Source organism: Triticum aestivum, chromosome 4B (assembly GCF_018294505.1).
Source record: "Triticum aestivum cultivar Chinese Spring chromosome 4B, IWGSC CS RefSeq v2.1, whole genome shotgun sequence".
NCBI classification, from domain to species: domain Eukaryota; kingdom Viridiplantae; phylum Streptophyta; class Magnoliopsida; order Poales; family Poaceae; genus Triticum; species Triticum aestivum.
The window spans coordinates 194,153,200-194,225,288 of NC_057804.1; the positions used below are offsets into that span (position 1 = coordinate 194,153,200).

Here is a 72,089-nt window from a genome sequence, read left to right on the forward strand (position 1 = left end):
ACCCATCACCCTGTATGCTCCATCCAGGGAGTAGCAGCTCCGTGCAGCTCTTTGACATGGCCGGCCCTTGCTTCCTGAGCACGTCGGAAGGCAAGTCCGGTGAGGTGGCTCTGCCTCCTCTGCTTCTTTGCACGCACGCACGTCCTCTGCACACGTGCTTCCCCTTTGTTGTCACACGTCCACGCACACGCATATGCACACCCGCATGCCCGTAGCGTCTACTTGCCTCACCAAGTGCCTGCCAGCACATCTCCGAGGTGACCATGCCATGGCCAAGAGCATCGAACTCGCGTGCATCCCTCCCTAGCGAGCCCAAGCACATGTGCGCCCCATAGCTGCTACCCTCACCGCCTTCTGCAACCCCGCTGGCCCTTTGCAGCCGCGGTTTCTGTTGTTGTGCCCGTCTGCGTCGCCGGCACCATCGTGAGCATCCATGGCTCCAAGCTCGAGCATTTCTGTAGCTATTAAAGTTGTTCTAGTAGCCCATTGGTTTCAGCAACGCAGCTGCAACACAGTTGTCAGAGCATAACGCAAGCACACGAGGTCTTGGGATCAAATCCCAGGGTGCCCTCAATTCTTTTGCCCCTCGTTTTCTCTGCTTCGTTTAGTTTTGCACACACTCACCCGCTAGGCCAAATCTCCTCCTGGGCCGCTGCACTGTGTTGCATTCGGCCCGCGTAGTTTTTTTCCCTTCTCTGTAGTTTTAGTATTTTTCTCAAGCGCATGCATAATTACATGACTGCCACTGTTTTGCATTATTAATAACTAAATGTGCATTCATCCAAATTAAACAAACTACATATGTAAAATGCTTAGAATCTCATGTAGTTTCACAATATTCAACTTTCATCTATGTTAAAGATGTTTAAAATTACTGTTTGCATTAATTTGCATGTTTGATAAGTTAAAATGGTTTATTTCATAACTAAATAACCGTAGCTCTAAATTTAATAAACTTTATATGTAAATGGGGTAGAAAAATGCATAGAGATTAACATGATGAACTTTCTTTGCATGCTTAACAACTTTAAAATTGTGTATAGGGCAGAACAGTACCAAATTCGAAATATGCATATGAGGATTTCCCGGAATTGTTGTTTGTTGTTCCGGCCTCATTTAAACTTGCCTAAATAGGTAGTTTTATTGTGTTGCACCTCTTGCCATGTTAACAACATTTAATATTGTTGGGTAGCATAAATGGGAGTGAATTAAATAATTGGATGTGGTGTTTCATCAATGTGCAACTCGTTGCATATTGAGCTCCACTTAATTTGTAGTATTGTTTGTTGCACTTTGCCATGCCATGACTCTTTAAACCGGACATGCATCATGCTTGTTTGTGCATCATGTCATGTTTATGCTTGTGTGTTTACTATGTTGTTTGCTTCTTTCCAGTTGTGCTTCTTCTCGGTAGTTCTTGTTTTGTTGCGGTCGTGAGGATTTGTTCAACTACGCTTGGTTAATCTACGCCCGTTCGTCTTCTTCATGGACCCAGTCTTCTTCCTAGCGGGATTTCAGGCAAGATGACTGTTACCCTGGATCCCATTACTATCATTGCTATGCTAGTTGTTTCGATGATATCGCTATGTCGCGCTTCCTACCACTTGTTTATCAAGCCTCCCAAATTGCCATGTCAGTCTCTAACCTTTTTCGCCCTTCCTAGCAAACCGTTGCTTGGCTATGTTATCGCTTTTGCTCAGCCCCTCTTATAGCGGTGTTAGTTGCAGGTGAAGTTGAAGATTCCTCCATGATGGACAGGATTATGTTGGGATATCACAATATCTCTTATTTAATTAATGCACCTATATACTTGGTAAAGGGTAGAAGGCTCGGCCTTATACCTGGTGTTTTGTTCCACTCTTGCCGCCCTAGTTCCCGTCATACCGGTGTTATGTTCCTTGATTTTGCATTCCTTACGCGGTTGGGTGATTTATGGGACCCTCTTGATAGTTCGCTTTGAATAAAACTCCTCCAGCAAGGCCCAACCTTGGTTTTACATTTGCCTCACCTAGCCTTTTTTTCCCTTGGGAGTCGTGCTCCTGAGGGTCATCTTATTTTACCCCCCCCCCCTCGCCCCGCAGGCCAGTGCTCGTCATGAGTGTTGGTCCAACCTGTCAGCCGCCGGTGGCCACCGGGAGCAACTCTAGGCTGGCCTACCGGAAGTTTGGACAATCCGGTGTGCCCTGAGAATGAGATATGTGCAGCTCCTATCGGGATTTGTCGGCACATTCAGACGGCTTTGCTGGTCTTGTTTTACCATTATCGAAATGTCTTGTAACTGGGATTTCGAGTCTGATCGGGTCTTCCTGGGAGAAGGAATATCCTTCATTGACCGTGAGAGCTTGTGATGGACTAAATTGGGACACCCCTGCAGAGTATAAACTTTCAAGAGTCGTGCCCGCGGTTATGTGGGAGATGGGAATTTGTTAATATCCGGTTGTAGAGAACTTGACACTTGACTTAATTAAATGCATCAACCGCGTGCGTAGCCCTGATGGTTTCTTTTCGGTGGAGTCCGGGAAGTGAACACGGTTTTTGGGTGATGTATGAACGTAAGTAGTTTCAGGATCACCCCTTGATCCCTTATAGCTTCTTGACCGTTCCGTTTGCTTCTCTTCTCGCCCTTATTTGCGTATGTTAGCCACCATATATGCTTAGTCGCTGTTGCAACCTCACCACTTATCCTTTCCATACCCTTTAAGCTTTGCTAGTCTTGATACCCATGATAATAGGATTGCTGAGTCCTCGTGGCTCATAGATTACTACAACAACAGTTGCAGGTACAGGTTATGCAATAATCTTGACGCGAGAGCGATGTTAACTTGTTTTGGAGTTCTTCTTCTGCTTCTTCTTCGATCAGGGGATAGGTTCCAGGTCGGCAGCCTGGGCTAGCAGGGTGGATGTCGTTTGAGTTTCTGTTTGTGTTTCATCCATACTCGGATGTTGATCTTATGTATGATGTGTTGTTGTATTCATGTGGCATTATATGCGTCTGGTATGTATCCCCATCGATTATGTAATGTTGACGTAATGATATCCACCTTGCAAAAGCATTTCAATATGCGGTTCTATCCTTGGTGGGACCTTCGAGTCTCTTTAGGATAGTATCGTATATTGGGCGTGACAAGTTGGTATCAGAGCCTCGACCGACCTTAGGAGCCCCCCTTGTTTGATCGTGTAGCTTGGTCGCTGTCGAGTCTAGAAGAAAACTTTTCGGAGTCTAGGTATATTGGAGAGTAGGAATTCTTTTTTACTCCTCAGCCCCTTCGTCGCTCTGGTGAGGAATCTTGACGTAGGTGATTTGAGTTACTCCTCTTCACCTTCAAATTTTTCTTTAGGATCACGCAGTTGGGTTTTTTTGATCGTTGTTCCTCAGCTCTTTGCATCTGGTGCATTTCTCGTCAAGTTGACTCAAGCCTCTTCTTCTTTGCCAAGTTCAATACTCAGTTGTTTTCTTTTTCCCACCCGCCCACCCCTTTTCATCTCGGAGTCGGAATCCGTAATTGAGTATCCATCCTACTCATGCGAAGCATTTGCATTCTTTCAACTGGTGTTTCCTCTTAAAGTTATTCATCGGTTTTCCCCTTCCAAGTTGCCTTTGTTTTCCCGCCCTCCCACCCTCTTCTTCCCGGAGTCTGAGTCTTGATAACCCACAAGTATAGGGGATCGCAACAGTTTTTGAGGGTAGAGTATTCAACCCAAATTTGTGGATTCGACACAAGGGGAGCCAAAGAATATTCTCAAGTATTAGCAGCTGAGTTGTCAATTCAACCACACCTGGAAACTTAGTATCTGCAGCAATGCGTTTAGTAGCAAAGTAATATGATAGTGGTGGTAATGGTAACAAAAGTAAAGACAGCAAAAGTAATGTTTTTGGTATTTTGTAGTGATTGTAACAGTAGCAACGGAAAAGTAAATAAGCGAGAACCAGTATATGGAAAACTCGTAGGCACCGGATTAGTGATGGATAATTATGTCAGATGCGGTTCGTCATGTAACAGTCATAACATAGGGTGACACAGAACTAGCTCCAGTTTATCAATGTAATGTAGGCATGTATTCCGTATATGGTCATACGTGCTTATGGAAAAGAACTTTCATGACATCTTTTGTCCTACCCTCCCGTGGCAGCGGGGTCCTATTGGAAACTAAGGGATATTAAGGCCTCCTTTTAATAGAGAACCAGAACAAAGCATTAGCACATAGTGAATACATGAACTCCTCAAACTATGGTCATCACCGGGAGTGGTCCCGATTATTGTCACTTCGGGGTTGCCAGATCATAACACATAGTAGGTGACTATAGACTTGCAAGATAGGATCAAGAACTCACATATATCCATGAAAACATAATAGGTTCAGATCTGAAATCATGGCACTTGGGCCCTAGTGACAAACATTAAGCATAGCAAAGTCATAGCAACATCAATCTCAGAACATAATGGATACTAGGGATCAAACCCTAACAAAACTAACTCGATTACATGATAAATCTCATCCAACCCATCACCATCCAGCAATCCTACGATGGAATTACTCACGCACGGCGGTGAGCATCATGAAATTGGTGATGGAGGATGGTTGATGATGACGACGATGACGAATCCCCCTCTCCGGAGCCCCGAACGGACTCTAGATCAGCCCTCCCGAGAGAGATTAGGGCTTGGCGGCGGCTCTGTATCATAAAACGCGTTGATTTCTTCTCTCTGATTTGTTTCTCCCTGAAAGCCAATATATGGAGTTGGAGTTGGCGTTGGAGGGCCACCAGGGGGCCCACGAGGTAGGGGGGCGCGCCCAGGGGGGCGCCCCCCACCCTCGTGAGCAGGGTGTGGGCCCCCTGGTCTTCATCTTTGGCGAGGATTTTTTATTGTTTTTTCTAAGGTGTTCCATGGAGTTTCAGGTCATTCCGAGGACTTTTATTTTCTGCACATAAAACAACACCATGGCAATTCTGCTGAAAACAGCGTCAGTCCGGGTTAGTTCCATTCAAATCATACAAGTTAGAGTCCAAAACTAGGGCAAAAGTGTTTGGAAAAGTAAATACGACGGAGACGTATCAACTCCCCCAAGCTTAAACCCTTGCTTGTCCTCAAGCAATTCAGTTGACAAACTGAAAGAGAAAAAGAAAAACTTTTACGAACTCTGTTTGCTCTTGTTGTTGTAAACATGAAAAGCCAGCATTCAAGTATCAGCAAATATTATGAACTAACCATACTAACAACAACACGTAGGTCTCACAATTACTCATATCAATAGCATAATCAGCTAGCGAGCCATAATAATAAAACTCGGATGACAACACTTTCTCAAAATAATCATAACATGATATAAAAAATGGTATCTCGCTAGCCCTTTCTGAGACCGCAAAACATAAATGCAGATCACCTTTAAAGATCAAGGACTGATTAAACATTGTAATTCATGGTAAAAGAGATCCAGTCAAGTCATACCCAATATAAACCAATTATAATGAATGCAAACGACAGTGTGCTCTCCAGCGGGTGCTTTTTAATAAGAAGGGTGATGACTCAACATAAAAGTAAATAGATAGGCACTTCGCAGAGGGAAGCAGGGATTTGTAGAGGTGCCAGAGCTCGGTTTTGAAATAGAGATAAATTATATTTTGAGCGGCATACTTTCATTGTTAATATAGCAACTAAAAGACGACGATATCTTCCATGCTAAACATATTATAGGCGGTTCCCAAACAGAATGGTAAAGTTTATACTCCCCCTCCTCCACAGGCATCAATCCATGGCTTGCTCGAAACAACGAGTGCCTCCAACATTCAATGGGTCCCAGGGGGAGTTTTGTTTGCAGTTATTTTGATTTAGTTTGCATAAAGCATGGGACTGGGCATCCCGGTTACCAACCATTTTCTCATGAATGAGGAGCGGAGTCCACTCCTCTTGAGAATAACCCACCTAACACGGAAGATAAGGGCAGCTCTAGTTGACATATGAGCTATTCGAGCATGCAAAACAGAATGTTTATTTGAAGGTTTAGAGTTTGGCACATACAAATTTACTTGGAACGGCAGGTAAATACCGCATATAGGTAGGTATAGTGGACTTATATGGAACAACTTTGGGGTTTAAGGAGTTTGGATGCACAAGTAGTATTCCCGCTTAGTACAAGTGAAGGCTAGCAAAAGACTGGGAAGCGACCAACTGAGAGAGCGACAACAGTCGTAAACATGCATTAAAATTAATTTACACCGAATACAAGCATGAGTAGGATATAATCTACCATGAACATAAATATCATGAAGGCTATGTTGATTTGATTCAACTACATGCGTGAACATGTGCGAAGTCGAGTCACTCAATTCATTTAAAGGAGGATACCATCCCATCATACCACATCATAATCATTCTAATAGCATGTTGGCACGCAAGGTAAACCATTATAACTCATAGCTAATCAAGCATGGCACAAGCAACTATAATCTCTAAATGTCATTGCAAATATGTTTACTTCATAATAGCTGACTCAGGAACGATGAATCATCATATTTACAAAAACAAGAAAGGTCGAGTTCATACCAGCTTCTCTCATCCCAATAAGTCCATCATATATCATCATTATTGCCTTTCACTTGCACGACCGAACGATGTGTATAATAATAAGAGTGCACGTGCATTGGACTAAGCTGGAATCTGCAAGCATTCAACTCAAGAGAAAAGACAAGTAATATGGGCTCTAAGTTAAATAAACAATCATGCATATGAGAGCCACTAAGCATTTTCAATATGGTCTTCTCAACCCCCAAAAGAAAGAAAATAAAATAAAACTATTTACACGGGAAAGCTCCCAACAAGTAAGAAGAAGAATGGGAAATATTTTTTTGGGTTTTCTTTTTAATTTCTACTACAAGCAAAGAAGTAAACTACTACTGATTTTTTTTGGTTTTTCCTTAAGGTTTATTAAACACACAAGAAGAAAGCAGGAAAAAGAAAATAAACTAGCATGGATATTACAGTGAAAGAGTATGAGCACCGACATCTAGCAATGAGTGTGTGTGAACATGAATGTAATGTCGGTGAGAAATATGTACTCCCCCAAGCTTAGGCTTTTGGCCTAAGTTGGTCTATTGCCAGGGGTAGCCTGGCCGATACCCTTAGGTGAAGCTGGGGTCATACTGCGATGAAGAAGGCTCCGGCTGCCACTGGCTGGCAACCTCCTCTGGATCCCAGGAATAAATAGATAGTCGTGGAGGCTCATCTTGTGGCTCCGGTTCCGGAGCTGGTGCAGGATTCCGATAGGCTTTAACAGCCAACCACGGGACGAGGTGAGGACCTGCAGATAAGTTAAACAAAGAAGGAGCAGGCAAGGTAATAGTCTCAGGGTGATGTTTATCAAAGTATAATTTGTATTTGAGCTCCCCTTAACGACTCCTAACAAGAAAGTAATGCGCTATCATACTCTTATAATCTAAATAAGCACGGGGCAGCGCTGTTTCTTCTTTCTCCTCATGCCTAATAGGTATTTCAAAATGTTCAGCTAGGCGTGAAGCATAAATGCCTCCAAAGATAGGGCCCTTAGTACGGTTCAGACTTAACCGTCTAGCAACAATTCCACCCATACTAACAGAGTTATTGCGGTGTAAACCATGGGACAAAATAATAATATTAGGAATACTAAGGTTCCCACAGTTCCCGCGTCCAATCAAGCAACGACTAGCAAATAAGGCAAAGTAGCGTAAAACGGGAAAATGTATGCTAGTAATCCTTGCATCAGAAACCTTCCTGGTTTCTCCCACGGTGATAGTGTTAATAAAAGCTTCTACTTTGTTACGGTGGGGTTCATCTAAGGTGCCCTCAAAGGGTATTCTGCAAACCTCACAGATTTCAGCTAATGTCATCTCTTTAACAATGTCATATAAATGAAACTCTACTATTGGAGGTGATTTCTTAGGGAAAAAGTAGAAGTTTTGCACAAAAGTATTTGTGAGTAAGAGATACTGATGACGTTGGTCGTGGAGGAAGTTGGTGAGGCTAGCATTCTCAATCAATAAATAAAAATCCTCATAAATCCCAGCTCTCCTCAAGAAGTCATCAGAAGGTCATTCACGCGGCCGGACCTCCGCGGTGCGAGGCAAATTAAATTTGGGCTTCTGCTCTTCTTCCTTTTTTTTCCTTCGAGCTTCGGCTCGACGAGCCCCTCAAAATTCTCTTCATTATTTCTGAAACAATCTGAAATTTTTAATAACCTCAAATAAAAGTGAACCAACTTCTATAAAATTGATAGCAACCACTCCCACAAGTGCCTAGAGCCTATATCAAGCATTAGAACTACTTGGAACCATATAAATTTGACATGCAAGCTCAAGAACATGGTCACCTATGCAGCACAAATTTGCAATGAATAAAGCACTAGAACAAAAACCAACTGGACCAATGGAGGAGTCACATACCAAGGGACAATCTCCCCAAGAAGTTTTGCGAGAGGTGCTTTGAGCAAGGAGATCAAAAATCACAGCAATGGGGGCTGGAACTCGTGCTTGAGTTGGTTTTCATGTTTGTGTGAAGCAGAGGAAGAAGATGGGTGCAGGGATAAGTGGAGGAGGGCCATCATGGGCCCACAAGGTAGGGGGGCGCACCCAGGGGGGTAGGTTGTGCCCTCCACCCTCGTGACCAGGTGGCAGCTCCCCCGGCGGTAATTTTTGCACAGTAAATCCTCAAATATTCCCGAAAAAATCATATTAAATTGGCATGGCATTCTAAGGACTTTTATTTTTGGGATATTTTTATATTGCACGGATAAGTCAAGAGACAGACAGAAAAATACTATTTTACTTTATTTCTACTAAATAACAGAAAATATAAAAAGAGTACAGAAGGTTGTGCTTCTAGTTTCATCCATCTCGTGATCATCAAAATGAACCCACTAACAAGGTTGATCAAGTCTTGTTAACAAACTCATTCCGAATAATCACGGAACCGGAGAAATTTCGAATAACACTAAGTTACCTCAACGGGGATATGAAAATCCCCAACAACAAGAATATCATACTTTTTCTTAACAGTAGGGACAGGAAATTCAAAACCTCCAAATATAATCGATGGAATTTTTCCAATAGAGTTGATACTATAAACTTGAGGTTGTTTTCTCAGAAAATGTACCGTTTTCTCATTGCCATTAACATGAAAAGTGACATTGCCTTTGTTGCAATCAATAACAGCCCCTGCAGTATTATGGAAAGGTCTTCCAAGAATAATAGACATACTATCATCCTCGGGGATATCAAGAATAACAAAGTCCGTTAAAATAGTAACGTTCGCAACTACAACAGGCACATCCTCACAAATACCGACAGGTATAGCAGTTGATTTATCAGCCACTTGCAAAGATATTTCTGTAGGTGTCAACTTATTCAAGTCAAGTCTATGATATAAAGAGAGAAGCATAACACTGACACCGGCTCCAAGATCACATAGAGCAGTTTTAATATAATTTCTCTTAATGAAGCATGGTATAGTAGGTACTCCTGGATCTCCAAGTTTCTTTGGTATTCCACCCTTAAAAGTATAATTAGCAAGCATGGTGGAAATTTCAGCTTCAGGTACCTTTCTTTTATTAGTAATGATATCCTTCATATACTTAGCATAAGGATTTGTTTTGAGCACATCAGTTAATCGCATACGCAAAAAGATGGGTCTAATCATTTCAGCAAAGCGCTCAAAATCCTCATCATCCTTTTTCTTGGATGGTTTTGGAGGAAAAGGCATGGGTTTCTGAACCCATGGTTCCCTTTCTTTACCATGTTTCCAAGCAATGAAGTCTCTTTTATCATAATGTTGATTCTTTGATTGTGGGTTATCAAGATCAACAGCAGGTTCAACTTCTACATCATTATCATTACTAGGTTGAGCATCAACATGAACATTATCATTAACATTATCACTAGATTCATGTTCATCACCTGATTGTGTTTCAGCATTAGAAATAGAGATATCATTTGGATTCTCAGCTGGTTTAGCAATAGGTTCACTAGAAGTTTGCAAAGTCCTATCATTTTTGTTTTTCTTCCTCTTAGAAGAACTAGGTACATCAATATTATTTCTCTGAGAATCTTGCTCGATTCTCTTAGGGTGGCCTTCAGGATACAAAGGTTCCTGAGTCATCCTACCAGTTCTAGTAGCCACTCTAACAGCATAATCATTTTTCTTACTATTCATTTCATCAAGCACTTCTTTCTGAGCTTTAAGTACTTGTTTCTACTTGAGTGGTAACCATAGAAGCATGTTTGCTAACAAGTTTAAGTTCACCTCTAATATCAGCCATATAATCACCCAAGCGCTTAATCATAAAGGTATTCTATTTTAATTGTCTACCAAAATAAGCATTAAAGTCATCTTGCTTAAACATAAAGTCATCAAACTCATCCAAGCACTGACTAGCAATTTTATTAGGAGGGACTTCAGCTTTATCATATCTATAGAGAGAATTTACCTTTACTACTGTGTCGGGATATCGGGAGGTTCTTCAGTAAATAAGTAATTGAGATCATATACTTCTTCAACAGGCGGTAAATTAACCATGTATTTCTTCAATAGGAGGTAAATTCTTACCTTTTTCTTTCATAGATTTCTTTGCCTCTTGCATATCTTCAGGACTGAGAAATAGGACACCTCTCTTCTTCGGAGTTGGTTTAGGAATAGGCTCAGTAATTGGCTCTGGAGCTGGCTCAGGAGGTGGCTTCGGAGGTGCCCAATTATTTTCATTTGTCAACATATTATTCAATAGAATTTCAGCTTCATCCGGTGTTCTTTCCCTGAAAAGAGAACCAGCACAACTATCTAGGTAATCTCTGGAAGCATCAGTTAGTCCATTATAAAAGATATCAAGTACTTCAGGTTTCTTAAGAGGATGATCAGGCAAAGCATTAAGTAACTTGAGAAGCCTCCCCAAGCTTGTGGGAGACTCTCTTCTTCAATTTGCACGAAGTTGTATATTTCCCTCAAAGCAGCTTGTTTCTTATGAGCAGGGAAATATTTAGCAGAGAAGTAATAAATCATATCCTGGGGACTTTGCACACAACCAGGATCAAGAGAATTAAACCATATCTTAGCATCACCATTTAATGAGAACGGAAATATTTTGAGTAAATAAAGGTAGCGCGATCTCTCATCAATAGTAAACAGGGCAGCTATATCATTTAACTTAGTAAGATGTGCCACAACAGTTTCAGATTCATAGCCATAGAAAGGATCAGATTCAACCAAAGTAATTATATCTGGATCAACAGAAAATTCATAATAATCCTTATCGGGAACATAGATAGGTGAAGTAGCAAAAGCAGGGTCGGGTCTCATCCTATCTCTAAGAGATTCTTTACTCCATTTAACTAGCAACCTCTTAAGTTCGTATCTATCCTGGCAAGCAAAAATAGCTGCAGAAGATTCTGCATCAAAAAGATAACCCTCAGGAATAGAAGGCATATTCTCATCATCACTATCATCATCGTATTCAGGTTCAATAATTTCTCTTTCTCTAGACCTAGCAATTTGCTCATCAAGAAATTCACCAAGGGGCACAGTAGTATCAAGCATAGAAGTAGTTTCATCATAAGTATCATGCATAGCAGAAGTGGCATCATCAATAACATGCGACATATCAGAATTCATAGCAGTAGCAGGTTTAGGTGTCGCAAGCTTACTTATAACAGAAGGTGAATCAAGTACAGAGCTAGATGGCAGTTCCTTACCTCCCCTCGTAGTTGAGGGCAAAATAGTAGTTCGATCGTCTTTCAAGTTCTTCATAGTGTCCATCAGATATAAATCCCAAGTGACTCAAAGAATAGAGCTATGCTCCCCGGCAACGGCGCCAGAAAAAGGTCTTGATAACCCACAAGTATAGGGGATCGCAACAGTTTTCGAGGGTAGAGTATTCAACCCAAATTTTTTGATTCGACACAAGGGGAGCCAAAGAATATTCTCAAGTATTAGCAGTTGAGTTGTCAATTCAACCACACCTGGAAACTTAGTATCTGCAGCAAAGCGTTTAGTAGCAAAGTAATATGATAGTGGTGGTAATGGTAACAAAAGTAAAGATAGCAAAAGTAATGTTTTTGGTATTTTGTAGTGATTGTAACAGTAGCAACGTAAAAGTAAATAAGCGAGAACCAGTATATGGAAAAGTCGTAGGCACCGGATTAGTGATGGATAATTATGCCGGATGCGGTTCGTCATGTAACAGTCATAACATAGGGTGACACAGAACTAGCTCCAGTTCATCAATGTAATGTAGGCATGTATTCCGTATATGGTCATACGTGCTTATGGAAAAGAACTTGCATGACATCTTTTGTCCTACCCTCCCGTGGCAGCGGGGTCCTATTGGAAACTATGGGATATTAAGGCCTCCTTTTAATAGAGAACCGGAATAAAGCATTAGCACATAGTGAATACATGAACACCTCAAACTATGGTCATTACAGGGAGTGGTCCCGATTATTGTCACTTCGGGGTTGCCGGATCATAAAACATAGTAGGTGGCTATAGACTTGCAAGATAGGATCAAGAACTCACATATATCCATGAAAACATAATAGGTTCAGATTTGAAATCATGGCACTCGGGCCCTAGTGACAAGCATTAAGCATAGCAAAGTCATAGCAAAATCAATCTTAGAACATAATGGATACTAGGGATCAAACCCTAACAAAACTAACTCGATTATATGATAAATCTCATCCAAGCCATCACCGTCCAGCAAGCCTACAATGGAATTACTCACGCACGGCGGTGAGCATCATGAAATTGGTGATGGAGGATGGTTGATGATGATGACAGCGACAAATCCCCCTCTCCGGAGCCCCGAACGGACTCTAGATCGGCCCTCCCGAGAGAGATTAGGGCTTGGCGGCGGCTCCGTATCGTAAAACGCGATGATTTGTTCTCTCTGATTTTTTTCTCCCCAAAATCCAATATATGGAGTTGGAGTTGGCGTCGGAGGGCCACCAGGGGGCCCACGAGGTAGGGGGGCGCGCCCGGGGGGGGCACCCCCCACCCTTGTGAGCAGGGTGTGGGCCCCCTGGTCTTCATCTTTGGTGAGGATTTTTTATTGTTTTTTCTAAGGTGTCACATGGAGTTTCAGGTCATTCCGAGAACTTTTATTTTCTGCACATAAAACAACACCATGGCAATTCTGCTGAAAACAGCGTCAGTCCGGGTTAGTTCCATTCAAATCATACAAGTTAGAGTCCAAAACAAGGGCAAAAGTGTTTGTAAAAGTAGATACGACAGAGACGTATCAAGTCTCTTTCGAGCATCAATTTTCATTCGTACGGAGCCTCTTCAGTCTTTCGACAATTGTTTCAACCGGTGAATTCTCGTTTTGTTCGAGATTCTTCATCTCTTTTTCTTCTCCAGTGGACTCAATTCAAGTTTTTTGGTTGATCATATTCTTTTCCTTGGATCAAGTGTTTTCCCTGCTCGTTCACCTCTCGCCAGTTTATCCTTCCGGAGTGCTCAAGACATCTCAGGAGATTCGTCTGTGTTTGAATTAATTCGAGGTTGTCACCTCATTCAAATATTTCAATTGTTCCGGTGCATCATCTATCTCTTCAATAATCCTTTCCAACGGTGTTATCTCTTTAGTGGGCCCTAACCCACAGGACTTTTCCCAGGATCTTACCTGACTCTTCTAATTATTCCGGAGCTATTCCCAATTCTTTTCAAAGTGTGATGTAAGATTGGATTCCGTTAGTCACATGCCTTCTCCAAGATCGCTTTCAAATTCTTTTCATTGTTGGCTGAACCTCTTCACTTTTCATTCTTACGGAGTGTCTCAACAATTTTGGTGGTGTTTCTCGTCGTCATTCTACACAATTGAAGACCGAAGAAGAGTTTCTCTTAAATCTTCTCCGCTCTACCGAAGATTTGCGGTTCTGGTTTCTTGTTATCCTCTCGAATTATTCCGTTTGTCAGATATTCTCTTCTTACCCATCCAGATTATTTCAGGAGTTGATTTCTGTTTCGTTTCACCGGAGGCCATCATTCCGGAAGAATTCTTCGTCCTCACATTCCAGCTACCGTCATCCAATTATCTCGGCGCTTCGTTCAAGTGCTCTTTAATCAGTTCGAGTTCTTCCCATTATTTTGCATCTAAATCCCCTCAAGCATATTTGTTCTTCTAATTCTTCTCGGTGATTCATTCTCTTTCATCAACCATTTTCTAATTCTTACGGTGGTTCCTTCAAATTCCTTTTCCTTCGACATCATATTAGTTCATTCGTTTTTTCCAATCCTACCAGTGGTTCATTGAAGACCTTTCTCAAGTTTTGCGCCATATACCCCTCAATCCTTTTCCAACAAGAATAAGTAGTATGCGAAATCCATTGCTTGTCATCAATTTAATTTGATGAAGGATAAGCATACAATAAATCTTATTCTATTTTCCTCAAAGTGATTAATCCCTTCCTTCGGAGTTTGTTCTTGATAATAAATTCTAGTTCCAAGTGTTTCATCATTTTCCTTTCCGGAGTTCCAAGTTATCTCGCTTATGTCGTCAAAACCTCCATCTAAATCACCGCAGAGCCTTAATCTTATTATTTTCATTATTCAATTCTATCTTATCATCCTTTTGTCACCGGAGTTCTTCATGGTGGTTCTTCATGATTTAATTCATTCCTCAAGTGTTCATCAAGATTCATGCTAGTGGAGCTCAAGTTTTATTATTCGTGCATCTCGAAGTGCAACTAATTCTTCGTATTCTTCTGAAGTGGAGTTTTGCATTCCTTTTGTTCTTCTCAGCTATTCAAGCATTCGGTTGTGGCATAACTTCACCTCAAGTTTTTGAGATGTTTTTCCAAAAGTCCACAACAAGCTTATTCTTTTGTTGTTGATTTTCCAACAACTCCGTTCAATCCTTCCTTCTAAGGATGCTATCTAATTCATTCGTGGTGGTAGTTGTTGTTCTCTTATCCGTTCTTTTCGTTCCTCTATTCTTTCGGAGGCATTGTGTTGTTTGTTTCGTCAAGTGTCATTCCAACTTGTGAAGTTCATGTCTCCATTCCTTCCATTTTCAGCCGGAGTGCTGCCCAAATTCTTTTGTTTTTATTTCCTTTTTTACCTTGTTCTAACCGGAGTGGTTTCAGAGTCTATCTTATTCAATGGGATTTTGGTTCTCGTCATGTTCGCTGTTCCTCTTTTCTACCGAGTGCTCTCGGTCTTGTTCATCTTCTCTCTTGCGTTCTTACTTCACCTATTCCTCTTTCTCTTCCGTCTCGTTCCTAAGATCTCGGGACGAGATCTTCTGTTCGTGGAGGAGAGTTGTAATGCCCCGAGACCGATGCTCTAGTTGCCTTCCTTTTATTTTAGTTGTTGTCGTGTGGTTATTGTGTTTGTTGCATTATCATAATTATTGTTGCATATTTCATTCCTATATGTTTGTTGCCATGATCATGTTGAGTGCCTTGTCATATTTGCTTCTTGCTTCATGATCATCTTTGATTACATTGCATTGTGCCTTTTTTTCATTTTGCATTTCATCATAATCACCATGTGCATTGCATTCTTCATGATGTTGTCTTGCTCTATGCATGTTGCATGTGACCAAACCCCTTGCTATGCCTCTCAAATCTACCCATGCATCAACACCTCCTTCTTCCTTATTTCCTTTCATTTTTGCTAGTGCCATTTTCTGTCCTCCATAAATGTTCATTCTTTTCCTATAAATCTTGCACATTCCCTACAGCCTATCTACCAAATTTCACCCTTTTTGAAGTGGTTTTGGTTAGGTTCAAAAATGGAGCAAGTTTGAAGTAAATTCAAACTTGATTTATTTTTCTATCGGTAAAAGTGCCCAAACCAATTTATTCAAATAGTGCATATTTCAAGGAGCATGAGGATGTTCTCATATCTCTCTCAACCCTCGCATATATTCCAGTGCTTTTCGGTCTTTATTTTTTCTGTCTGAAGAAAAAATAAAAGAAAGAAGAAGCAGTAGCAGCCCGGCGTAGCAGCCCACCTGCCAATTACCTGTTTGATTTTAGCCCACTAAGCCCATCAGAGGCGATCCTCCTGTTCTTCTCCCACCTCCTGTACGGCAGGCCATCAGGAGGCTCCACGTCGGCAGCCGGCTTGATTTGACGGCCAGGACAGCCTCCCGACCTCCTATAAATCATCCCCCGGTGCCCTGGTCTTCATCCTCCCTCCATTTCACCCTTCCCTTCCTCCTGCCGCCGCCAGGTAAGGCACCAAGCTTCACGCCGACGCCATGGCCAAGAAAAGGCCGAGCTCCTCCCCGACTTGACCAGCTCGGCCCGTCCTACTTCTTCCGCGGGGAGCAACGCCCGCATCTCCATCTTCTTCCTCAACCTTGCAAGCGTCCATTCGAGCCCGGATCGACCTCCTCCTTGACGTCTTCTTCCCTTGCTTCCTCTGCTTCATGTACCCCGAGCACCGTCGCCACGATCAGCACGTCCTCCCACCGGCCACGGCCACCCTCGACCTTGTACAACTCCAGTAGCACCCCCACGGTGATGATCCGCTCCTCTTAGCCCTCCTCTCTCGTGCGTTTTGTTCCGGTAGACGTTGTCCAGACAAGCAGGAACTCACGGTCGCCATGAGCGCCATGGCATGAGTTCGAGTTCGTCTTTGTGCCACTGCTTCTTCTCGCCGATCCCACACACCGCCGTCTGCACAAACACACAGCCTTCGTGCTCGCGTCCTTGCCAGTTTCCCCGCCTCGCCATGTTTTTCTTCCCTGCCACTGCGCGCGTCCGCATGCCTGAGCCGAGCAACACTCGAGCTGGAGCCCCCCGCATCCCTCCGCTTGAGCGCGCCAAATCCCCCTACCAAACACGCATGCCCACCACTGCTCAGCCGCCGTCGCGTTTGCTCGCCAGCAACCATGGCCGAAGCGAGGCTCGGCCTTGCGCCAGCCCCGCCTTGCGCATCCAAGCCCGCACCCTCGCGTGCTCGCACACACGCATCACAACCCATCGCCCTGTATGCTCCATCCAGGGAGCAGCAGCTCCGTGTAGCTCCTTGACATGGCGGGCCCTTGCTTCCTGAGCACGTCGGAAGGCAAGCCCGGAGAGGTGGCTCTGCCTCCTCTGCTTCTTTGCACGCATGTGCGTCCTCTGCACACGTGCTGCCCCTTCGTTGTCACACCTCCACGCACATGCATATGCACGCCCGCATGCCCGTAGCGCCCGCTTGCCTCACCCAGTGCCTGCACGCACATCTCCGAGGCGACCATGCCATGGCCGAGAGCATCGATCTCACGCGCATCCCTCCCTAGCGAGCCCAAGTACATGTGCGCCCCATAGCTGCTACCCTCACCGTCTTCCGCACCCCCGCCGGCCCTTTGCAGCCGCGGTTTCTGCTGTTGTGCCCGTCTGCGTCGCCGACACCATCGTGAGCATCCACGGCTCCAAGCTCGGGCATTTCTGTAGCTATTCAAGTTTTTCTAGTAGCCCATTGGTTTCAGCAACGCAGTGGTCAGAGCACAACGCAAGCACATGAGGTCTTGGGATCAAATCCCAGGGTGCCCTCAATTCTTTTGCCCCTCCTTTTCTCTGCTTCTTTTAGTTTTGCACACACTCAGCCGCTGGGTCAAATCTCCTCCTAGGCCGCTACATTGTGTTGCATTCGGCTCGCGTAGTTTTTTTTCCTTCTCTGTAGGTTTAGTACTTTTCTCAAGCGCATGCATAATTACATGACTGCCACTGTTTTGCATTGTTAATAACTAAATGTGCATTCATCCAAATTAAACAAACTATATATTTAAAATGCTTAGAATCTCATGTAGTTTCACAATATTCAACTTTCATCTATGTTAAAGATGTTTAAAATTATTGTTTGCATTAATTTGCATGTTTGACATGTTAAAATGGTTTATTTCATAACTAAATAACCGTAGCTCCGAATTTAATAAACTTTATATGTAAATGGGGTAGAAAAATGCATAGATTAACATGATGCACTTTCTTTGCATGCTTAACAATTTTAAAATTGTGTATAGGGCAGAACAGTACCAAAATCGAAATATGCATATGAGGATTTCCCAGAATTATTGTTTGTTGTTCCGGCCTCATTTAAACTTGCCTAAATAGGTAGTTTTATTGTGTTGCACATCCTGCCATGTTAACAACATTTAATATTGTTGGATAGCATAAATGGGAGTGAATTAAATAATTGGATGTGGTGTTTTGTCAATATGGCAACTCGTTGCATATTGAGCTCCACTTAATTTGTAGTATTTTTGTTGCACTTTGCCATGCCATGACTCTTTAAACCGGACATGCATCATGTTTGTTCGTGCATCATGTCATGTTTATGCTTGTGTGTTTACTATGTTGTTTGTTCTTTCCGGTTGTGCTTCTTCTCCGTAGTTCTTGTTTTGTTGCGATCGTGAGGATTCGTTCGACTACGCTTGGTTCATCTACGCCCGTTCATCTTCTTCATGGACCCAGTCTTCTTCCTAGCGGGATTTCAGCCAAGATGACCGTTACCCTGGATCTCATTACTATCATTGCTATGCTAGTTATTTTGATGCTATCGCTATGTCGCGCTTCCTACCACTTGTTTATCAAGCCTCCCAAATTGCCATGTCAGCCTCTAACCTTTTTCACCATTCCTAGCAAACCGTTGCTTGGCTATGTTATCGCTTTTGCTCAGCCCCTCTTATAGCGTTGTTAGTTGCAGGTGAAGTTGAAGATTGCTCCATGATGGACAGGATTATGTTGGGATATCACAATATCTCTTATTTAATTAATGCACCTATATACTTGGTAAAGGGTGGAAGGCTCGGCCTTATGCATGGTATTTTGTTCCACTCTTGCCGCCCTAGTTTCCGTCATACCGGTGTTATGTTCCTTGATTTTGCGTTCCTTACGCGGTTGGGTGATTTATGGGACTGATGACCCGCAAATATACGGGATAGTTGTAGCCTCTTTCGATAAGTAAGAGTGTCGAACCCAACGAGGAGCTAAAGGTAGAACAAATACTCTCTCAAGTCCTATATGCCACTGATACGACTCTACGCACGCTTGACGTTCGCTTTACCTAGAACAAGTATGAAACTAAAAGTACTTTGTAGGTGTGATAGGATAGGTTTGCAAGATAATAAATAGCATGTAAACATAAACTAGGGGTTGTTTAGATAAAGATGCAATAAAGTAAATATAGCGAGTGTGAAAAAGTGGTGGTAAGAGTTGTGAAATTGTCCCTAAGCAATTGACTATGTTACTAGACCGGTAATCACTATTGCAATTCTATTTGAGGGAGGGGCATAAGCTAACATACTTTCTCTACTTGGATCATATGCACTTATGATTGGGACTCTAGCAAGCATCCGCAACTACTAAAGATTCATTAAGGTAAAACCCAACCATAGCATTAAAGTATCAAGTCCCTTTTATCCCATACGCAACAATCTACTTACTCGGGTTTGTGTTTCAGTCACTCACGCAACCCACTATAAGCGAATCATGAACGCGTTGCAACACCCTACAGCGGGAATCCCTCACGCTTGCGCGACACGGAGGGCACCATAGGACAGCACCAATAATAAAACATGCAACTCAAACCAATCATAGCAATTCATCAATCATCGGTAGGACAACGAAAATCTACTCAGACATCATAGGATGGCAACACATCATTGGACAATAATATGAAGCATAAAACACCATGTTCAAGTAGAGGGTACAGCGGGTTGCGGGAGAGTGGACCGCTGGATATAGAAGGGGGAAGGTGATGGAGATGTTGGTGAAGATGACGGCGGTGTTGGTGAAGATCGCGGTGATGATGATGGCCCCCGTCGGCGTTCCGGCGCCACCGGAAGCAAGGGGAGATGGCCCCCCTTCTTCTTCTTCTTCCTTGACCTTCTCCCTAGATGGGAGAAGGGTTTCCCCTCTGGTCCTTGGCTCCCATGGCGTGGGAGGGGCAAAAGCCCCTCCGAGATTGGATCTATCTCTCTGTTTCTACGTTCTCAAATTCTACCCCTTCACCGTTTTTTAAATATCCGGAGATCCGTAACTCCGATTGGGGTGAATCTTTCGCCCAGATCTTTCTCATAAAATTAGCTTTCTTGCGGCCAAAAAAGGGCATCAACCGCCTTACGGGTGGCCCACGAGAGTGGGGGCCGCGCCCTCTTTAAGTGGGCGTGGGCCCCTATCTCGTGGCCACCTCGGGCGTCGTCTCACGTTGATTCTTCCTCCCAAAAATCACAAATATTCCAAAATAATTCTCCGTCCGTTTTTATCCCGTTTGGACTTTGTTTGATATTGGGTTTCTGCGAAACAAAAAACATGCAACAGATAGGAACTGGCACTGGGCACTGGATCAATATGTTAGTCCCAAAAAATAGTATAAAATGTTGCCAAAAGTATATAAAAGTTGTAGAATATTGGCATGGAACAATAAAAAATTATAGATACGACGGAGACGTATCAGCATCCCCAAGCTTAATTCCTACTCGTCCTCGAGTAGGTAAATGATAAAAAAGATAATTTTTGATGTGGAATGCTACCTAGCATAATCTTGATCATATGTCTAATCATGGCATGAATATTAAGACACGAGTGATTCAAAGCAATAGTCTATCATTTGATATAAAAACAATAATACTTTGAGCGTATCAATAAAGCAATCATGTCTTTTCAAAACAACAAGGCCAAAGCAAGCTTATCCCTACAAAATCATACAGTTTGGACATGCTTCATTTTCGTCACACAAAATGCCCCCATCATGCACAACCCCGATGACAAGCCGAGCAATTGGTTCATACTTTTTAACGCGCTTTAGCTTTTTCAACCCTCACGCAATACATGAGCGCAAGTCATGGATATAGCACTATAGGTGGTATAGAATATAATGATGGAGGTTATGTGGAGAAGACAAAAAAGGAGAAAGTCTCACATCGACGCGGCTAATCAACGGGCTATGGAAATGCCCATCAATTGATGTCAATGCGAGGAGTAGGGATTGTCATACAACGGATGCACTAAGAGCTATAAGTGTATGAAAGCTCAACAAAAGAAACTAAGTGGGTGTGCATCCAACTTGCTTGCTCATGAAGACCTAGGGCATTTGAGGAAGCCCATCGTTGGAATATACAAGCCAAGTTCTATAATGAAAATTCCCACTAGTATATGAAAGTGACAACATAGGAGACAATCTATATGAAGAACATGGTGCTACTTTGAAGCACAAGATATGAGACTCACTTCATGAAGAACATGGTGCTGCTTTGAAGCACAAGTGTGGAAAAAGAGATAGTAACATTGCCCATTTTTATTTATTTTTTTATTTTTTTATTTTTTTTCTTTTTTTCTTTTTCTTTTTTTTCTTTGGCATTTCTTTTTTTTTTTGCCTTTAGGGGGGGCAGTGCTCTAATAATGATGATCATCACACTTTTATTTAAACTTGATATTACAACAAAGATATAACTCTATATGAATGCTTCCGGCGGTGTACTGAGATGTGCAATGATCTAGCGTAGCAATGACATCAAAAAAAACGGACAAGCCATGAAAACATCATGCTAGCTATCTTACGATCATGCAAAGCAATATGACAATGAATGCTCAAGTCATGTATACTAGATAGAAAGTGCGGTTTGTCGCACCCGACAGCGGTGTTGTCGGGTACACTCATATCCAATCCCAATAATGTAGTCAATGGGAAAACTAATTTTCTGTTAAAAAAACCAATCACTCCGTCCAAAAGCAAGACATCACCGAATTTAGCACGATCATGAGAATATAGAAGCTAATAAGAGAACAAATGCTCATATTGCCTACGACAATAAGTTCAATGCAAAAGAACCACGCATGCAATCTGTCTCGGCACTAACCATGCATTTGATATTTCACATAATATGACATAGATCAAAAGCGCTAATTAGGAGCATTGAAATTGCATAATTAATTATTAAAATAGCCATGCGACTTGAAAGGAGCACATATGTCAGACTGACAACTTAACAAAGTGTATGAGAGATTTAAATTAATGGTGGTCTCACTTGTTCATAAGATAACTGAAACACACACCACAAATTTCATCCTATATTATTGGTAGACCTTAAATTCAACTCTAAACCCCTCGACATTCCTCCCTGAGAATTTGGTAGGAAAACCCGGCCAATTCGCCACAACAAATAGTCAAATATAATCTAAGGATAATAAACCATAAAAACACAAGCATCTTCTCAGTTTTCTCATTCCCTCTTCTTGCACAAGGCTTGAGCATCCACAACTTCCTCAGTTCCTCTCCAACCCACCTTTGTAACTACTATTCCTGCAGGTTGATTACATTGGTGTAATTAACATTAATAAATAAAAATATACTTAAATTGATAGTTTAATTGAAAATTCTACCAAGGACGAATACCTTTCATGGCTGTGGTACCCACTTCAGCTTTGTATACAACTGTGCGGGAGGCCATTTATAGCAAAACAAGTTCAATTTTGAACCTGTTGGAACAATAGATCTATTGATTGTAAGCCATTTTTTTATGCAGATGAGATAGACCAACATCTATATCATTTACAGCTATTTATAAACAAAATAGTTGTAAGGCATGTTTACAGCTCAAAACTCATGAATTTTGCTCTCTATGATTTGGCAAAAAACTCAACATTTTAACTTACTTGAGCATGGATCAAGTATCTAAAAGCTAAAACTATTTATTTTTCAAGGCAAGTATCTAAAAATGTGGCTCAGGCGAAGAAATAATCCATGCAAACTAAAGGAAAATAAAGGTCATATTATGAAAGTGGTACACAACACAAGACAAAGATTATATAATAAGCATGGAAGATTTTTCTGGTAGCAAGGGTAGAGGAGAATATCATACTTATTTGATTAAGCTTTAGAGAGGGAGTGGACCATAAATTATTCAATCAGAAATCATCAAATATATCAAATACAGTTTGGAGGCTTGCCTCGTTCTTATTTGAACAAACTGAAAAGCCAATCCGACGGTCGAGAGTGCCTGAGCGCTGAGAGGGCTCCATTCTCCCCTAGGTTCTTGTTTCTTGATGAGTAGTAATACTAATCCACGTGGAAGCAAGCCATAAAGGCACACCTCCCAAGCTATGACCAATTTAAGTCCGGTTTGACTTGATGTGTGCTTACGCAACGCTACCAGCTCCAAATCTGCTATACCTGTTAGCAGATAAATCATCAGGTGACATTATTTCAGTTAATTATTTTGTATGGATTGTTTGTCCAGAATATATCTGTTTTGCTGGTGTGCCTTGTTTTCTGCACGCAGATTACTGCAGCCGACATCTCTTGATGATCTGATAAATTTATTAGCAACATTTGTAGACAGTGGCAAGCCCCTCAAATATATAAACATTTGTGCAGCAAACAGTATAACCAAAAATCTGTCAGCAAATTCACAGATGTAAACTACTACCTCCATTCCAAAATATAAAACGTTTCGGTAGGCTAAAATGGCCTACCAAAACGGGATCTCCTATGCGCCGCTCGTTGCGGCAAATTGCCGAGCAAACGCACAGGGGCGACTCCAGCTGGGCCGGTCCATTAGCGAAACACAGTAAAAAATACAAAAAAGACTAAAACTGCTGGAGGAGGTAGGAATCGAACCTGGCACCTCCTGTGACTTACGCACGACCCTAGCCAATGGGCTACATAAGTTTACTTGTTTTACTATGGCGAGCGCAGCTAGAGGTAATGCGGATGCGAACATTATTTTGAGAAAAGTATTTTTTAATGCGAACACTTTCCAAATTTGAGAAGAAAAACTAAAAAAATATAATCAGAATTTACTGCACCAACACGAGTTTTAAAAAAATTCGATCAACACAAAAAAGTTTTTCGAAAATCTGAACAAGTATTTAATAGTGATTTTTGCAAAAACATGAATATTTTTGAAAGGAGAACAAATTTTGAATTGTGAACAAAAAAAATTTGTAAACATGATTTTTTTTGGTAAACATGAACATTTTTAAAATTATCGAACAAAATTTAGAAATGGGAACGAGTTTTAAAATAACAAGCAAATTTTGAATTTTTCGAACAAATTGTAAAATGGAGAACAATTTTGAAAATCCCAAACAAATTTGAAATGTGAACAATTTTTTAATAAGTGAACAAAAAATTTAAAAACAAGAACATTTTTCTGAAATTTTTGAACAATTTTTGAATACAGGCATTTTTTGAAATCCATGTCATTATTTTCAAATTTCTTAAAAAATGGAAAAAGGTAATTCGAACATTTTTTGAAAAAACAAGAACATTTTCTGAAAATTCGGAACAAAAATTTTGAAACCCGAAACATTTTTTGAGTTTATGAACAAATTTTGTAAAATGGGAACATTTTTTGAATTTATGAACAAAATCTGAAAAACAGGAACATTTTTTGGAATTCGGATTTTTGTTGAAATAAACTTGAAAAGGAAAAAAAGATAAAAGAAAAGAAAACAGAAAAAAGGAAACAGAAAAAAAGAAACAGAAAAAAGAAAAGAAAAAAGAAAAAGAAGATAAATAGAAAAAGAAAAACGAAAAAGAAACTGAAAAAGAAAAAGACGGTTCAGGAATCTTCTAGAAGGTTCCCAAAACCGGAAAAAACCGGCTGGAAACATCATAGAAGGTTCCCAAAGCCGAGTCTGCTTTAACGCTAAATGGGCCGGCCCACTCGTTCGCTCGCTCGCACCTCCCTATGCGAAGCTTTGACAGCTTGTCGCAACGAGCGGCAAGTAGGATTTTCCGACTCTTTGCCCCCCAAAGCGTGGGGTGACAGGCCTGTGCCACCAGGCCCGGCGATACAGGTGCTCGAGCGTCTCCTTTTAAGCATGTCGCCAACAATCACAATTACCCGTGTGGGACTAAAAATTGGGAACTCCTATTGGACGCCTTCTGCATCAAAATGTCGTCGCCACGCATAGGGGCGCAGCCTGACTGGGCCAGCCCATCGCAGTGTACCGGTGGAAAGAAAAGGAAGCAAAAAAGGGTCGCCACGCACAAGGGCGCAGCCTAACTAGGCCGGCCCATCGCAGTGTACCGGTGGAAAGAAAAGGAAGCAAAAAAGGGAAGGGAGACGCCACTCGAACCTGCGACCTACAGATTCGAAGTGCATGCTCCCAGCCAGTCCAACTGAGTAGTATTGCTTGTATAAATCCAACGCACACTTATAATAACTTAGCACAACCGTACAACCGAACTTCTCTACTGTATCGAACCAGAATTACACACTGTAGTGAACATCTTAAAACAAATTCTAGATTTTTTTTGAAAGTGTATATTTTGAAAAAGTGCAACCATTTTTTTCATTTCTGAACATATTTTGCACATAGGAACATATTTTGTACAAAATGTGTATATTTTTTGTACACAGTGTTCCAAATATTGAGAACAAATTTTGAAACTGAGAACAAATTTGGAAGAACAAACAATTTTTTAAAGCACAAACATGTTTTGAATCTTCAAAACAAATTTAGAAATGGAGAACAAATTTGGAAGCGCGAACAATTTTTAAAGCACGAACATTTTTTGAATCTCGAGAACAAAATTTGAGAACTCCTGAACAAATTCGGAAGCACGAACAATTTTTTAAAGCACAAACATTTTTTGAATCTTGAGGACAAATTTTGAAATAGAGAACAAATTTGGAAGCGTGAACAATTTTTTAAAGCACAAACATTTTTTTGAATCTTGAGAACAAATTTTGAAATAGAGAACAATTTTGAAAATTCCAAACAAATTTGGAAGCACGAACATTTTATGAAATCCAGTATATTTTCTGCATTTCGAAAGTTTTGAACTTTTTTGTGTAATGGGAACAAATTTTGGATTTGGAGAACATTTTTCGAATAACTGAAAATTTTATCAAAATACGAACAAAATTTGAATATTTTGAATTTATTTTGAAAAAAGAGAACAAAAAGGAAATGAAAAAGCAAGAAAACAAACAAAAAAATCAGGAACATTTTTCAAAATTGTGAACAAAAATTTGAAAATCTGAAGACTATTTCGGAAATATGAACAAAGTTTGATAAAAAGAACATTTTGGAAAATTCTGAACCATATTTTAACTTTTTGAAAAGGTTACAAAGAAAAATGAAAAATATTAAAAAATAAAAAAATAAAGAAAACGTGAAAAAATAAGAACAGAATAAGACTGTGAAGAAAAACTAGAAATAACCAGTAGAAGGAACAAAAGTTTTTTGGAATTACCGCAAACTGGTTTTATGTTTCGCTTTTAGTTTCTTTAGGTTTGGCACTGTTTTTCTAACACATCCAGGTGCTAGGCGCGGTGGCTACCGCGGTCTGTGCGTATACAAGAGGTCGTTGGTTCGATCCCAGGAGCGACAATTTTTGCCGTTTTTAATCTCGCGAAGCGAAACCACTCGAATGGGCCTGGCCCAGGTAAGCTGCGCCCCTGTGCGAAGCGGCGACTAGTTGCCGCAGTTAGCGGCAAATAGGGAATTCCTACCAAAACATCTTATATATTGAAACGGAGGTAGAGTAAGGTACTAACAAAGCAAACCGATATTTTCAGTGCTTGACATTAAAAGCTCCACCATGGAACTGGTAAGTGAAGACCACTAAATAGGAATCCAAGTTACACAAATAAAAGACACATTGCGATTTACATTTCAAAGTTCAAAATAACTTTGCTGCAACGTGGCTCTGGTTAGTGAAACCATCATCATCATCGAAGAAAACATTTTCTCTTGTATGCATCACAAAAACGGAGTCACAACGAACATGTAACAGTCGCACTCACCTAAGATGAAGTGCAGCATATGCATACATATGCTCCATTCAAATACTTCAATGGCTCCAATCCTGCACATACCAGGGTGAAAATGTCAAAGTCAGCTTACCGCATCACCAATAAGAAACAAACAAAGATTTTGTTCCCAAGAACATGAGTGAAAAAATGTCCCTAATTCAAGTGATATTAGAATATCTTGAGTAATTAAAATATCGGCAATAAAGAGGAAGAAAGAGCAGATCATCACTCTCAAAATTCCATGGGCACTTAACATCAAACACTGACATGGTTAGTTGGTTACCATTCACTGATTTGAAAGAAACCCATCCCAAGCAGATGGTTAGCATCCCATGTCCTGGATCTGCCCCCCATAGCTCGTCCCTTAGATATGACTGGATGCTGACGTTTACACGATGGTTCTTCTCCTAAATTAGCAACATGTGATCATCTATTTAACGAATGATTCAGTTAAACAATAAGCGAGCGCGGAAAGGGTACATCAAACACTGACATGGTTAGTTGGTTACCATTCATGATTCTTTTTAACAGAACTGAATCTCCAAGAAGTCGTAACCAAGAATAACTGGTAGTGGTTTTTTCTTGAACAATACAGCAACACCAGAAAAATAAAAAAGGACCCCGTCTACCATTTCAACAGAAACAGAGCTGTGGGACACCAGCAACAGAGCTAATTAGAAACTTGATCATGCCTCCCAGCCTGTCGTGTCTCTACAGCAGCTGAACCTGAGGAAAGACAGGTCTTACTTAGATGAAGGAAACCGAGTTCTAAGTGTATAAACCGCGATGATTCATTCATTGCAGAGAAATAGTAGTTTCTAACATATTGTATTGCCAACTAAACTCTCACAAGTAAGACAACTCATCGGCAAGCTAAATGTCAAAGATCACAAGAAGTATTACTTCCGTCCCAAATTACTTGTCTTAGGTTTGTTTGGATACATCCAAATGTAGACAAATCTAAGATAGTAATTCAGGATGGAGGGAGTACTTGTGAACTGTATCTTGCAAGTTCAGACCCTTGCTTGAAGCCAGACAAAAAGAAAACAGAATGGCCATAGCAAGAACAAACTTCCAGTGACAACACATAATGATAATTACCGATTGGTTAACACCACACGCATGGACAGGGTGCCACGAAATCAAACAGCATAATAGATAGGTGATAGTGCTCTTTCTGGGCCATCCATTAAAAATGTAAAAATAGTGAATAGCAGCATGCACTTGTAAGTGAATCTAAACCACCATAAAAACACACTCCAATGTAGGAAGAAACAACCAACACAATATTGTAAGAGTTCAGAGGGAGGATTAAAATGGTAGCTGCTAATTGGATAAGAACACTCTACTTACAACATTTCACATAGAAAAAATAGATTAGGGATGTGTTGTTGTCTACGCAATAAAAAAAGGACCTTGCAAAAGTTTGGTAGTAAACATGCAAGCAAAATAATGTATGCAAGAAAAGAGACGGACCTAAGCAGCAAAGCAATATCCTTTGCAACCAATCATTTCCATGCTTTTTATTTTAAATTTGTTGGCGATGATCGAATACTAACAGAAATTCCTCACAGAGATACTACAATAGTAATCTTAAAGCAGTTTCTACCAAATAAATTCTAAACCTCAGCTAGCAACATATTTGTGAAGCACAACTGAAAGCTCGTTTAGAAAAAATAAATGCCTAGAAGAATCAACTCGTAGGTCTGCAATTCAAATTTGCTACACATGACCGTTTGCAAGTAAGTAGCTCAAAATTCAATTGTATCAAGACGTACGTACAGGAGTTTTTGTCCCAAAAAACTCCATCGCTTACAATACACATAGGAGTGGAGAGGCCATCCATTACAAGGTTCGGTGGCGACACTTGCTCCAGAGGGTGCGCCGTGGCCGGCGTGGACTCGTCGAGAAAGCGATCAAAGTCAAAGTGCCACGGACATTTCTGATTGCCACAACAAATGCATATAAGAAAATCTACATGTAGAAAGAAAGAGAAGTGTCGCTAGTAAATTAAGTTGCCTGAAAATGGCACTCCTTACCTTTTTTCAGCTCTGATAAGAGCAAGCAACTTGTTGTGATCATCTGAAACAAGCATCATACGCCCCACCGACATGGCCATCTTTCTGTACTGGCACACCTCGGCGAGATGCCTCTTGTAGAGTCTGCATGGCCGCATGCTTTTGCTTCTTTGCTTTCAGACCTTGCCAAGGAAAGCTCAAAAGAAAACAATGTTACATCTGATTCATTAATATATCTTATGTGGCACACAATAAGAATCCAGAAAATAAACCAACAAACCCTGTAGGAAGTGCATAATAACATATCCAAGAGATTCCAAGTCATCTCATTGACTTGGTTCTCCTTCGGAGAAGTATTTATGCTGACCTGCTGTGTTTTTTATGGAAGGATATCGATAATTTGAAGAAGAACTAAGGAAACAGTCATGTATGTTATTGTTAGAGAAGTGCAATTGCAAGTGAAGGTACTACACACTCAAATACAGGTTTGTAAGAAATAAGAACCTCTACCAGGTCGTTGGTAACTTTCACGTTGCCATGAATCATAAAACAAAATCAAAAGTATCAATACTCAATAATATAGTCAGTTTGAAAATGGAAAAGGACATATTTAAATTCAAACATGACCGAGCATTACACTCAATCTTTTGCTGGTGTTGAAGGTAGAGAGAAATTAAACAAAATCCTTGGAGTTCAATCCATCAACCATGCATGGCAACCTCTTCGAGAAAGAACAGAAATAACAGATAAAACCAGCCTGATGTTTATAATTGACCAGCGTTGAGGAGCAAGCGGTTGGGGTGGCTTTCTTCTCTATGCGAGGACGACGGTGTCGTGAACCTAAAGATCTAATGATCTGTGAAGATATAATTCGACCCTACAAGCATAATGAGAACATGAGTTAGCTCCGAAGCATTGTAATTTTGTAAGCAATCCCTAGGAATCCAACAAAACAAATGAGAAAATCCAAAAATTCTAGTTACCTCATTGTACTGTCCTGCCCTGTCACCCTTGCAATATGAATTGTACTAATGCATTGGGAGATTATCTATAGAGGCAATCTCTGACTGAACTAAGCCAATGATGTGAGATGAATTAATTGTGTGGCAGATGTGAAGTTGTTTTCTATTCCTTCTACAAGAAACAAGACTGTCAATAAAATAAATAAATTCAGAGAGAGATTAGGAGCGGAGGGGAACAGGGATTGGGGAAGCTTACCTTGCCATCAGCCACTGGTCTGATGCACGTATTGCCTGCCAAACTCTGCATGTGATCGTCCATCCCGGCTGCCGCACACATGCTGCACCAGGCGGCGTGATGGGGAAAAACCAGGTTGTGGCAGCACTGACATGTGGATCACGGATTGAACGCCCAGCCGCCATCAATCTCGACCCGGGCGACCTCGGCCAGCACCTCAAGGCGTCCAGGGAAGGGGGGAGGCGAGTGGCGGCTGGGAAGGGGGGTGAGCGAGCACGGGAAGACGCAGGAGGAGGCACGAATGAGTGGCGGCAATGACAGCACGCTCCGCCTAGACTCCTCCCGTCGATGGCGACGGTGGGCACTGCCGGGAACAACAGCGTGGGCTACGACACGCTCCGCCTGACCTCCTCCCGTCGATGGCGCGACGGCGCGCTTTGCCGGGAACAGCAGCGTGGGCATCCTCTCCCCCCGAGGCGTGACGCTCGAGCTCGACGGGGATGCGGCGGCGTGAGCTCGACGAGGATGCGGCGGTGCGAGCTCCACGGGGATGCTGCGGCGCGAGCTCCACGGGGATGCGGTGACGCAAGATCGAAGGGGATGCGGCGGCGCGAGCGGCATGAGGGGCGGGAGGAAGTGAGAGGGAGTCGGGGGAGAGTGGGAAAAGAGAGAGGCAGCTAGGGTTTCACCACGGGGGTGCTGGCTTTTATACCTCAGTGTGTGAAAAGACGAGTATGCCCTCCGTTCCTAAATATAAGTCTTTTTAGAGATTTCACTAGATGGACTACATACGGAGCAAAATGAGTGAATCTAAACTTAAAATGCATCTATATACATCCGTATGCGGTTTACAGTAAAATCTCTATAAAGACTTACATTTAGGAACGGAGGGAGTAGAAATTACCGACGGTGGCAGTGTCTTACCCGATCCGACGTCCAGAAACGCTCCATCTCGATCGGATGGCCCGGATCGCTCCATCTCGCGATCCAACGGCCAGGACGAGTCAGGGAGCTCGATCGGACGGTCCACAATCCAAACGAACGGGAGAGCTCCATTTTGCTTCGGACTCTAATAAGAGGATGATGATGATGAAAGTTTCATGGCAATATATCTCGGAATGGCTATGGAAATACCATGATAGATAGGTATGGTGGCTGTTTTGAGGAAGATATAATGAGGCTTATGTGTGATAAAGTGTATCATATCACGGGGTTTGGATGCACCGGCGAAGTTTGCACCAACTCTCAAGGTGAGAAAGGACAATGCATGGTACCAAAGAGGCTAGCAATGATGGAAAGATAAAAGTGTGTATAATCCATGGACTCACATTAGTCATAAAGAACTCATATATTTATTGCAAAAGTTTATTAGCCCTCGAAGCAAAGTACTACTGCGCATGCCCCTAGGGGGATAGATTGGTAGGAAAAGACCATCGCTCGTCCCCGACCGCCACTCATAAGGAAGACAATCAAAGAAACACCTTATGCTTCAAATTTGTCACACAACGGTTACCACACGTGCATGCTACGGGACTTGCAAACCTCAACACAAGTGTATCTACAATCCACAACCACCCACTAGCATGACTCTAATATCACCATCTTTATATCGCAAAACTATTGCAAGGAATCAAACATATCATATTCAGCGATCTACAAGTTTATGTAGGATTTTATGACTAACCATGTGATTGACCAATTTCTGTCATCTCTCTAAATAGATATAAGTGAAGCAAGAGAGTTTAATTCTTTCTACAAAAGATATACCCACGCACTAACAATTATAAGTGAAGCAAAAGAGCATTCTACAAATGGCGGTTTTATATGTGAAGAGAAACAGGCAATCCAAACTTCAAAAGATATAAGTGAAGCACATGAAGCATTCTATAAAGCCATACTCAAAAGACTTAAGTGAAGTGCAGTGAGCATTCTATAAATCAACCAAGGACTATCTCATACCAGCATGGTGCATAAAAGAAAAATGAAAACTAAATGCAAAATACGCTCCAAGACTTGCACATAATGCATGAACGAAACGAATATGAAAACATACCGATACTTGTTGAAGAAAGAGGGGATGCCTTCCAGGGCATCCCCAAGCTTAGACGCTTGAGTATCATTGAATATTTACTTAGGGTGCCTCGGGAATCCCCAAGCTTGAGCTCTTGCCTCTCTTCCTTTTCCTTATATCGAGACCTCCTCGTTTAGACACTTCATCCATACAAAACTTCAACAGAAAACTCGGTAAGATTCGTTAGTATAATGAAGCAAATCACCACTCTAAGTACTGTAGCAAACCAATTCATATTTTGTCTTTGCATTGTGTATACTGTAATATAACTTTTTCATGGCTTAATCCACTGATATAAATTGATAGATTCATCAAAACAAGCAAACTATGCATCAAAAACAGAATCTGTCAAAAACAGAACAGTTTGTAGAAATCTGAACATCCACCATACTTATGGTACCCCACAAATTCTACCAAAACTAGGAAAAATAAAAAAGTTTTATAGCAAGACAGTGCAAAAGGAATCAGAACCATTTGACGTTCTAATTAAAAATGTAAAATCGCGCACTACAGCCAAAGTTTATGTCCTGCACCGTACAAACCAACAAGCATTGTAAACATCCTAAAGGCAAACCTTAGCATATTATTTTTATAATACAATGGAATTATACAAAGGGATAATTATTTTTGTTGAAAAGTTTCTGTAATCAAGATTCACAAAGTTTCCGTGAGCATGAACAAAGTTCAAGGGTAGCTCCCACTTCAATAAAGCTTATCTTTCTCACTTTCACTTTCCTTTTTGAAAAGTTTTAGGTTCCCCTCTTTATTTTTTTTGTTTTTAAACTATATAAAAGCACTCAACAGAAATAAATGACTCTCTAAAACTTCTGGGTTGTCTTCCTGGCAGTGCTTTCTTTAAAGCCATTAAGCTAGGCATTTAGTGCTCAAGTAATGAATCCACCCGGATCCCAAGGTATATCAAAGCCAATTTTAATTAACAATGATTTGTAATTTAGTAGTGAGCACAAAGTAATATATATCATGCAAGAATGAAGTCTAACTCTCTTCCTATGCATCGGCATGTCATAAAAGAACAATTCATGCACACATAGTAAAGGCCAATGCATAGTATAAGCAGTTTCTTGCAATTTCATAGTATGGGAAACATAGAGTGGTGGAAAAATAGTTCCTCTCTCATAATAATGGAAAGTAGGAGCAGCAAGCACATGCATATTACATTCATCAAAATCATCATGTGCAACAGTAAAAGGCAACCCATCAATATAATCCTTAATAAGCACAAACTTCTCCGATAAAGTGTGGTAGGAAGAATTCAAAAAGATAATAGGACTATCATACGTGGGTGCAATAGCAACAATCTCATGTTTAACATAAGGAACTATAGCAAGTTCATCTCCATAAGCATAATTCATATTGGCATCTTGGCCACAAGTATAGCAAGCATCATCAAAAAGGGATATTTCAAAAGAATCAACGGGATCATAACAATCATCATAGCAATCATCCTTTGGTAAGCACGAAGGGGAATTAAATAGTGTATGGGTTGGAGGGTTACTCTCATTAGAAGGTGGGCACGAGTAGCTAATCCGCTCTTCCTCCTTTTGTTCTTCGCTCTCCTCATCATCTTTTTCATCCAATGAGCTCATAGTTTCATCAATTTCTTCTTCCATAGCTTCCTGCAAAATATTAGTCTCTTCTTGGACAGCGGAGACTTTCTCAATAAATGCATTAATATAGTAATTGTATTCATAATTTCGTAGTAATATCTAAGTATAGCAAGATTTGCAGGCCTATAAGCATCATCATCTAAAGCTTCATACTTTTCAAACAAAGATTCAATTTCATAAGCAACCTTAAAAGCAACAAATTCTTCTATTTGTTCCACATCATAGTAATCATATATACCATTAGCATAAGAAGCTAAGGTTTCATTATCATTAAATTCGCATGAAAAGGGAAGGTGTGGAGCCTCCATCCTAGAGCAACAAGTAATATCATATCTCAAGCAGAGATTCCAGGCATACCAATGCAACATAATAAATTGATCCCATAATAGTTTCCCTTTTTGTGTCGAGCGATAATCCCTAAAGTATTCACGTTGATCCAACGTGTCTCCCATTATAAAGTTGAATGGGGTTTTCTCAGGATTATCAAAGTAGTATATAATATCTCTCGCATAATGAGAATCGAGGGTTTTAGGAGTTACCCCATCCTCATGAGTAGCAAGTACAGCTAATTGTTTTGGTATTTTGCGTTCCATATCCATAATTAAGATAGAGAACAACTTAGAACAGCAAATAAAAATTACTTAGTGATAAAGCAAACAAGCACACACGAGAATATTCACCCCACACTATGACTCCCCGGCAACGGTGCCAGAAAAAGGTCTTGATGACCTGCAAGTATACGGGATAGTTGTAGCATCTTTCGATAAGTAAGAGTGTCGAACCCAACGAGGAGCTAAAGGTAGAACAAATACTCTCTCAAGTCCTATCTTCCACTGATACGACTCTACGCACGCTTGATGTTCGCTTTACCTAGAACAAGTATGAAACTAGAAGTACTTTGTAGGTGTGATAGGATAGGTTTGCAAGATAATAAAGAGCATGTAAACATAAACTAGGGGCTGTTTAGATAAAGATGCAATAAAGTAAATATAGGGAGTGTGGAAAAGTGGTGGTAGGAGTTATGAAATTGTCCCTAAGCAATTGACTACGTTACTAGACCGGTAATCACTATTGCAATTCTATTTGAGGGAGAGGCATAAGCTAACATACTTTCTCTACTTGGATCATATGCACTTATGATTGGAACTCTAGCAAGCATCCGCAACTACTAAAGATTCATTAAGGTAAAACCCAACCATAGCATTAAAGTATCAAGTCCCCTTTATCCCATACGCAGCAATCTACTTACTCGGGTTTGTGTTTCAGTCACTCACGCAACCCACTATAAGCGAATCATGAACGCATTGCAACACCCTACAACAGGAATCCCTCACGCTTGCGCGACACGGAGGGCACCATTGGACAGCACCAATAATAAAACATGCAACTCAAACCAATCATAGCAATTCATCAATCACCGGTAGGACAACGAAAATCTACTCAGACATCATAGGATGGCAACACATCATTGGACAATAATATGAAGCATAAAACACCATGTTCAAGTAGAGGGTACAGCGGGTTGCGGGAGATTGGATCGCTGGATATAGAAGGGGGAAGGTGATGGAGATGTTGGTGAAGATGATGGCGGTGCTGGTGAAGATCGCGGTGATGATGATGGCCCCCGGCGGCGTTCCGGCGCCACCGGAAGCAAGGGGGAGAGGTCCCCCCTTCTTATTCTTCTTCCTTGACCTTCTCCCTAGATGGGAGAAGGGTTTCCCCTCTGGTCCTTGGCTCCCATGGCGTGGGAGGGGCGAGAGCCCCTCAGAGATTGGATCTATCTCTCTGTTTATGCGTTCTCAGATTCTCCCCCTTCACTGTTTCTTAAATATCCGGAGATCCGTAACTCCGATTGGGGTGAATCTTTCGCCCAGATCTTTCTCATAAAATTAGCTTTCTTGCGGCCAAAGAAGGGCATCAACCGCCTTACGGGTGGCCCACGAGAATGGGGTCTGTGCCTTCTTTTATGTGGGCGTGGGCCCCTATCTCGTGGCCACCTCGGGCATCGTCTCGCGTTGATTCTTCCTCCCAAAAAATCACAAATATTCCAAAATAATTCTTCGTTCGTTTTTATCCCGTTTGGACTCCGTTTGATATTGGGTTTTTGCAAAACAAAAAACATGCAACAGACAGGAATTGGCACTGGGCACTAGATCAATATGTTAGTCCCAAAAAATAGTATAAAAAGTTGCCAAAGTATATAAAAATTGTAGAATATTGGCATGGAACAATAAAAATTTATAGATACGACAGAGACATATCAGGGACCCCCTTGACAGTTCGCTTTGAATAAAACTCCTCTAGCAAGGCCCAACCTTGGTTTTACATTTGCCTCACCTAGCCTTTTTTCCCTTGGGAGTCGCGCTCCTGAGGGTAATCTTATTTTACCCCCCCCCCCCAGGTCAGTGCTTGTCGTGAGTGTTGGTCCAACCTGTCAGCCGCCGGTGGCCATCAGGGGCAACTCGGGGCTGGCCTACCGGAAGTTTGGACAATTTGGTGTGCCCTGAGAACGAGATATGTGCAGCTCCTATCGGGATTTGTCGGCACATTCGGGCGGCTTTGCTGGTCTTGTTTTACCATTGTCAAAATGTCTTGTAACTGGGATTCCGAGTCTGATCAGGTCTTCATGGGAGAAGGAATATCCTTCGTTGATCGTGAGAGCTTGTGATGGGCTAAGTTGGGACAACCCTGCAGGGTATAAACTTTTGAGAGTCGTGCCCGCGGTTATGTGGCAGACGGGAATTTGTTAAGATCCGGTTGTAGAGAACTTGACACTTGACTTAATTAAATGCATCAACCGCGTGTGTAGCCGTGATGGTCTCTTTTCGGCGGAGTCCGGGAAGTGAACACGGTTTTTGGGTTATGTATGAACGTAAGTAGTTTCAGGATCACCCCTTGATCCCTTATAGCTTCTCGACCGTTCCGTTTGCTTCTCTTCTCGCTCTTATTTGCATATGTTAGCCACCATATATGCTTAGTTGCTGCTGCAACCTCATCACTTATCCTTTCCATACCCTTTGAGCTTTGCTAGTCTTGATACCCATGGTAATGGGATTGCTGAGTCCTCGTGGCTCACAGATTACTACAACAACAGTTGCAGGTACAGGTTATGCGATGATCTTGACGCGAGAGCGATGTTAACTTATTTTGGAGTTCTTCTTCCGCTTCTAGTATGTATCCCCATCTATTATGTAATGCTGACGTAATGATATCTACCTTGCAAAAGCGTTTCAATATGCGGTTTTATCCTTGGTGGGACCTTCGGGTCTCTTTAGGATAGTATCGCATATTGGGCGTGACAAGTTGGTATCAGAGCCTCGACCGACCTTAGGAGCCCCCCTTGTTTGATCATGTAGCTTGGCCGCTGTCGAGTCTAGAAGAAAACTTTTTGGAGTCTAGGTATATCGGAGAGTAGGAATTCTTTTTACTCCTCAGCCCCTTCGTCGCTCTGGTGAGGAATCTTGATGTAGGTGTTTTGAGTTACTCCTCTTCCCCTTCAAATTTTTCTTTAGGACCACGCAGTTGGTTTTTTTTCGATCATTGTTCCTCATCTCTTTGCATCCGGTGCATTTCTCGTCAAGTTGACTCGAGCCTCTTCTTCTTTGCCAAGTTCAATCCTCAGTAGTTTTCTTTTTCCCACCCGCCACCCCTTTTCATCTCAGAGTCGGAGTCCGTAATCGAGTATCCATCCTACTCGTGCGAAGCATTTGCATTCTTTAAACCGGTGTTTCCCCTTGAAGTTATTCATCGGTTTTCCCCTTCCAAGTTGCCTTTGTTTTCCCGCCCTCCCACCCTCTTCTTCCCGGAGCCTGAGTCTCTTTCGAGCATCAATTTTCATTCGTACGGAGCCTCTTCAGTCTTTCGACAATTGTTTCAACCGGTGAATTCTCGTTTTGTTCGACATTCTTCATCTCTTTTTCTTCTCCGGTGGACTCAATTCACGTTTTTCGGTTGATCATATTCTTTTCCTTGGATCAAGTGTTTTCCCTTTTCGTTCGCCTCTCGCCAGTTTATCCTTCCAGAGTGCTCAAGACATCTCAGGAGATTCGTCTGTGTTTGAATTACTTCGAGGTTGTCACCTCATTCAAATATTTCAATTGTTCCGGTGCATCATCTATCTCTTCAACAATCCTTTCCAACGATGTTATCTCTTCAGTGGGCCCTAACCCACAGGACTTTTCCCAGGATCTTACCTGACTCTTCTAATTATTCCGGAGCTGTTCCCAATTCTTTTCAAAGTGTGATGTAAGATTGGATTCATTAGTCACATGCCTTCTCATACAACTCCAATTTCATCTTCTCTTCTTCAATTCTTTAATTTTTTCTTTCAAATACTCATTTTTCTTTTTCAACTAAATTTAACTTCTCGACAAGAGGGTCGGTTGCAACTTCTGGTTCACATACCTCCTAGATAAAAATATCTCTACGTCAACTTGATGGCCATAATTGTCATAAATGCGAAATGCAACAAGTAGTTATAAAAACAGAATATACCACATCCGAATCATAAACCAGGCGAGGGCCAACGGGGACGGATATCAAGACCATGGCACTGTGTATAACAAACAATCATACAAAGTAAGAAAATTATACAGGTAACTATATAAATCATACAAGTAACTATATAAATCAAGTACAACATAATAAAAATTGAATACCTAATAATAATCTTGATCGCCGGGTTCAATAAATGTTTCGGGATCAATAAATGCATCATCATCATCACTATCATGAATGAAGTGCTCATCGGGTTCAGCCGCATCAACATGTGGAAGGCCATCTTTAAGTAACCGGTCAAGCATTGACAAGTCATCCACAACAGTAACCTCTTACTGTTCGTACTCTTCTTGTTCCAGCTCAGGGGTGAAGTCGGGTTCACTATCACTGTCTACTTTAAAGTTCTGGGGTGAACTAGAGCATTTCTTGAAGCGTTTTTTTGGAAAGACGTGTTTCTTAACTCACCTTCATATGTGTTTGGGTTAATGTGAGGTTCATAATCCTCTTCATTGGGGGGAGGTGGTCTAACACGTGGTGAAGAAGAAGAAGAAGTCATTTAGGAGGATAATTATCTAAGTATGTATTTTTTGGGGAAAGTTGGGAAAGTATTGTTGGGGAACGTAGTAATTTCAAAAAATTTCCTACGTACATGCAAGATCATGGTGATGGCATAACAACGAGAGGGGAGAGTGTCCGTCCACGTACCCTCGTAGACCGTAAGCGGAAGCGTTATGACAACGCGGTTGATGTAGTTGTACGTCTTCACCATCCGACCGATCCAAGCACCGAACGTACGGCACCTTCGAGTTCAGCACATGTTCAGCTCGATGACGATCCCCGGGCTCCAATCCAGCAAAGCTTTGGGGATGAGTTCCGTCAGCACGACGGCATGGTGACGATGATGCTCTACCGGCGCAGGGCTTCGCCTAAACTCCGCGACGATATGACCGAGGTGGAATATGGTGGAGGGGGGCACCGCACACGACTAAGGAACGATCCGTAGATCAACTTGTGTGTTATGGGGTGCCCCCTGCCCCCGTATATAAAGGAGGGAGGGGGAGGTGCGGCCGGCCCCCTTGGGGTGCGCCTGGAGGAGTCCTACTCCCACCGGGAGTAGGACTCCCCCCTCTTGCCTTGGTGGAGAAGGAAAGGGGGGAGGGGAAAGAGGAGAGGGGCGCACCGCCCCCCTTCCTTGTCCTATTCGGACTAGGGGGGAGGGGGCGCGCGGCCTGCCCTGGCCGGCCCTCCTCTTCTTCCTCATGGCCCACTAAGGCCCATTAACCCCCGGGAGGGTTCCGATAACCCCCCGGTGTTCCGGTAAAATCCCGATTTCACCCGGAACCTTTTCGATGTCCAAACATAGGCTTCCAATATATCAATCTTTATGTCTCGACCATTTCGAGACTCCTCGTCATGTCCGTGATCACATCCGGGACTCCGAACAAACTTCGGTACATCAAAACTTATAAACTCATAATAAAACTGTCATCGTAACGTTAAACGTGCGGACCCTACGGGTTCGAGAACTATGTAGACATGACCTAGAACCATTCTCGGTCAATAACCAATAGCGGGACCTGGATGCCCATATTGGTTCCTACATATTCTACGAAGATCTTTATCGGTCAAACCGCATAACAACATACGTTGTTCCCTTTGTCATCGGTATGTTACTTGCCCGAGATTTGATCGTCGGTATCCAATACCTAGTTCAATCTCGTTACCGGCAAGTCTCTTTACTCGTTCTGTAATGCATCATCCCGTAACCAACTCATTTGGTCACATTGCTTGCAAGGCTTATAATGATGTGTATTACCGAGAGGGCCCAGAGATACCTCTCCGACAATCGGAGTGACAAAACCTAATCTCGAAATACGCCAACTCAACATGTACCTTCGGAGACACCTGTAGTACTCCTTTATAATCACCCAGTTACGTTGTGACGTTTGGTAGTACCCAAAGTGTTCCTCCGGTAAACGGGAGTTGCATATTTCTCATAGTTACAGGAACATGTATAAGTCATGAAGAAAGCAATAGCAGTATACTAAACGATCAAGTGCTAGGCTAACGGAATGGGTCATGTCAATCACATCATTCTTCTAATGATGTGATCCCATTAATCAAATGACAACACATGTCTATGGTTAGGAAACATAACCATCTTTGATTAATGAGCTAGTCAAGTAGAGGCATACTAGTGACTATATGTTTGTCTATGTATTCACACATGTATCATGTTTCCGGTTAATACAATTCTAGCATGAATAATAAACATTTATCATGATATGAGGAAATAAATAATAACTTTATTATTGCCTCTAGGGCATATTTCCTTCAGTCTCCCACTTGCACTAGAGTCAATAATCTAGATTACATAGTAATGATTCTAACACCCATGGAGTCTTGGTGTTGATCATGTTTTGCTCGTGAGAGAGGCTTAGTCAACGGGTCTGCAACATTCAGATCCGTATGTATTTTGCAAATCTCTATGTCTCCCACTTGGACTTGGTCCCGAATGGAATTGAAGCGTCTCTTGATGTGCTTGGTCCTCTTGTGAAATCTGGATTCCTTTGCCAAAGCAATTGCACCAGTATTGTCACAGAAGATCTTCATTGGTCCCGATGCACTAGGTATGACACCTAGATCGGTAATGAACTCCTTCATCCAGACTCCTTCATTTGCTGCTTCAGAAGCAGCTATGTACTCCGCTTCACATGTAGATCCCGCCACGACGCTTTGTTTAGAACTGCACCAACTTACAGCTCCACCGTTTAATAAAAACACGTATCCGGTTTGCGATTTAGAATCGTCCGGATCAGTGTCAAAGCTTGCATCAACGTAACCATTTACGACTAGCTCTTTGTCACCTCCATATACGAGAAACATATCCTTAGTCCTTTTCAGGTATTTCAGGATGTTCTTGACCGCTGTCCAGTGATCCACTCCTGGATTACTTTGGTACCTTCCTGCCAAGCTTATTGCTAAGCATACGTCAGGTCTGGTACACAGCATTGCATACATGATAGAGCCTATGGCTGAAGCATAGGGAACATCTTTCATTTTCTCTCTATCTTCTGCTGTGGTCGGGCATTGAGTTTGACTCAACTTCACACCTTGTAGCACAGGCAAGAAACCTTTCTTTGCCTGATCCATTTTGAACTTTTTCAAAATTTTGTCAAGGTATGTGCTTTGTGAAAGTCCTATTAAGCGTCTTGATCTATCTCTATAGATCTTGATGCCCAATATGTAAGCAGCTTCACCGAGGTCTTTCATTGAAAAACTTTTATTCAAGTATCCCTTTATGCTATCCAGAAATTCTATATCATTTCCAATTAATAATATGTCATCTACATATAAAATCAGAAATGCTACAGAGCTCCCACTCACTTTCTTGTAAATACAGGCTTCTCCAAAAGTCTGTATAAAACCATATGCTTTGATCACACTATCAAAACGTTTATTCCAACTCCGAGATGCTTGCACCAGTCCATAAATGGATCGCTGGAGCTTGCACACTTTGTTAGCACCTTTTGGATCAACAAAACCTTCTGGTTGCATCATATACAACTCTTCTTCCAGAAATCCATTCAAGAATGCAGTTTTGACATCCATTTGCCAAATTTCATAATCATGAAATGCAGCAATAGCTAACATGATTCGGACAGACTTAAGCATCGCTACGGGTGAGAAAGTCTCATCGTAGTCAACCCCTTGAACTTGTCGAAAACCTTTCGCAACAAGTCGAGCTTTATAGACAGTTATATTACCATCAGCGTCAGTCTTCTTCTTAAAGATCCATTTATTCTCAATGGCTTGCCGATCATCGGGCAAGTCAACCAAAGTCCATACTTTGTTTTCGTACATGGATCCCATCTCAGATTTCATGGCCTCTAGCCATTTTGCGGAATCTGGGCTCATCATCGCTTCCTCATAGTTCGTAGGTTCATCATGGTCAAGTAACATGACTTCCAGAATAGGATTACCGTACCACTCTGGTGCGGATCTTACTCTGGTAGACCTACGAGGTTCAGTAGAAACTTGATCTGAAGTTTCATGATCAATATCATCAGCTTCCTCACTAGTTGGTGTAGTTGTCACAGGAACCGGTTCTTGTGATGAACTACTTTCCAACAAGGGAGTAGATATAGTTATCTCATCAAGTTCTACTTTCCTCCCACTCACTTCTTTCGAGAGAAACTCCTTCTCTAGAAAGGATCCGATTTTAGCAACGAAAATCTTGCCCTCAGATCTGTGATAGAAGGTGTACCCAATAGTCTCTTTTGGGTATCCTATGAAGACACATTTCTCCGATTTGGGTTCGAGCTTATCTGGTTGAAGTTTCTTCACATAAGCATTGCAGCCCCAAACTTTAAGAAACGACAACTTTGGTTTCTTGCCAAACCATAGTTCATAAGGTGTTGTCTCAACGGATTTTGATGGTGCCCTATTTAACGTGAATGCGGCCGTCTCTAAAGCATAACCCCAAAACGATAGCGGTAAATCAGTAAGAGACATCATAGATCGCACCATATCTAGTAAAGTACGATTACGACGTTCGGACACACCATTTCGTTGTGGTGTTCCGGGTGGCGTGAGTTGCGAAACTATTCCGCATTGTTTCAAGTGTAGACCAAACTCGTAACTCAAATATTCTCCTCCACGGTCAGATCGTAGAAACTTTATTTTCTTGTTACGATGATTTTCCACTTCACTCTGAAATTCTTTGAACTTTTCAAATGTTTCAGACTTGTGTTTCATTAAGTAGATATACCCATATCTGCTCAAATCATCTGTGAAGGTGAGAAAATAACGATACCCGCCGCGAGCCTCAACATTAATTGGACCACAAACATCAGTATGTATGATCTCCAACAAATCAGTTGCTCGCTCCATAGTTCCGGAGAACGGCGTTTTAGTCATCTTGCCCATGAGGCACGGTTCGCAAGTACCAAGTGATTCATAATCAAGTGATTCCAAAAGCCCATCAGTATGGAGTTTCTTCATGCGCTTTACACCGATATGACCTAAACGGCAGTGCCACAAATAAGTTGCACTATCGTTATCAACTCTGCATCTTTTGGTTTCAACACTATGAATATGTGTATTACTACTATCGAGATTCAATAAAAGTAGACCACTCTTCAAGGGTGCATGACCATAAAAGATATTACTCATATAAATAGAACAACCATTATTCTCTGATTTAAATGAATAACCGTCTCGCATCAAACAACATCCAGATATAATGTTCATGCTCAACGCTGGCACCAAATAACAATTATTTAGGTCTAAAACTAATCCTGATGGTAGATGTAGAGGTAGCGTGCCGACCGCGATCACATCGACTTTGGAACCATTTCCCACGTGCATCGTCACCTCGTCCTTAGCCAATCTTCGCTTAATTCGTAGTCCCTGTTTTGAGTTGCAAATATTAGCAACAGAACCAGTATCAAATACCCAGGTGCTACTGCAAGCATTAGTAAGGTACACATATCAATAACATGTATATCACATATACCTTTGTTCACTTTGCCATCCTTCTTATCCGCCAAATACTTGGGGCAGTTCCGCTTCCAGTGTCCAGTCTGCTTGCAGTAGAAGCACTCAGTTTCAGGCTTAGGTCCAGACTTGGGTTTCTTCTCTTGAGCAGCAACTTGCTTGCTGTTCTTTTTGAAGTTCCCCTTCTTCTTCCCTTTGCACTTTTTCTTGAAACTGGTGGTCTTGTTAACCATCAACACTTGATGCTCCTTCTTGATTTCTACCTCCGCGGCTTTTAGCATCGCGAAGAGCTCGGGAATAGTCTTGTTCATCCCTTGCATATTATAGTTCATCACGAAGCTCTTGTAGCTTGGTGGCAGTGATTGAAGAATTCTGTCAATGACACTATCATCAGGAAGATTAACTCCCAGTTGAATCAAGTGATTATTATACCCAGACATTTTGAGTATGTGTTCACTGATAGAACTATTCTCCTCCATCTTGCAGCTATAGAACTTATTGGAGACTTCATATCTCTCAATCCGGGCATTTGCTTGAAATATTAACTTCAATTCCTGAAACATCTCATATGCTCCATGACGTTCAAAACGTCGTTGAAGACCCGGTTCTAAGCCGTAAAGCATGGCACACTGAACTATCGAGTAGTCATCAGCTTTGCTCTGCCAGACGTTCTTAACGTTGTCAGTTGCATCAGCAACAGGCCTGGCACCCAGCGGTGCTTCCAGGACGTAACTTTTTCTGTGCAGCAATGAGGATAATCCTCAGGTTACGGACCCAGTCCGTGTACTTGCTACCATCATCTTTCAACTTTGCTTTCTCAAGGAACGCATTAAAATTTAACGGAACAACAGCACGAGCCATCTATCTACAAACAAACATAGACAAGCAAAATACTATCAGGTACTAAGTTCATGATAAATTTAAGTTCAATTAATCATATTACTAAAGAACTCCCACTTAGACAGACATCTCTCTAGTCATCTAAGTGATCACGTGATCCAAATCAACTAAACCATGTCCGATCATCACGTGAGATGGAGTAGTTTCAATGGTGAACATCACTATGTTGATCATATCTACTATATGATTCACGTTCGACCTTTCGGTCTCCGTGTTCCGAGGCCATATCTGTATATGCTAGGCTCGTCAAGTATGACCTGAGTATTCCGCGTGTGCAACTGTTTTGCACCCGTTGTATTTGAACGTAGAGCCTATCACACCCGATCATCACGTGGTGTCTCAGCACGAAGAACTTTCGCAACGGTGCATACTCAGGGAGAACACTTCTTGATTATTAAGTGAGAGATCATCTTAAAATGCTACCGTCAATCAAAGCAAGATAAGATGCATAAAGGATAAACATCACATGCAATCAATATAAGTGATATGATATGGCCATCATCATCTTGTGCTTGTGATCTCCATCTTCGAAGCACCGTCGTGATCACCATCGTCACCGGCGCGACACCTTGATCTCCATCGTAGCATCGTTGTCGTTACGCCATCTATTGCTTCTACGACTATCGCTACCGCTTAGTGATAAAGTAAAGCAATTACAGGGCGTTTGCATTTCATACAATAAAGCGACAACCATATGGCTCCTGCCAGTTGCCGATAACTTCGGTTACAAAACATGATCATCTCATACAATAAAATATAGCATCACGTCTTGACCATATCACATCACAACATGCCCTGCAAAAACAAGTTAGACGTCCTCTACTTTGTTGTTGCAATTTTTACGTGGCTGCTACGGGCTTAGCAAGAACCGTTCTTACCTACGCATCAAAACCACAACGATAGTTTGTCAAGTTGGTGCTGTTTTAACCTTCACAAGGACCGGGCGTAGCCACACTCGGTTCAACTAAAGTGAGAGAGACAGACACCCGCCGGTCACCTTTAAGCAACGAGTGCTCGTAGCGGTGAAACCAGTCTCACGTAAGCGCACGCGTAATGTCGGTCCGGGCCGCTTCATCTAACAATGCCGCTGAACCAAAGTATGACATGCTGGTAAGCAGTATGACTTATATCGCCCACAACTCACTTGTGTTCTACTCGTGCATATATCAACGCATAAAACCTAGGCTCGGATGCCACTGTTGGGGAACGTAGTAATTTCAAAAAATTTCCTACGTACATGCAAGATCATGGTGATGGCATAGCAACGAAAAAAAGAGGGGAGAGTGTCCGTCCATGTACCCTCGTAGACCGTAAGCGAAAGCGTTATGACAACGCGGTTGATGTAGTTGTATGTCTTCACGATCCGACCGATCCAAGCACCGAACGTACGGCACCTCCGAGTTCAGCACACGTTCAGCTCGATGACGATCCCCGGGCTCCGATCCAGCAAAGCTTCGGGGATGAGTTCCATCAGCACGACGGCGTGGTGACGATGATGATGCTCTACCGGCGCAGGGCTTCGCCTAAACTCCGCGACGATATGACCGAGGTGGAATATGGTGGAGGGGGGCACCGCACACGGCTAAGGAACGATCCGTAGATCAACTTGTGTGTTATGGGGTGCCCCCCGCCCCCGTATATAAAGGAGGGAGGGGGAGGTGGCGGCCGGCCCCTTGGGGTGCGCCAAGGGGGAGTCCTACTCCCACCGGGAGTAGGACTCCCCCTCTTGCCTTGGTGGAAAGGAGAAGGGGGGAGGGGAAAGAGGGAGGAAGGGGGGCGCCGCCCCCCCTTCCCTTGTCCTATTCGGACTAGGAGGGGAGGGGCGCGCGGCCTGCCCTGGCCGGCCTTCTCTCTTCTCCCTCATGGCCCATTAAGGCCCATTAACCCCCCGGGGGGTTCCGGTAACCCCCGGTTTCCGGTAAAATCCCGATTTCACCCGGAACCTTTCCGATGTCCCAAACATAGGCTTCCAATATATCAATCTTTATGTCTCGACCATTCGAGACTCCTCGTCATGTCCGTGATCACATCCGGGACTCCGAACAAACTTCGGTACATCAAAACTTATAAACTCATAATAAAACTATCATCGTAAACGTTAAGCGTGCGGACCCTACGGGTTCGAGAACTATGTAGACATGACCTAGAACCATTCTCGGTCAATAACCAATAGCGGGACCTGGATGCCCATATTGGTTCCTACATATTCTACGAAGATCTTTATCGGTCAAACCGCATAACAACATACGTTGTTCCCTTTGTCATCGGTATGTTACTTGCCCGAGATTTGATCGTCGGTATCCAATACCTAGTTCAATCTCGTTACCGGCAAGTCTCTTTACTCGTTCCATAATGCATCATCTCGTAACCAACTCATTTGGTCACATTGCTTGCAAGGCTTATAATGATGTGCATTACCGAGAGGGCCCAGAGATACCTCTCCGACAATCGGAGTGACAAAACCTAATCTCGAAATACGCCAACTCAACATGTACCTTCGGAGACACCTGTAGTACTCCTTTATAATCACCCAGTTACGTTGTGACGTTTGGTAGTACCCAAAGTATTCCTCCGGTAAACGGGAGTTGCATATTTCTCATAGTTACAGGAACATGTATAAGTCATGAAGAAAGCAATAGCAGTATACTAAACGATCAAGTGCTAGGCTAACGGAATGGGTCATGTCAATCACATCATTCTTCTAATGATGTGATCCCATTAATCAAATGACAACACATGTCTATGGTTAGGAAACATAACCATCTTTGATTAATGAGCTAGTCAAGTAGAGGCATACTAGTGACTATATGTTTGTCTATGTATTCACACATGTATCATGTTTCCGGTTAATACAATTCTAGCATGAATAATAGACATTTATCATGATATGAGGAAATAAATAATAACTTTATTATTGCCTCTAGGGCATATTTCCTTCAAGTATGTGGCATAATAGGGCTAACAAGCATGTACGAAGCTACGTATGCATTTGTTAAGCAAAACACTAGAGAAAACTTACCCTCATCGCAACAAATGCGATGAAGATTGCAACTAAGGTAACAATTGATCCAACGGCATAATGATACCAAGCCTCATTATCAATGGCATATTTTTCTAATCTTTTTAATCTTTAAGCGCGTTGCATCCATCTTCAAGCGCATTGCATTCATCTTCATCTTGTGATCATCGACGACATCGGCAACATACAACTCCAATTTCATCTTCTCTTCTTCAATTCTTTAAAATTTTTCTTTCAAATACTCATTTTTCTTTTTCAACTAAATTTGAGTTCTCGACAAGAGGGTCGGTTGCAATTTCTGGTTCACATACCTCCTGGAGAAAAATATCTCTATGTCAACTTGATGGCCATAATTGTCATAAATGCGAAGTGCAACAAGTAGTTATAAAAGAGAATATACCACATCCCAATCATAAATCGGGTGAGGGCCGACGGGGACGGATATCAAGACCATGGCACTGTGTATAACAAACAATCATACAAAGTAAGAAAATTATACAACTAACTATATAAATCATACAAGTAACTATATAAATCAAGTACAACATAATAAGAATTGTATACCTAATAATAATCTTGATCGTCGGGTTCAATAAATGCTCCAGGATCAATAAATGCATCATCATCATCACTATCATGAATGAAGTGCTCATCGGGTTCAGTGGCGTGAACATGTGGAAGGCCACCTTTAAGTAATCGGTAAAGCATTGACAAGTCATCTGCAATAGTAACCTTTTCTTGTTCAGGCTCTTCTTGTTCCGGCTCAGGGGTGAATTTGGGTTCACTATCGTTATCTACTTCAATGTTCTGGGGTGAATTAGAGCGTTTCTTGAAGCGTTTTTTGGAAAGACGTGTTTCTTAACTCACCTTCATATGTGTTTGGGTTAATATGAGGTTCATAATCCTCTTCATTGGGGGTAGGTGGTCTAACACGTGGCGGCACTTCATAAACGACATCACAACCATTCAGATTTGGATCAGTTTGGCAGGCCCACGATAGATAGAAAACTTGGGTCGCGTGTTGAGCCGTAATATAGACATCGGGAACATCTAAATGGGTGCTTTGTTTGATTTCGACTAGCCCTATATGTTCATGAGTCCTTCTAGTCTCCTTCGGCTAGAACCAATAACATTTGAAGACTACGATGTTCGGTGCATTTTGACCATAGAATAGAAGTTCATAAATTGCTTCAACTCTCCCATAATACTCGATACCTCCATCGCCGATAGCAGAGACACAACAATTTGTAGACTTTCGGTTGGCCATAGATGGCTCTTTGTTGTAGGTATGAAAGCAATACCCATAGATGTCGTATTTGTCAAATGAGCGGACCATAAAGTCAAAACCATTAGCGACTTGTCCCAATTCGGTGTCCATAGACTCTGAATTAGCCCACAAGTTTAATACAAAAGGGTTGTTGCATTAGCCGCAAATTAGACGAAGAAATGAGAATGGTCTAATGGAAATTACCGTTTGTTTGAACCAAGAGATGAAACTGGCAAAGCAGCCTCCTTGCTTTGCCAGAAGCCCATACTCTTCGACGAATTCCTTTTGGATCACCGCTCCATCCGAGAATTTGGCGACATATCGATTGTATCAAAAATATCCGGGAATAAGAGCAGTTCAAAGGAATTAGAAGTTGCGAAACAATGTACCGCGAGAACTTACTCGATGTACGGCCGCACTTCTATTAGGATGGTGAAGATATACAACGAAATGGTCCTCCATCCTTTGACATCCAACGATATTGGTTTTGAAGCACCGGCTGGTGCGAGATTCCCTTTGAATAGGCTGAGGTTGGATCCACCTTTTTTTGGTCGCTAGCATTGTACCGAGACTTCGGATTATGCAAATGATGATTTTGGGCTTCGTAGTGTGTTGTCACAAAGTTTGCTGCCTCCTCAGTAATGAATGCCTCGGCCATCGATGCTTCAATTCTATGTTTATTTTTACATTTTGCTCGGAGCGTCTTCCGCATCCTCTCAGTTGCGTAGCACCAACGATTTTGCACGGGCCCCGTCAATCTTGCCTCGGTAGGGAGATGCAAAATCAAGTGTTGCATTGGATTAAAGAACCCTGATGGAAAGATCTTCTCTAACTTGCAGATCAACTCTGGCACCAGCTCTTCCATTTCTTCTAGCACGGCAGGCGATACTTCTTTTGCACAAAGAACACAAAAGAAATAGCTCAGCTCTGCCAGTAATAGCCATTCATCCTTAGGAATGAAGCCACACAACATCATCGGCATTACCAGCTCAATCCATATGTGCCAATCATGACTCTTAAGACCAAATATTTGCAATTTCTCAAGACTCGCTCCCCTCTTTAGATTCACTGCATACCCATCGGGGAACATCAAATGCATTTTCACCCACAAGATAATTTCCCTCATAGCTGGCCTTCCAAGATTGAACCATGCCTTTAGCTTCATCTAGTTATGCTTTCCTTCCGGTTCTTGCATGTTTTGTAACGGTGTATGGCATAGCGCCTCCTGATCGACTCTAGCCTTATTATTATCCTTTGACTTCCCCTCTATGCCGAACAATGTACCAAAAAGTGCCTCGGTGATATTCTTTTCAGTGTGCATCACGTCGATGTTGTGTGGGCAGAGGAGGTCTTTGAAGTAAGGCAGATCCCACAAGCATGTCTTGTGAGTCTAAGCGTGTTTCGAATTATACCCCTTGAAATACCCTGGACGCTTTGGATCTGGCTCTAGAGCGTTTAACAGATCCAGGGTCTCTTGGCCTATCAACGGAGGTGGTGTAGAGTTTTTGACAACTCTACCTTTCATGAAGCTCTTCTTGTCTTTCCTGAACTTATGGCGAGGACCCAGGAACTGTCTATGCAAGTCGAAGCAAGAAAACTTGCGACTCGCCTGCAGCCAACGAAACTCAAGAGCTGCCATGCATGTGGGGCACGGGAACCTTCCATGCACACACCAGCCAACGAATAGCGCATACACCGGCAAGTCATGCATCGAGAGATTGCATGTACACATTCATATTCTTCCCCAGATAGTTCTGTTGGGGAACGTTGCAGAAAATTAAATTTTTTCCTACGGTTTCACCAAGATCCATCTATGAGTTCATCTAAGCAATGAGTCATGGGAGATGCATCTACATACCACTTTGTAGATCGCGAGCGGAAGCGTTCAAAAGAACGGGGTTGAAGTAGTCGTTCTCGTCGTGATCCTATCACCGGAGATCCTAGCGCCGAACGGACGGCACCTCCGTGTTCAACACACGTACGGAGCGGATGACGTCTCCTCCTTCTTGATCCAGCAAGGGGGAAGGAGAGGTTGATGATGATGGCTCCAGCAGCAGCACAACGGCGTGGTGGTGGTGGAACAGCAGCACTCCGGCAGGGCTTCGCCAAGCACGTGACGGAGGAGGAAGAGGTGTAGCAGGGGGATGGAGGCGCCAGAACTTCAGGGTGCGGCTGCCCCCTCCCCCCTCCCTTTATATAGGCCCCCAGGGGGGCGCTGGCCCTGGGAGATCCAATCTCCCAAGGGGGCGGCGGCCAAGGGGGTGGAGTACCCCCCAAGGCAAGTGGGGCGCCCCCACCCTAGGGTTTCAACCCTAGGCGTAGGGGGTGGGCCAAGGGGGGCGCACCAGCCCACTATGGGCTGGTTCCCCTCCCCACTTCAGCCCTTGGGGCCCTCCGGGATGGGTGGCCCCACCCGGTGGACCCCCGGGACCCTTTCGGTGGTCCCGGTACAATACCGGGTGACCCCGAAACTTTCCCGATGGCCGAAATATCACTTCCTATATATAATTCTTCACCTCCGGACCATTCTGGAACTCCTCATGACGTCCGGGATCTCATCCGGGACTCCGAACAACATTCGGTATGCTGCATACTGATATTCATACAACCCTAGCGTCATCGAACCTTAAGTGTGTAGACCCTACGGGTTCGGGAGACACGTAGACATGACCGAGACGGCTCTCGGGCAATAACCAACAGCGGGATCTGGATACCCATGTTGGCTCCCACATGCTCCTCGATGATCTCATCGGATGAACCACGATGTCGAGGATTCGAACAACCCCGTATACAATTCCCTTTGTCAATCGGTACGTTACATGCCCGAGACTCGATCGTCGGTATCCCAATACCTCGTTCAGTCTCGTTACCGGCAAGTCACTTTACTCGTACCGTAATGCATGATCCCGTGACTAAACACTTGGTCACTTTGAGCTCATTATGATGATGCATTACCGAGTGGGCCCAGAGATACCTCTCCGTCATACGGAGTGACAAATCCCAGTCTCGATCCGTGTCAACCCAACAGACACTTTTGGAGATACCTGTAGTGCACCTTTATAGTCACCCAGTTACGTTGTGACGTTTGGTACACCCAAAGCACTCTTACGGTATCCGGGAGTTACACGATCTCATGGTCTAAGGAAGAGATACTTGACATTGAAAAAGCTCTAGCAAAACGAACTACACGATCTTGTGCTATGCTTAGGATTGGGTCTTGTCCATCACATCATTCTCCTAATGATGTGATCCCGTTGTCAATGACATCTAATGTCCATAGTCAGGAAACCATGACTATCTGTTGACCAACGAGCTAGTCAACTAGAGGCTCACTAGGGACATGTTATGGTCTATGTATTCACACGTGTATTACGATTTCCGGATAATACAGTTATAGCATGAATAAAAGACAATTATCATGAACAAGGAAATATAATAATAACCCTTTTATTATTGCCTCTAGGGCATATTTCCAACAGTCTCCCACTTGCACTAGAGTCAATAATCTAGTTACATTGTGATGAATCGAACACCCATAGAGTTCTGGTGTTGATCATGTTTTGCTCGCGAGAGAGGTTTAGTCAACGGATCTGCGACATTCAGATCCGTATGTACTTTGCAAATATCTATGTCTCCATCTTGAACATTTTCACGGATGGAGTTGAAACGACGCTTGATGTGCCTGGTCTTCTTGTGAAACCTGGGCTCCTTGGCAAGGGCAATAGCTCCAGTGTTGTCACAGAAGAGTTTGATCGGCCCCGACGCATTGGGTATGACTCCTAGGTCGGTGATGAACTCCTTCACCCAAATTGCTTCATGCGCTGCCTCCGAGGCTGCCATGTACTCCGCTTCACATGTAGATCCCGCCACGACGCTCTGCTTGCAGCTGCACCAGCTTACTGCTCCACCATTCAACATATACACGTATCCGGTTTGTGACTTAGAGTCATCCAGATCTGTGTCGAAGCTAGCGTCGACGTAACCCTTTACGACGAGCTCTTCGTCACCTCCATAAACGAGAAACATGTCCTTCGTCCTTTTCAGGTACTTTAGGATATTCTTGACCGCTGTCCAGTGTTCCTTGCCGGGATTACTTTGGTACCTTCCTACCAAACTTACGGCAAGGTTTACATCAGGTCTGGTACACAGCATGGCATACATAATAGATCCTATGGCTGAAGCATAGGGGATGACACTCATCTCTTCTTTATCTTTTGCCGTGGTCGGGCATTGAGCCGAGCTCAATCTCACACCTTGCAATACAGGCAAGAACCCCTTCTTGGACTGATCCATTTTGAACTTCTTCAAAATCTTATCAAGGTATGTGCTTTGTGAAAGACCTATGAGGCGTCTCGATCTATCTCTATAGATCTTGATGCCTAATATATAAGCAGCTTCTCCAAGGTCCTTCATTGAAAAACACTTATTCAAGTAGGCCTTAATGCTGTCCAAAAGTTCTATATCATTTCCCATCAAAAGTATGTCATCTACATATAATATGAGAAATGCTACAGAGCTCCCACTCACTTTCTTGTAAACGCAGGCTTCTCCATAAGTCTGCATAAATCCAAACGCTTTGATCATCTCATCAAAGCGAATGTTCCAACTCCGAGATGCTTGCACCAGCCCATAAATGGATCGCTGGAGCTTGCATACTTTGTTAGCGTTCTTAGGATCGACAAAACCTTCCGGCTGCATCATATACAGTTCTTCCTTAAGATGTCCGTTAAGGAATGCCGTTTTGACGTCCATCTGCCATATCTCATAATCATAGTATGCGGCAATTGCTAACATGATTCGGACGGACTTCAGCTTCGCTACGGGAGAGAATGTCTCGTCGTAGTCAATCCCTTGAACTTGTCGATAACCCTTAGCGACAAGTCGAGCTTTATAGACGGTAATATTACCATCCGCGTCCGTCTTCTTCTTAAAGATCCATTTGTTTTCTATCGCTCGCCGTTCATCGGGCAAGTCTGTCAAAGTCCATACTTTGTTTTCATACATGGATTCTATCTCGGATTTCATGGCTTCAAGCCATTTGTTGGAATCTGGGCCCGCCATTGCTTCTTCATAGTTCGAAGGTTCACCGTTGTCCAACAACATGATTTCCAGGACAGGGTTGCCGTACCACTCTGGTGCGGAACGTGTCCTTGTGGACCTACGAAGTTCAGTAGCAACTTGATCCGAAGTACCTTGATCATCATCATTATTTTCCTCTTCAGTTGGTGTAGGCATCACAGGAACATTTCCTGAGCTGCACTACTATCCCGTTCAAGAGGTAGTACTTCATCGAGTTCTACTTTCCTCCCACTTACTTCTTTCGAGAGAAACTCTTTTTCCAGAAAGGATCCGTTCTTGGCAACAAAGATCTTGCCCTCGGATCTTAAGTAGAAGGTATACCCAATGGTTTCCTTAGGGTATCCTATGAAGACGCATTTTTCCGACTTGGGTTCGAGCTTTTCAGGTTGAAGTTTCTTGACATAAGCATCGCATCCCCAAACTTTTAGAAACGACAGCTTAGGTTTCTTCCCAAACCATAATTCATACGGTGTCGTCTCAACGGATTTAGACGGTGCCCTATTTAAAGTGAATGTAGCTGTCTCTAGAGCGTATCCCCAAAATGATAGCGGTAAATCGGTAAGAGACATCATAGATCGCACCATATCCAATAGAGTGCGATTACGACGTTCGGACACACCGTTACGCTGAGGTGTTCTAGGCGGCGTGAGTTGTGAAACGATTCCACATTTTCTTAAGTGTGTACCAAATTCGTGACTTAAATATTCTCCTCCACGATCCGATCGTAAGAATTTTATCTTTCGGTCACGTTGATTCTCTACTTCATTCTGAAATTCCTTGAACTTTTCAAAGGTCTCAGACTTGTGTTTCATCAAGTAGACATACCCATATCTACTCAAGTCATCAGTGAGAGTGAGAACATAACGATATCCTCCGCGAGCCTCAACGCTCATTGGACCGCACACATCGGTATGTATGATTTCCAACAAGTTGGTTGCTCGCTCCATTGTTCCGGAGAACGGGGTCTTGGTCATTTTGCCCATGAGGCATGGTTCGCATGTGTCAAATGATTCATAATCGAGAGACTCTAAAAGTCCATCAGCATGGAGCTTCTTCATGCGCTTGACACCAATGTGACCAAGGCGGCAGTGCCACAAGTATGTGGGACTATCGTTATCAACTTTACATCTTTTGGTATTCACGCTATGAATATGTGTAACATTACGTTCGAGATTCATTAAGAATAAACCATTGACCATCGGGGCATGACCATAAAACATATCTCTCATATAAATAGAACAACCATTATTCTCGGATTTAAATGAGTAGCCATCTCGTATTAAACGAGATCCAGATACAATGTTCATGCTCAAACTTGGCACTAAATAACAATTATTGAGGTTTAAAACTAATCCCGTAGGTAAATGTAGAGGTAGCGTGCCGACGGCGATCACATCGACCTTGGAACCATTCCCGACGCGCATCGTCACCTCGTCCTTCGCCAGTCTCCGCTTATTCCGCAGCTCCTGCTGTGAGTTACAAATGTGAGCAACGGCACCGGTATCAAATACCCAGGAGTTACTACGAGTACTGGTAAGGTACACATCAATTACATGTATATCAAATATACCTTTAGTGTTGCCGGCCTTCTTGTCCGCTAAGTATTTGGGGCAGTTCCGCTTCCAGTGACCCTTCCCCTTGCAATAAAAGCACTCAGTTTCAGGCTTGGGTCCATTCTTTGACTTCTTCCCGGCAACTGGCTTACCGGGCGCGGCAACATCTTTGCCGTCCTTCTTGAAGTTCTTCTTACCCTTGCCCTTCTTGAACTTAGTGGTCTTATTGACCATCAACACTTGATGTTCTTTCTTGATTTCAACCTCTGCTGACTTCAGCATTGAAAATACTTCAGGAATGGTCTTCACCATCCCCTGCATATTGTAGTTCATCACAAAGCTCTTGTAGCTTGGTGGGAGCGACTGAAGGATTCTGTCAATGACCGCCTCATCCGGGAGGTTAATGTCCAGCTGGGACAGGCGGTTGTGCAACCCAGACATTTTGAGTATATGCTCACTGACAGAACTATTTTCCTCCATCTTACAACTATAGAACTTGTCGGAGACTTCATATCTCTCGACCCGGGCATGAGCTTGGAAAACTAGTTTCAGCTCCTCGAACATCTCATATGCTCCGTGTTGCTCAAAACGCTTTTGGAGCCCCGGTTCTAAGCTGTAAAGCATGCCGCACTGAACGAGGGAGTAATCATCAGCGCGAGACTGCCAAGCATTCATAATGTCTTGGTTCTCTGGGACGGGTGCATCACCTAGCGGTCCTTCTAGGACATATTGTTTCCTGGCAGCTATGAGGATGATCCTCAGGTTCCGGACCCAGTCCGTATAGTTGCTGCCATCATCTTTCAGCTTGGTTTTCTCTAGGAACGCGTTGAAGTTCATGTTGACATGAGCGGCGGCCATTTGATCTACAAGACATATTTGCAAAGGTTTTAGACTAAGTTCATGATAATTAAGTTCATCTTATCAAATTATTATAATGAACTCCCACTCAGATTAGACATCCCTCTAGTCATCTAAGTGTTACACGATCCGAGTCGACTAGGCCGTGTCCGATCATCACGTGAGACGGACTAGTCATCGTCGGTGAACATCTCCATGTTGATCGTATCTTCCATACGACTCGTGTTCGACCTTTCGGTCTCTGTGTTCCGAGGCCATGTCTGTACATGCTAGGCTCGTCAAGTTAACCCTAAGTGTTCTGCATGTGTAAATCTGTCTTACACCCGTTGTATGTGAACGTAAGGATCTATCACACCCGATCATCACGTGGTGCTTCGAAACGACGAACTTTAGCAACGGTGCACAGTTAGGGGGAACACTTTCTTGAAATTATTATAAGGGATCATCTTATTTACTACCGCCGTTCTAAGTAAACAAGATGCATAAAACATAATAAACATCACATGCAATTATATAGTAGTGACATGATATGGCCAATATCATATAGCTCCTTCGATCTCCATCTTCGGGGCTCCATGATCATCTTCGTCACCGGCATGACACCATGATCTCCATCATCATGATCTCCATCATTGTGTCTTCATGAAGTTGTCACGCCAACGACTACTTCTACTTCTATGGCTAACGCGTTTAGCAATAAAGTAAAGTAATTTACATGGCGTTCTTCAATGACACGCAGGTCATACAAAAAATAAAGACAACTCCTATGGCTCCTGCCGGTTGTCATACTCATCGACATGCAAGTCGTGATTCCTATTACAAGAACATGATCTCATACATCACAATATATCATTCATCATTCATCACAACTTCTGGCCATATCACATCACATGACAATTGCTGCAAAAACAAGTTAGACGTCCTCTAATTGTTGTTGCATCTTTTACGTGGCTGCAATTGGGTTCTAGCAAGAACGTTTTCTTACCTACGAATAACCACAACGTGATTTTGTCAACTTCTATTTACCCTTCATAAGGACCCTTTTCATCGAATCCGCTCCAACTAAAGTGGGAGAGACAGACACCCGCCAGCCACCTTATGCAACTAGTGCATGTCAGTCGGTGGAACCGGTCTCACGTAAGCGTACGTGTAAGGTTGGTCCGGGCCGCTTCATCCCACAATACCGCTGAAGCAAGATAAGACTAGTAGCGGCAAGCAAGTTGACAAGATCTACGCCCACAACAAAATTGTGTTCTACTCGTGCAATAGAGAACTACGCATAGACCTAGCTCATGATGCCACTGTTTCACCAAGATCCATCTATGAGTTCATCTAAGCAACGAGTCATGGGAGATGCATCTACATACCACTTTGTAGATCGCGAGCGGAAGCGTTCAAAAGAACGGGGTTGAAGTAGTCGTTCTCGTCGTGATCCTATCACCGGAGATCCTAGCGCCGAACGGACGGCACCTCCGCGTTCAACACACGTACGGAGCGGATGACGTCTCCTCCTTCTTGATCCAGCAAGGGGGAAGGAGAGGTTGATGATGATGGCTCCAGCAGCAGCACAACGGCGTGGTGGTGGTGGAACAGCAGCACTCCGGCAGGGCTTCGCCAAGCACGTGACGGAGGAGGAAGAGGTGTAGCAGGGGGAGGGAGGCGCCAGAACTTCAGGGTGCGGCTGCCCCCTCCCCCTCCCTTTATATAGGCCCCCAGGGGGGGCGCCGGCCCTGGGAGATCCAATCTCCCAAGGGGGGCGGCGGCCAAGGGGGTGGAGTACCCCCCAAGGCAAGTGGGGCGCCCCCCCACCCTAGGGTTTCAACCCTAGGCATAGGGGGTGTGCCAAAGGGGGCGCACCAGCCCACTATGGGCTGGTTCCCCTCCCCACTTCAGCCCTTGGGGCCCTCCGGGATGGGTGGCCCCACCCGGTGGACCCCCGGGACCCTTTCGGTGGTCCCGGTACAATACCGGGCGACCCCGAAACTTTCCCGATGGCCGAAATATCACTTCCTATATATAATTCTTCACCTCCGGACCATTCTGGAACTCCTCATGACGTCCGGGATCTCATCCGGGACTCCGAACAACATTCGGTATGCTGCATACTCATATTCATACAACCCTAGCGTCATCGAACCTTAAGTGTGTAGACCCTACGGGTTCAGGAGACACGTAGACATGACCGAGACGGCTCTCGGGCAATAACCAACAGCGGGATCTGGATACCCATGTTGGCTCCCACATGATCCTCGATGATCTCATCGGATGAACCACGATGTCGAGGATTCGAACAACCCCGTATACAATTCCCTTTGTCAATCGGTACGTTACATGCCCGAGACTCGATCGTCGGTATCCCAATACCTCGTTCAGTCTCGTTACCGGCAAGTCACTTTACTCGTACCGTAATGCATGATCCCGTGACCAAACACTTGGTCACTTTGAGCTCATTATGATGATGCATTACTGAGTGGGCCCAGAGATACCTCTCTGTCATACGGAGTGACAAATCCCAGTCTCGATCCGTGTCAACCCAACAGACACTTTTGGAGATACCTGTAGTGCACCTTTATAGTCACCCAGTTACGTTGTGACGTTTGGTACACCCAAAGCACTCTTACGGTATCCGGGAGTTACATGATCTCATGGTCTAAGGAAGTGATACTTGACATTGAAAAAGCTCTAGCAAAACGAACTACACGATCTTGTGCTATGCTTAGGATTGGGTCTTGTCCATCACATCATTCTCCTAACAATGTGATCCCGTTGTCAATGACATCTAATGTCCATAGTCAGGAAACCATGACTATCTGTCGACCAACGAGCTAGTCAACTAGAGGCTCACTAGGGACATGTTATGGTCTGTGTATTCACACGTGTATTACGATTTCCGGATAATACAGTTATAGCATGAATAAAAGACAATTATCATGAACAAGGAAATATAATAATAACCCTTTTATTATTGCCTCTAGGGCATATTTCCAACAAGTTCGGCCCTGGAATTATCAATGTTAGGAAAATGTTTTTTCTTTGCATAATCTTTCCGGGGGGGGGGGAGATTTAGTAGAAAGACAAATACGGGCCAACAACTGTATCGGGTTGCCATCAGACCAAACACACTGAACCCATTCGTGCTGATGACAACTCGAGGATGCCTTGGATCTGCCACTTTTTTCGCATATAATGCATCGAAGCACTTCCACGCTCCACCATCCGACATGTGTACTATCATTAGATTCCCATCTGCATCTAGTTCAGTTCTTTTGCCCGTTTTGGGCCATGTCATCTGTCTGTCTGTCTCTCCGACCATGAAAAGGCGTTGAAGTCTTGGTACGATTGGCATATACCGAAGAACATTAAACGGGATTTTGTTCTGCGTCTTCTGATACGTCCATTTTGCATCATGCTTTTATATTGATATTTATTGCATTATGGGCTGTTATTACACGTTATGTCACAATACTTATGCCTATTCTCTCTCATTTTACAAGGTTTACATGAAGAGGGAGAATGCCGACAGCTGGGATTCTGGGCTGGAAAAGGAGCAAATATTAGAGACCTATTCTGCACAACTCCAAAAGTCCTGAAACTCCTCGAAAGTCATTTTTGGAATTAATAAAAAATAGTAGGCTAAGAAAGTACCAGAGGGGGCCCACACCCTGGCCACTAGGGTGGGGGGGGGGGCGCCCTACCCCCCTGGGTCCGCTCCCTGCCTCATGGGCCCCCTGCCAGTCCTCCGATGACCATCTTCTTCTATATGAATCTTTTACCCTCGAAAAAATCATAAGCAAGCTTTCAGGAAGAAACACCGCCGCCACGAGGCGGAACCTTGGCGGAACCACTCTAGGGCTCCGGCGGAGCTGTTCTTCCGGGGAAACATCCCTCAGGGAGGGGGAAATTGTCACGCCCAATATGCGACCCTATCCTAAAGGAAGTTGAAGGTCCCACCAAGGATAGAAGCGCATATTGGAGACGCTTTTGCAAGGTGGATATCATTACATCGTACCATTACATAATAGTTGGGGATACATACAAGAGGCATAGAATGCCACATGAATACAACATCACAATACATAAGAGCAACATCCGACTACGGATGAAACACAAACAGAAACTCAAACGACATCCACCCTGCTAGCCCAGGCTGCCGACCTGGAACCTATCCCTGAACGAAGAAGAAGCAGGAGAAGAACTCCAAAACAAGCAAGCATCCTCTCGCGTCATGATCATCGCATAACCTGTACCTACAACTATTGTTGTAGTAATCTGTGAGCCACGAGGATTCAGCAATCCCATTACCATGGGTATCAAGACTAGCAAAGCTTAATGGGAAAGGAAGGGGTAAAGTGGTGAGGTTGCAGCAGCGACTAAGCACATATGGTGGCTAACATACGCAAATAAGAGCGAGAAGAGAAGCAACGGAACGGTCGTGAAGCTAGCAATGATCCAGAGGTGATCCTGAACTCCTACTTACGTCAAACATAACCCAAAACCGTGTTCACTTCCCGGACTCCGCCGAAAAGAGACCATCACGGCTACACACACGGTTGATGCGTTTTAATTCGAATCTGGTGTCAAGTTATCTACAACCGGACATTAACAAATTCCCATCTGCCACATAACCGCGGGCACGACTCTCGAAAGTTTATACCCTGTAGGGGTGTCCCAACTTAGCCCATCACAAGCTCTCACAGTCAACGAAGGATATTCCTTCTCCCAGGAAGACCCGATCAGTCTCAGAATCCCGGTTTATAAGACATTTCGACAATGGTAAAACAAGACCAGCAAGACCGCCCGATGTGTCGACAATCCCGATAGGAGTCAGACGTATCTCGTTCTCAGGACACACCGTATAAGCTAAGCGTACAGGTACCGACGTAACGCAAGTTGCCAAGGGATGGTCCCGCACGGTGCTCTAGTTTGTACCAACACTTAGACAAGCATTGGCCCGAGGGGGGCTAAAATAAAGATGACCCTCGGGTTAATTACTCCCAAGGGAAAGGTATAGGTGGTAGGCAAGTGGTAAAACCAATGTTGAGCCTTGCTGGAGGAGTTTTATTCAAAGCGAACTATCAAGGGGGTCCCATAAATCACCCAACCGTGTTAGGGACGCAAAATCCGGGAACATAATACCGATATGACGGAAACTAGGGCGGCAAGAGTGGAACAAAACACCAGGCATAAGGCCGAGCCTTCCACCCTTTACCAAGTATATAGATGCATTAATTAAATAAGAGATATTGTGATATCCCAACATAATCCTGTCCATCATGGAGCAATCTTCAACTTCACCTGCAACTAACAACGCTATAAGAGGGGCTGAGCAAAAGCGGTAACATAGCCAAGCAACGGTTTGCTAGGAAAGGTGAAAAGGTTAGAGGCTGACATGGCAATTTGGGAGGCTTGAAGAACAAGTGATAGGGAGCGCAGCATAGCGATAGAACGAAGAAACAAGCATAGCAATGATAGTAGTGAGATCCAAGGTAGCGGTCATCTTGCCTGAAATCCCGCTAGGAAGAAGAACGAGTCCATGAAGAAGATGAAGCCACGAAGACGAACCAAGCGTAGACGAACGAATCCTCACGATCGCAACGAAACGGGAACTATCGAGAAGAAGCACGCAACATGGTAAACACACCACACATAAACATGACAAGATGCTCAACCAAGCATGATGCATGACAAAGGCTACATGAAGCTACTCATGGCAAGAAATGATGCATACAAGAGCAACACATCAAAGCAAGTTTAAATGAGGCCGGAAACAACATATAACAATTCCGGTAAGTCCTCATATGCAAATTTAGAAATTGGTCCAGAACTGAATAAGCCTTATGTTCAAGTTGTTAAACAACAAGTTAAGATGCACCAAGATGATCTACACGAGATTCTATTCTAGTTACATATAAAGTTCAATTAGTTCGGAGCTACGGCCTATAAGATATGAGCAAAACAAGTTAAACATGGTATTGATGCAAAATGCACACAAACATCAAGCAAACACCTCAAAACAAGGATGCAACATGATAATATGAAACTTCATGCCAAATCAAGCAAGTTTCATATAGAGCACACTCAAAACGGAGCAACGGTTCAACACATACACATGAAACAAGTTTAAAGGACAAGCTGTCCAAAACAGCAACTAGGCATCTAGCAAGCATCAAAACAATGTGCCACAACATCTCAACGTGAAAACAAAAGGCATGGGCATGAATTACAGGTAAAGCATGACAAAACATGAACAATGAGCTATCTCTAGAAAACACTATAACATGCTCAAAAGGACATGGAAAGGTTGCAAATAATAAGAGTTTACAGACTTAGCAGAAATAACATCAGGTTGCAATGTTTAGAGCTATCAAACAGCATGTTACATGCACTTAACATAGCAAACAAAGGCATGTCATGCTAATACTAAAGACAAGGAACAAAACTCCCTTAATGAACTTATTCCAAAGATCAACAGAAAAGATGGTAGCATCCATGCAAACATGGCAAGTGATGTGACAGATTCAGACACGGCAGGAACAACAATAAGTAGGCATGTTGGTGAGCTTGTGACACTCACCACAGAACAAAAATGGCATGACAAGGTGACCAACAGTGATAATACATGTCTATGAAGCTAAGCATGGCAAGAGAAAGTTCATAGGGTGCATGGATCACTAACAAAGCTCATGGCAAAACTGAACTTAATGTTAACAGGCTGACAGCAACATTATTTAGCAATTTGAGAGCAAGATTACAACAAGCTAAGGCATGCTATAAATGCAACCAAGGGCACGGATGGATATATCATGACATGTAGAACAAAACATCCTTTGTGAACATCTCCATATTATGCATAGAATGACTTGTAGCAAATTGAGAGCAAGATGACAACAATGTACAACAGTCTATAAATGCAACCAGGGGCATGGATGGATATATCATGACATGTGTAACAAAACATCCTTAGTGAATATCTCCAGATTATGCACCGAATGACTTGTAGAAGCATGTTTACATAGCATCACGAGATAACAGAATCAACCTAGCAAAACAGAAACAGCAAGTACCCTACTTCACGAGCTCGATGCACTCACTACAACACTCAAAAAAAATACATGGATTGCACCAGTGTCAAGATGACATGATGTAGCTCAAAATTCATGTAGACATCAAGCTCATAGGATGAACACACAAAATGCAATGAAAAAGACAAAACAGGAAGTTCTGTTAACAGACAGCAGTAAACATCATATAACACTCTTGCAACGATGATTTGGGCATCAAGATGGACTCAAACAAACATGTCACAATGGAATGAAATGTAGAGCATCACATGATGAACATTTTGATGTATCGCATGCCCAAAACGGAGCTATATGCAGAAAGTTATGGCATGGCAAAGGGGGCACCAGAAGGCAAAATATTTGAAGGACGGGCTTTTTTACCTCCGCGAAAGTCAACGCGGGACGGGACGGTGCGGTATGGAGGGATCCAGGGCGCGGGGAGGTGTGTTTGGTTGGAGGGGCCGGTGGATCTCGTCCCACCTGGACGGATCTGACCAGAGGAGAGCTCCGGCGAGGGCACGGCGAGATCTGGGCGAGGGGCCCCGTGGCAGCGCCGGGTCGACGGCGGAGCGGACGAGGCGCGGCGGGGCGCGAGGTGGAGAGGAGGAGGCCGACAGGGTCGCGATGCTGGAGGCGGAGCGGGCGTCCGGCGGCCGAGGCGCGGTGGAAGAGCAGCGGGTGCGGGGTGGCACGGTGGTGCCGATCCGGGCGGCGACGAGGCCGCGGCAGGAGGCGGCACCGGCGGGCGTCGGCGTGGGGACGCGGCGCCGGTGGAAGGCGGCGGGGCGGCACCGGCGACGAGGCGGTGACAGGCGGCGGCGGCGAGGTGCGCCGGCGGGCGGCGGCGGGAGGAGGAAGAGGCTAGGGTTAGGCTGGAATTCATTCGCGAATTTCGGGGTGGATGTCTTTATATAGGTAGAGGGAGCTAGGAGGGTCCAAATGGGGAGCGGTTTTCGCCCACACGATCGCGATCGAACGACCGAGAGCATGGAGGGGGTTTGGATGGGCTAGGTGGGCTGTGTGAAGAGGTGCTGGGCTGCAAAGAGAAGAGGCTTTCGGTTAGCTCGGTTAACCGTTGGGGCATCAAACGACCTCCAAATGGAACGAAATTTGACGGGCGGTCTGCCGGTGCTATACCAAGGCCACTCGGAAAATCTTGATCCATTCCGAGAATGTTTTTATCCCGCTCACGAAACAAGGTCTGAGAGGTGCGACGGGCGTGTGTGAGTGTGTTCTCGACTCCGAACAGACAACGGAGAGAACCGGCGGAACCCGAACGGATGCAAGTTTTGAAAAACATGCAGATGAAATGCAGATGATGACATGACAAAATGCAACATGCAAGAAAGCGACATGGCAACAACGACGAGTAGCTGGAAGACACCTGGCGCATCAGATCCGGGGCGTTACAACTCTCCTCCACTAACAAGAGATCTCGTCCCGAGATCTTAGGACCGAGACGGAAGGGAAAAGGGATGAGGTGAAATAAGAACAAAAGAGAGAATGAACAAAGTCGAGAGCACTCGGGGTAGAAAGAGAGAAGGCAAATATGACAAGAATCAAAAGCTCATGGAAACAAGATAGACTCTGAAACCACTCCAGTTAGACAAGACAGAAAAAGAATAAGCACGAGAGAATTTGGGCAGCACTCCGGCTGAGACATGGAGGAATAGAACACGAGCTTGAGAGGATGGAATGATATTTGATGAAGACATGACACAAAACCTCCAGAAAGAATTGAAAGAGTTGAATGAAAAGAACAGAGAAGAAAATGACAACTTGTGCCACGAATGAAATTGAAAGCATCTTTAGAAGGAAGGTTTAAACAGAGTTGTTGAGAAAATCAACAACGAAAAGAATAATCTTGTTGTGATCTTATAGGTAACATCTCAAGATCATAAGGTGATAACCGGCCACAAACGGAAATGATTGGATAGCTGAGAAGAACGAAGAAATGCAAAACTCCACTTCAAAAGAATACGAAGAATTAATTGCACTTCGAGACGCAAGAGGAAAAGGTACTTGAACTCCTCCAACAAAATCTTGATGAACTCTTGAAGAATGAATTAAATCATGAAGAACCACCATGAAGAACTCCGGTGACGAAAGGATGATGAGATAGAATAAAGGATGAAAGAATAGGATGAGCCTTGCGATGATTTAGATGGAGGTTCTGATGAAATGGCCGAGGAAAATTGAACTCCGGAAAAGAAAAGATGAAAACACTTCGAACCGAGAGATTATTCATCATGAACAAACTCCGAAGAAAGGGATCAATCACTTTGAGGAAATAAGAATAAGATTTATTGTATGCTTATCCTTCATCAAATTTAATTGATGACAAGCGGACTTGGCATGCAAATTATTCCCCTTGAAAAGGATTGAGGAGTGACATATCGCAAACTTGAGAAAGTCTTCATGAACCACCAGTAGGATTGAAAAGAACGAATGGATTAAAATGATAATCAAGGAAAAAGAATCTTGAATGAACCACCGTTAGAGTTCAGAAATGACTGACGAAAGAGAATAAATCACCGGGAAGAATTAGAAGAACCAATATGCTAGAGGGGATTTAGATGCAAAAGAACAAAAGATCATGATCTGATTAAAGAACACTTGAACGAAGCACCGGGATAATTGGATAACGTTAGCTGAAATGTGAGCACGAAGAATTCTTCTAGAACGATGGCCTCTGGTGAAAAGAAACGGGAAAACAACTCCTGACATACTCCGGATGGGTAAGAAAAGGAATATCTGACAAATGGAATAATTTGAGAGGATAACATGAAGCTAGAACCACGAAACTTCAGGAGAACGGGCAAGATTTAGAGGAAAAACTCTTCTTCGGTCTGCAAATTACGACGAGAAACACCATCAAGATTGATAAGGCACTCCGGGGGAACGAAAAGCGAAGAGGTTAAGGCAACAATGAAAATGTTTTGAAATTGATCTTGGAAAAGATCTGACTGATGAAAATCATACTTACGTCAAACTTCAAAAAGGATTTGAGAATAGCTCCGGGAAATTAGAAGAGTCAGGTAAGATCCTGGGAAAAGACCTACGGGTGAGGGCCCACTAAAAGAAAAACACCGTTGAAAAGGATTGTTGAACAGGTAGATGATGCACCGGAACAATTGAAATATTTGAATGAGGTGACAACCTCGACTTAATTGGAACACAGACGAATCTCCTGAGATGTCTTCCGAACTCCGGAATGATTGAATGGCGAGAGGCAAACGGGCAAGGAGAACACTTGAACCAAGGAAAAGAATGTGATCAACCCGAAAAACATGAGTTGAGTGTACTGGAAAAAGAAAGGGACGAAGAATGACGAACGAGACGAGAATTCACCGGTTGAAATAATTGAGGGAAGACTAAAGAGACTCCACACCAATGACATTGATGCTCGAAACAGACCCAGACTCCGGGGAGAAGAGGGTGGGAGGGCGGGAAAAACAAAGGCAACTTGGAAGGGGAAACCGATGAATATCTTGAAGAGAAAACACCGGTTCAAATCATTGAAGAAAGAAAGCAAAGACTTCGCACGAGTAGGATGGATGCTGGATTATGGACTCCGGCTCCGAGAAGAAAAGGGTGGGCGGGTGGGAAAAGAAGACAATTGAGTATTGAACTTGGCAAAGATGAAGAGGCTCGGGTCAACTTGATGAGAAATGCACCGGATAAAAAGATATGAGAACCAACGACCGGAAAACCAACTGCGTGATCCTAAAGAAAGTTTGAAAGGGAAGAGTTGTAATTCAAAACACCTACGTCAAGATTCCTCACCAGAGCGACAAAGAGGCCGAGGAGTAAAAACAATTCCTACTCTCCGATATAACTAGACTCCAAAAACAGTTTTCTTCTAGACTCGACAATGGCCAAACTACACGATCAATCAAGGGGGCTCCTATGGTCGGTCGAGGCTCTAATACCAACTTGTCACGCCCAATATGCGACCCTATCCTAAAGGAACTCGAAGGTCCCACCAAGGATAGAAGCGCATATTGGAGACGATTTTGCAAGGTGGATATCATTACATCGTACCATTACATAATAGTTGGGGATACATACAAGAGGCATAGAATGCCACATGAATACAACATCACAATACATAAGAGCAACATCCGACTACGGATGAGACATAGACAGAAACTCAAACGACATCCACCCTGCTAGCCTAGGCTGCCGACCTAGAACCTATCCCCTGAACGAAGAAGAAGCAGAAGAAGAACTCCAAAACAAGCAAGCATCGCTCTCGCATCATGATCATCGCATAACCTATACCTACAACTGTTGTTGTAGTAATCTGTGAGCCACGAGGACTCAGCAATCCCATTACCATGGGTATCAAGACTAGCAAAGCTTAATGGGAAAGGAAGGGGTAAAGTGGTGAGGTTGTAGCAGCGACTAAGCATATATGGTGGCTAACATACGCAAATAAGAGCGAGAAGAGAAGCAACAGAACGGTCGTGAAGCTAGCAATGATCAAGAGGTGATCCAGAACTCCTACTTACGTCAAACATAACCCAAAACCGTGTTCACTTCCCGGACTCCGCCGAAAAGAGACCATCACGGCTACACACGCGGTTGATGCGTTTTAATTTGAATCTGGTGTCAAGTTATCTACAATCGGACATTAACAAATTCCCATCTGCCACATAACCGCGGGCACGGCTCTCGAAAGTTTATACCCTGCAGGGGTGTCCCAACTTAGCCCATCACAAGCTCTCACGGTCAATGAAGTATATTCCTTCTCCCAGGAAGACCCGATCAGTCTCGGAATCCCGGTTTACAAGACATTCCGACAATGGTAAAACAAGACCAGCAAGACCGCTCGATGTGTCGACAATCCCGATAGGAGTCGCACGTATCTCATTCTCAGGACACACCGGATAAGCTAAGCATACAGGTACCGACGTAACCCAAGTTGCCAAGGGATGGTCCCGCACGGTGCTCTAGTTTGGACCAACACTTAGACAAGCATTGGCCCGGGGGGGCTAAAATAAAGATGACCCTCGGGTTAATTACTCCCAAGGGAAAGGTATAGGTGGTAGGCAAATGGTAAACCAATGTTGGGCCTTGCTGGAGGAGTTTTATTCAAAGCAAACTGTCAAGGGGGTCCCATAAATCACCCAACCGCGTTAGGGGCGCAAAATCCGGGAACATAATACCGATATGACGGAAACTAGGGCGGCAAGAGTGGAACAAAACACCAGGCATAAGGCCGAGCCTTCCACCCTGACCAAGTATATAGATGCATTAATTAAATAAGAGATATTGTGATATCCCAACATAATCCTGTCCATCATGGAGCAATCTTCAACTTCACCTGCAACTAACAACGCCATAAGAGGGGCTGAGCAAAGCGGTAACATAGCCAAACAACGGTTTGCTAGGAAACGTGAAAAGGTTAGAGGCTGACATGGCAATTTGGGAGGCTTGAAGAACAAGTGATAGGGAGCACAACATAGCGATAGAACGAATCAACTATCATAGCAATGATAGTAGTGAGATCCAAGGTAGCGGTCATCTTGCCTGAAATTCCGCTAGGAAGAAGAACGAGTCCATGAAGAAGATGAAGCCACGAAGACGAACCAAGCGTAGACGAACGAATCCTCACGATCGCAACGAAACGGGAACTATCGAGAAGAAGCACGCAACATGGTAAACACACCACACATAAACATGACAAGATGCTCAACCAAGTATGATGCATGACAAAGGCTAATGAAGCTACTCATGGCAAGAAATGATGCATACAAGAGCAACACATCAAATCAAGTTTAAATGAGGCCGGAAACAACATATAACAATTCCGGTAAGTCCTCATATGCAAATTTAGAAATTGGTCCAGAACTGAATAAGCCTTATGTTCAAGTTGTTAAACAACAAGTTAAGATGCACCAAGATGATCTACATGAGATTCTAGTCAAGTTACATATAAAGTTCAATTAGTTCGGAGCTACGGCCTAGAAGATATGAGCAAAACAAGTTAAACATGGCATTGATGTAAAATGCATACAAACATCAAGCAAACACCTCAAAACAAGGATGCAACATGATGATATGAAACTTCATGCCAAATCAAGCAAGTTTCATATAGAGCACACTCAAAATGGAGCAACGGTTCAACACATACACATGAAACAAGTTTAAAGGACAAGTTGTCCAAAACAGCAACTAGGCATCTAGCAAGCATCAAAACAATATGCTACAACATCTCAACGTGAAAACAGAAGGCATGGGCATGCAGTACAAGTAAAGCATGACAAAACATGAATACTGAGATATCTCCAGAAAACACTATATCATGCGCAAAAGGACATGGAAAGGTTGCAAATAATAAGAGTTTACAGACTTAGCAGAAATAACATCAGGTTGCAATGTTTAGAGCTATCAAACAACATGTTACAGGAACTTAACATGGCAAACAAAGGCATGGCATGCTAATAATAAAGACAGAGAACAAAACTCCCTTACTGAAATTATTCCAAAGATCAACAGAAAAGATGGTAGCATCCATGCAAACATGGCAAGTGATATGATAGATCTAGACACGACAGCAACAACAATAAGTAGCCATGTTGGTGAGCTTGTGCCACTCACCACAAAACAAAACATGGCATGAAAAAGGTGACCAACAATAAGAATACATGTTTATGAAGCTAAGCATGGCAAGATAGAGTTCATAGGGTGCATGTATCACTAGCAAAGCTCATGGCAAAACTGAACTTAATATTAACAGGCTGACAACAACATTATTTAGCAACTTGAGATCAAGATTACAACAAGCTAAAGCATGCTATAAATTCAACCAAGGGCACGGATGGATATATCATGACATGTGTAACAATAAATCCTTAGTGAACATCTCCAGATTATGCATAGAATGACCTGTAGCAGCAGGTTTACATAGCATCACGATATAACAGAATCAACCTAGCAAAACAGAAACAGCAAGTACCCTACTTCACGAGCTCGATGCACTCACTACAAGACTCAGAAAAATACATGGATTGCACGAATGTCAAGATGGCATGATGTAGCTCAAAACTCATGTAGACATCAGGCTCATAGGATGCACACACAAAATGCAATGAAAAGGACAAAACAGCAAGTTCTATTAATAGACAACAGTAAACATCATATAGCACTCTTGCAACGATGATTTGGGCATCAAGATGGACTCAAACAAACATGGCACAATGGAGTGAAATGTAGAGCACCACATGATAAACATTTTGATATATTGCACGCCCAAAACGGAGCTATATGCAGAAGGTTATGGCATGGCAAAGGGGGCACCAGAATGCAAAATATTTTAAGGACTTGGGCGTTTTTTACCTTTGCGGAAGTCAACGCGGGACGGGACGGTGCAGGACGGAGGGATCCAGGGCGCGGGGAGGCGTGTTTGGTTGGAGGGGCCGGTGGATCTCGTCCCACCTGGATGGATCTGACCGGAGGAGAGCTCCGGCGAGCTCTCCGGTGAGGGCACGACGAGATCTGGGCGAGGGGCCCCGTGGCGGCGTCGGGACGATGGCAGAGCGGACGAGGCACGACGGGACACGAGGTGGAGAGGAGGAGGCCGGCGGGGTCGCGGCGCTGGAGGCGGAGCGAGCGGCCGACAGCTGAGGCGCGACAGAAGAGCAGCGGGTGCGGGGCGGCGCGGTGGTACGGTTCCGGGCGGCGACGAGGCCACGGGAGGAGGCGGCACCGGCGAGCGTCGGCGCGGGGACGCGGCGGCGGGGCGGCGCCGGTGGAAGGTGGCGGGGCGGCACCGGCGACACTGGCACGGGAGGCGGGCACGGGCGGCGGCGCGCGCTCGGGCCCTGATGGGCTCGGGCGGGCCCCACCCGGGCCTGGGCGGGCCGATGCGGTGGGAGGAGAGAGAGGAGGCGCGGGGGACACGTGGCGAGCCCCGGTTGGCTGTGGGCGACGGCGCGGATGTGTCCGGCGGCGGGGTGGACGCGTTCGGCGGCGGGAGGAGGAAGAGGCTAGGGTTAAGGTGGAATTCATCCGTGAATTTCGGGGGGGGGGGGATGTCTTTATATAGGTAGAGGGAGCTAGGAGGGTCCAAATGGGGAGCAGTTTTCGCCCACACGATCGTGATCGAACGACCGAGAGCATGGAGGGGGTTTGGATGGGCTAGGTGGGCTGTGTGAAGAGGTGCTGGGCTGCAAAGAGAAGAGGCTTTCGGTTAGCTCGGTTAACCGTTGGGGCATGAAACGACCTCCAAATGGAACGAAATTTGACGGGCGGTCTGCCGATGCTATACCGAGGCCACTCGGCAAATCTCGATCCATTCCGAGAATGTTTTTATCCTGCTCATGAAACAAGGTCTGAGAGGTGCGACGGGCGCGTGCGAGTGTGGTCTGTACTTCGAACGAATAATGGAGAGAACCGGAGGAACCCGAACGGATGCAAGTTTTGAAAAACATGCAGATGATGACATGACAAAATGCAACATGCAAGCAAGCGACGTGGCAACAACGACGAGTAGCTGGAAGACACCTGGCGCATCAGATCTGGGGCGTTACAACTCTCCTCCACTAACAAGAGATCTCGTCCCGAGATCTTAGGACCGAGACGGAAGGGAAAAGGGATGAGGTGAAATAAGAACAAAAGAGAGAATGAACAAAGTCGAGGGCACTCGGGTAGAAAGAGAAAAGGCGAATATGACAAGAATCAAAAGCTCATGGAAACAAGATAGACTCTGAA

At 43.5% G+C, this 72,089-nt stretch overlaps 2 long non-coding RNA genes across 4 annotated transcripts; both read right to left on the minus strand.

Moving 5' to 3' along the window:
- Nucleotides 1–21,939: 21,939 nt before the first annotated feature.
- LOC123091778 (uncharacterized) lies at nucleotides 21,940–22,438 on the minus strand. Its single transcript, XR_006443483.1, has 2 exons — nucleotides 22,350–22,438; nucleotides 21,940–22,256 (listed from the first exon to the last, which is right to left on the minus strand). It is a non-coding gene; the product is annotated as an uncharacterized lncRNA (long non-coding RNA).
- Nucleotides 22,439–22,904: 466 nt separating this feature from the next.
- On the minus strand, nucleotides 22,905–30,612 carry LOC123091777 (uncharacterized). 3 transcript variants are annotated; one of them, XR_006443480.1, is made up of 8 exons: nucleotides 29,961–30,612; nucleotides 29,726–29,876; nucleotides 28,764–29,619; nucleotides 28,507–28,666; nucleotides 27,234–27,450; nucleotides 27,008–27,131; nucleotides 26,716–26,777; nucleotides 22,905–23,126 (listed from the first exon to the last, which is right to left on the minus strand). It is a non-coding gene; the product is annotated as an uncharacterized lncRNA (long non-coding RNA). The 3 variants fall into 3 exon arrangements; XR_006443481.1 differs by having other exon boundaries at nucleotides 22,905–23,263; XR_006443482.1 differs by lacking the exon at nucleotides 22,905–23,126 and having other exon boundaries at nucleotides 26,463–26,777; nucleotides 28,541–28,666.
- Nucleotides 30,613–72,089: the final 41,477 nt, after the last annotated feature.